This window comes from Hyaena hyaena, unplaced genomic scaffold (genome assembly GCF_003009895.1).
Source record: "Hyaena hyaena isolate Hyena2069 unplaced genomic scaffold, ASM300989v1 scaffold_700, whole genome shotgun sequence".
NCBI lineage: Eukaryota > Metazoa > Chordata > Mammalia > Carnivora > Hyaenidae > Hyaena > Hyaena hyaena.
Genome location: NW_024081331.1, coordinates 916,734 through 984,316, shown reverse-complemented (window position 1 = coordinate 984,316; position 67,583 = coordinate 916,734). Strand labels below are relative to the sequence as shown.

The window sequence follows — 67,583 nt, the reverse complement described above, 5'->3', positions numbered from 1 at the left end:
TGTCTCAGGGTCTCCTAAAAGAATGATGAAGGAAGGCCCTATTGTGAGATTAACCTCCCCTTCCCCATTTCCTTCATGGGACCCCAGGTGGTAACCTAGTAGGGATTTTCCTCAAGATGGTTCAGGGCTAAGAGAAGCATCTCTGCCTCTTTGAGACCCCTTACCTTGGCTGTGATTCTCCTGAATTTTTTATTTCAAGACAGATGATTGTGTGTCTACACCCAGCTACTCACCATTTGGAGGGACCATCCAACAGAGGAGGCAGACTTTGGAGAACCGGGGTGGGGGGGTCCCCTCTGCAGCTTAGTTGGCTGGCAATCAAGAGTGCTGCCTTGGAGATGTTGGGTACCTCCTGGCTTGGGGAGGGGAGTCACGGCTAACTACACAAAGGCTGAGCCATCCTGCCTGGGTGTTCCACCAACCTGCTACTCCCTTCTGACTCCCGGATGGGGTGCATCTCAGGGCTCAACACAACCGAAACCCTGAACGAGTCCAGTTCTCTGCACTGATACAGCTGCATTGTGTTCTGCATTGGAATCCAAGGTAAGGGGAAGGTGTGCTGGAGGGTGAGTGGGTTAGGAGCCTGGAGGAAGTGGTGGGAAGAGGGAGCAGAGATGGTGCAGCAGATTCAGGGTGAGAGAAGTCATCAAGAGAGGTGGCCCGCATGAGGAGGGAAGGAGGAGGAAGGAACCCAGGGAGGGTGCATGTGACAGAGCCACTAGACGTGGGGAGCCGAGGAAGGGGAGATACAATGGAATGTACAGCAAAGAGTAGTTGTTTGGGAGCCATTTAAATGAATACTGTGCCTCTTTCTGGTTGTGTGACCTTCAAGACTGAAGCTTCTTTCGGGTATTTTATTTGTAAAATGGGGGTAATAATCATCCCTCACTCAGAGGGTTATTATAATTCTCAGTCATTAAATAATATAATAATAAGCCCAACATTAAGATCCTGGCAAGCATTTTTTTAATGTTGTATTTATTTTTGAGAGAGAGAGAGAGACAGCGTGAGCAGGGGAGGGTCAGAGAGAGAGGGAGACACAGAATCCAAAGACAGGCTCCAGGCTCTGAGCTAGCTGTCAGCACAGAGCCTGATGTGGGGCTCGAACTCACAAACCGTGAGATCATGGCCTGAGCCGAAGCTGGACACTCAAGTGACTGAGGCACCCAGGCGCCCCTGAGGTCCTGGAAAGTACTTTTAAAACTTGTTAATGCTCTTCTCCCTCCACCTAAGATGTTCATATTTTCCTCATTTGGATTTTCCTAAAACTCCAGGACGTGGGGCAAGGGCTCTGGATTTCCCCACATCTCACCTCCATCCTACTGCGCACTCAGTAATTGGAGAATTCTGTGAAAATGGCAGCGACTACGGATGTTCTTAAACTTCCCCAGCCTGTTACTTGTCAGGTTCTTCTGTTCATTCCTCCTCTGCCTGTCACATCTCCTTAATCTAGTCTTGCCTCTCCATACTCGTGATAGAAACTCTTTGGATGTGCTGAATGTGGGGAAACAGTCCACCAGAACTTAGCCACCGAGATTTCACAGTTGGGGAGAGGACCCATTTCCATCCACCTCCACAGGCTATGGTCATACTTCTCCTTGACAATTTTAACAGCAATCTGACCAGTCTTCGTTTCCCTTTAGATTCCCCTCCTCACTTCCCTACAGTGTATCCCACGCTGTTTGCCAGAGTGAGCAAAACCTCACTCAGGAACCTTTAGGGACTTCCCACTGCCCACTAAATTAACACCTTACTCCGCATTCTTGAATCTTGCATGTTGAATGGTGGTTGTTGACTTGTTCTATGGTCCCCCACTAGATAGTAAACTACTCCACACCAAAATTAACTGTTTATCATTCAACAAATATTTATTGAGCACTTCTTTTGTGCCAGGAGCTGTTCTAGATGCTGGAGATACGTCAAAGAACCAAGCAAACAAAAATCCCTGCCTCCAGGGACCTTACATCATATCTGGGGGGAAGGGGTGGAGAAATAGACAAGAAACTATAAAAATTATAAAAATAAATAAGTAAATTATATAGTATGTTAGAAGATGTTTGCTGGGTGAGTTTTGTTACTTTGGAATCCATTCACATATAAGACTATGAAAATACTCAATTTTTTAAAACCATGTTCAATTCAGTTCTGTTGGATAGGGCAAAGTTCTGAGACTTTGAACTATGATCACATTTGATGCTCCCAGGGCTGGAAGGGCATGGGTCTTAAACCCTAAGGATGAAGTAAAATGGAGCAGGTGCTCACCATCAGGCCTCTTCTAGAGCAATCGGAGAGGCTGGCCTAGGGCTCTAGCCTCCCACCTGATGGTGGAAGGCTCTACTTGAAACCTATCACTGAGGAATCTGGGTCACTTCTCTGCTTTGGCCACCAGGGGTCATTTTACCCCTGTAAATCACCATCTGAAGCTATTGCTTAAAGACACACAAAAGGATTACTCCAAACTACAACACACAAGAGACACACACAGGAAAAATCTGACACTGTCTCAAAACGCTTTCAATCTCTCTCTCTCCCTCTCTCTCTCTCTCTCCACACACAGAAACATACATCATTGAGAGACATAGAAATGCATACAGGACACACGCATGGCAGCAACTTCCTCAGTTCCGCAGAGTCTCAAGATGCCAACTCTGCAACCCCTCCCAGCCCCACTCCTGTAAAGAGGGAAGGAAACAGTAGGTGGCCCGTTAACCAGTCTTCCATTTCCTTTGCCTCCAGCTGGTGAAGAACAGCCAGCTTATTCCTGTCCTCCCATTGCACTCTTATTTTCCTGGAAATTTCTTTCCTGGCTGTGGCAATCCGTCCCCTTTTCCCTTCCCAGGGAAAGAGGAGCCCCGCCCCTCCTCTGAGTATGTGACTAGTTCACCCGCACCTCAGGGCTGCCGCTCCAGGAAGCCCAAGGTGGTGTTGCACTGGGTGTGCAACCCCTACCTACCTACCCCTGCAAACCCTCAAGCCTTCAGGACTACAACTAGCAATTGATTTGCCAGTATTGCCCTGCCCCTGGCAGTAATAAGAAACAAAGTATATATATGCCCTGGGAAGAAGATACATATGAATTCTAATAGTGGCTCTTTAAGAATGTCCACAAGGTCAAAGTTATTTTCGGAATACTGCTTCTCCCATCATGTCATTTGTCCTTTGCATTCTCATCTCTCATAGGTGTACAGTGGAGTTTTCCAGAGGCTCCACGAAATCTGATGACATTATTGCTCTCAATGGAAGGTGTGCTTGTGTGCTTCTGTTGTTAAAACTTGTGAGTTTTAATTTCTGATATGGTTAAGTATCAAAAGAATAAAGTGTAAGCAAAAGCTCTTTGGCATTCTCGATTTTTAAGAGTTGTTAACGGATCTGAGAACAAAGTTTAAGAACTGCTACTTTAGTATAAAGAATTTTCTCCTTAATTCTAGATGAAGCACCAGAGGCAGAGAGAGAGAGAGAGAGAGAGAATTTAGGACGGAGGAGGTCTCAAAGGCAGGGCAGGGTGGACTGAGAAAGGTGGAAAGGGCTATAGGGACCGAATCTGGGGAGAAAATGCCCTCCAACACTCGGTTTTGCCCTGCCCCCAACCACCACATGCTGCGGGTCAGGCCCAAATTGTTACAAGTCGCTAACCAAGAAGGAAACCAATTCTGTCTGTAGCGAGTAAACTCATATTGTGCCTCAGTGCTGGGCAAGGGAAGCCCAGGTGGAAACGAGGGTGGGTGGCACCTGTGGTCCTAAGACTCCTGTGGTGGGTATAAATCCAGGGCACCCACTTTCTGTTCTATCTCCCAGCTCTCAAGGTCCTTCACGACCACGCCAAGGGCATGTCATCCAGTCGTCTGCCTTTGCCTTGGGAAGGCTCACAGCAACACTTCCTAGGGACTGGGGCCGCGGTGGGCCTCATGCTCACCGTCACCACCAAATTAAAGAAGGCAATTAACACCGGCATTCCTCCCTCCCGTGTCTGTGGCTCCCCACACTTTGTTCTCTTCTGCATTTATGGGCAGGAACTGCCACCCAGAAGTCCCAAGCGCCCAACCCACTTCCCTCATGTACACACCCTGGCAGTGTGCGCGTGGGAGCGGCGCTAGGGGGTGAGAGGTGGGGGTGACCCTGCGGTGGCAAGACGTGCTTTCAGAGGGCTGAGTCCTCCGGGCACTGGGTCCAGGGCCTCCCGACGTTGAAGGGCCTGAGCAGCTCCTGTCCGGCGGTAGCCGGCCTGGTGATGCTGCTGGTCTCGGTGGGCTGTTCGGCGAGCGTGCCCAGGGTTCCGTTAGTGGCCAAGGTCCTGGCGCGGTTCGGAGTGCCCAGGCCTCGCAGCGTGTTGCGGAAACCCTCGGCGCTGAAATAATACACCAGCGGGTCCAGCACGCAGTTGGCGCCGGCCAACAGCACCATCACCATCAGCACCCCGCGCACCCGATCGCAGGCGTCGCTGCTGGCCGCCACCAGGTTGCCCCGCAGCAGCCCGTACACGGCCAGCGTGGTGTTGTAAGGCACGAAGCACAGCAAGAAGATGACGAGGTTGGCCAGCAGGAGGCGCACGGTCTTCCGCCGCCGCTGGCTCTGCGTGGCGTCGGGCCGCGCCAGGGTCCAGAAGACGCGGCCCGACGAGTAGAGCACGGCCGCCAGGGGCAGCAGGAAGCCCAACGCCTCGGCCAGCAGCACGAGCGGCAGCAGCCCGCCCTTCCACAGCCTGTCGCCGAAGCTCTCGAAGCACAGGCGCACCTGGCCGCCTCCGTAGCTGCAGGACGAGGGCCTGTGCACCAGGACGGTGGGCACGGCTAACACGACGATGAGCGCCCACACTCCCAGGCAGAGCAGCCGCGCCACGCGGGGCCGCCGCAGGTGGCGCAGCCGCAGCGGGTGCACGATGGCCGCGTAGCGGTCCATGTTGATGAGCGTCAGGAAGATGCAGCTGCCGTACATGTTCGTCTGGAAGATGGCGCCCGCTGTCTGGCACAAGAGGTCGGAGAAGGGCCAGTAGTGCAGGGCGTAGTAGGAGATGCGCACGGGCAGCGAGAGGGTGAAGAGCAGGTCGCTGGCCGCCAGGTTGCACATGTACACGCTCACCACGGAGTGCACGCGCAGCGCGCGCAGGAAGACCCAGAGGGCCAGCGCGTTGAGGGGGAGCCCTGCGGCCAGCACCAGGCTGTAGGCCACCATGTGCAGGCGGTGGGTGGGCCGGTAGTCCGGGCACGGGATAACTGAGCTGTTGAGCAGCATCGTACCGAAGTGTGAGGAGGAGCTAGGCCGGGGGCGTCGTGAGGCACACTAGGGCTCTGGCCTCGTGTTCATCTCTGGGCCGGGCCTGGAGGCCCGCGCAGAGAGAGCCCCAAGGCAAGCAGGGCATGGGAATGCGGGCTATGGCGGCGGGGAAGCAGATGGCTGCCGGGTGTCGGGTGCTTTGGATCACAGCTTCATCAACAGTGGAGAGCTGGAATAGCAAGGCAAGCCAAGGTCAAGATTATGCAAAGACAGGGCGGAAGTCACACATGTTTATCTGGCTAACCTGACTGGCGACTTGAGCCTTTACTCAGCCTCAAGTCTTTCCCCCACCTTCCATCCGGCCAGAATAGCTTTCTGCAGGAAAGTGTTATATAGCACAGTGTTAAATGCCAGCCTCTGGAATCAGACTGCCAGGGATTAAATCCTGGTTTTGCCAACTTGCCAAGCTTTGTCCTCAGAAAAGTGACTTAATCTCCCTGAACCTCATGTTCCTTACCTGGGGAAAAAAAGAGGGGGTCCCTTCCTTCACAAGGCTGTTAGATTAAATGAGATGTATGTAAAGTGCACAGGTTGCTATTAGTATCAAAGAACGTCTCTCCCTTTCTGTCTTCTACAGATGTTTACTGAGCCTTTAGAAGGTTCCAGCCATGTTCACAGCACTGAACAAAACAAAGGCCTTGCTTGACCCCATCTACTTTACATTCCACTGAAGGAAGACAGATAATAAAGTGCAAGTACATAGGTATTATGTCAGATGGTGAGAAATATGATGGATGGAGCACTGCCCCTGGAACTCCCCAGCTCTGCTGGCTCCCAGTTATCTAAAGAATAAAGTTCAAACTCCCCAGTGCAGTACAAACTCCGAGCCTCGTTCATTACATCACCGTTGCTCCTGGGTCGGCTGGGTTTGTGGTCAGAGTAACCTGGCTTCAGCTTGTGGGACCTCTCTCAGTTTTTTCATCTGTAAACTGGGGATAATAACCCAAAGGGCTCTCAGAGGCTGATCGCACATCAGCACGGTCCTGCCAGGCAGGGGAAGGTTGTGCTTTTCTAGCTGCTCCCCTGGCGGATCTGACTAGGGAGCTTCCTAGATGGGGTTCTGTGATGGAGGGAGAAGGTGGTTTCTTTTTTAAGTGTATTTTATTTTTGAGAGCGAGAGAGAGCAAGTGGGGGAGGGGCAGAGAGCGAGAGAGACAGAGCATCCAAAGGAGGCTGTGTGCTGACTGTAGAGAGCCCAATGTGGGGCTTGAACTCATGAACTACAAGATCATGACCTGAACTGAAGTCAGACACTTAACCAACTGAGCCACACAGGTGTTTTTTTGATGAGGGCTCAGAGGGGACCCTAAGTCCAGAAAGTGTGGCAGTGAGGCGAGGAGGTCCCAAGGGCATTGCCAAGGCCGCTGGAGAGGGCAGACCACGGCAGCCACAGTCCTCAGGCAAAAGCCGGCAGGATATGGCCAGGAGGTAGAGGAGCCAGAGGGACGGGACATGGTTACAGGATCCCACTCCCCTTAATGTCCTATTGCCACAGAAGCTACTTCTCCATCTTTAACCCCCAAAAGCCATCTTTTGGGGGGGACTGAAATACAGAACTTCAAATTTACCATTTTAACTCTCATTAAGTATATGATTCAGTGACATTAAGTACGATCACAATGACGGGTGACCATCACTACTATTTCCAGAACTTTTTCATCATCCCAAACAACTCTATACCCGTTAAATAATAACTGCCGACTCCTTCCCTACACTCTCTCCAGCCCCTGGTAACCTCTATTCTACTTTCTGTCTCCAGGAATTTGCCTATTCTATTTGAATTAGTATTTTCATTTTCTTTGGGTAAATGCCCAGCAGTGGAATTACTGGATTATATGGTAAATTATTTTTAATGACTTGAGGAACCTCCATATTGTTTTCCACAGTGGCTGGACCAATTTACATTCCCACTAACAGTGCAAGAGGTTTCCTTTTTCTCCGCATTCTCGCCAGTACTTGTTATTTCTTGTCTGTTTGATACTAGCCATTCTGACAAGTGTGAGCTGATATCTCATTGTTTGGGGATTGACTTGCATTTCCCTGATGAAGAGTGATGTTGGGCGTCTTTTCACGTGTCTGTTGGCCATCTGTATGTCTTCTTTGGAAAAATGCCTATTTGGGTCCACTGCCCACTTTTTAAAATAGATTATTTGATATTTTGGTGTTGAGTTGTATAAGTTGAATTTGCCTATCCCAGGTACCTCGTATGAGTGGAATCATGTAATATGTATCCCTTTCTGTCTGGCTTATTTGACTTCACATAAAGTTTTCTAAGTCCACCCATGTTGTAGTATGTACCAGAATTACAATCTTTTTTTTTTTTTTAATGATGCCATGTCTTTTTTTTTTTTTTTAACATTTATTTCTAAAGGCCAAGAGACACCGGTCATGAAAAGGGAAGGAGCAGAGAGAGAGGGAGACACAGAATATGAAGCAGACTCCAGGCTCTGAGCTGTCAGCACAGAGCCCAATGCAGGGCTCGAACCCACAAGCCATGAGATCATGACTTGAGCCAGTGTCAGTTGCTTAACCGACTGAGCCACCCAGGCACCCCTACAATCTTTTTTTTTAATAGCTGAAGAATATATGTATAAAAATTTTTTAATCTATTCATCTGGCAATGGTTACTTGGATTTTTATGTGTTTTTGGCTATTGTGAATAATGCTGTGCACGTGGGGTCCTTTCAAAAGAAACTACTTAAATTCTTTTTTTTCTTTTTTTAGATTTTATTTTTAAGTAATCTCTGCACCCATCATAGGTCTCAAACTCACAACCCTGAGATCAAGAGTCTTGTGCCCCACTGACTGAGCCACCCAGGAGCCCTGGAACTGCTTAATTTCTTAAAGAGAAACAAGTTGTAAACTTGACTTTAAGAAGTTTTCTTGTGAGTTTTTTGCTCATTTGTTCTCCCCCCTAACTATGACTACCAGCAGTTTAAGACTTGTAAGAGGTCTTGTAGAATAAAGGAGATAAAAGTTTCCTCTACAAAATACCCATTTCAACAATGAAAATAACACTAAATGGAGCTGAAACATGCTGAAAGGCAAATGAACTGAGACTCCTTCCCTGACACATGCCCCACCTCCCATGCCCCTTTGCTCGGGTCACACCAAACTGATGATAATTTGGCACATGCCTTTGCACGTGCTCTGCCTCCCATTCTCCAGCTGGCAAAGTCAAACATTTCTTAGGACTCTGGGAAACCTCCCCTGACTCCCCCCCTCCCCATAGGGCAGCTGTAGCTCCCTCACAGGTGCTTCTACTCCGCACATGTGTACCTCAGGTGTCCCACCTGTATTGTAATTAGCTGTTCTTAGTCTGCCCCTCCCACTAGACTATGAGCTCAAGGAGGGAGGGGCTGTGGACTGTTACTTAGTCATCGCTGTAGTCCGAGCCACCACCTCCATAAATACTGCGTGAAAAATACTAGCAATCATTTACTGACCATTCGCCACACCTTCCAACAGTCCTTTGAGGTAGGTGTTTATCCTGATTTTTACAGGAGAGGAAACGGGAGCTCTAGAGCTCAGTGGGCATTCAAACTCAGGATTCAAATGCAGCTCCAAGCTGCCCCTCGCTGCTCGCAACAAGAGTGGATGGTTGGATCTGAGGATGCATGCTGCACAGAGCACTTGGTCTCTTACAACTGCCCCTAAGAAATCTGTGCCCACAGGGGCGCCCCAGGGGCTCCGACGGTTGAGGGTCCAACTTCAGCTCAGGTCATGGTCTCGCGGTTTGTGAGTTTGAGCCCCATGTCGGGCTCACTGCTGTCAGCGCAGAGCCCGCTTCGGATCCTCTGTCCTCCTCTCCTTCCCTGCTCCTGGTCTCTCTCTAAAAATGAATAAACATTTTAAAAAAAGAAGAAATATGTGCCACAGGGGCGCCTAGGTGGCTCAGTCAGTTAAACGTCCGGCTTCGGCTCGGGTCATGATCTCACGGTTCGTCGGTTCAAGCCCCGCATCGGGCTCTGTGCTGACAGCTCAGAGCCTGGAGCCTGTTTCGGATTCTGTGTCTCCCTCCCTCTCTGACCCTCCCCTGCTTGCTCTCTCTCTCTCTCTCTCTCAGAAATTAAAAAAAAAGAAATTAAAAAAAAGAAATATGTGCCCACAAATAGTGTTTACTTATTTGTCCAGTTGAAATATATACTTTTTTTTTTAACATTTATTCATTTTTGAGAGACAGAGACAGAGCGTGAGTGGGGGATGGGCAGAGAGAGAGGGAGGCAGAATGCGAAGCAGGCTCCAGGCTCTGAGCTGTCAGCACGGTGCCCAATGAGGGGCTTGAACTCATGCACCATGAGATCATGGCCTGAGCCGAAGTTGGATGCTCAGACGACTGAGCCACCCAGGCGCCCTGCAAAACATACTTTTTAATAGCCCACTTTTCCTTGAATTTCAAACACTGGAAACAGACGCTTGCTTTCACACACAGGTGTGCCCCTCCTTAGGATGTCCTCTTACCTACGTAAGCACTTAGTTTGCTGCCTTGAACTCCTCCGGTTGTTTTATGAGTGTTTATTTGATTCCATTTTCCCCACCTAGATAGTAAGGTTGTGGGGTGGGGCCTTATCTTCCACTGCTTTATTCCCAAGCTCACTCACACTTCAGTCTCTCTGCTTGGCAGGCCCTGGTGACATTCATTGGCCGCCTGGAAGGAAATCTTCCCCCTCCCTCCCCCCATGGCCACCCATCCTGTACTCTTGTTGCAATATCTCTTGTATCAATCAGCCCGCCAGCCAGTTCTTATCACACCCATGACCATCTTGTCCACGTGTCCCCCTCTTAAAAGGCCTGTTTGGGAACAGCTTGCATTAAAATTTTGAAAACAGTTTACTCTCTAATTACAGTAACACTTCATCATTCTTAACCATTACTTGAAGAATCAATAGCTTCTTACAACTGGGAGGCACATGGCAGACAATGAATGAGCGAATGAGTAATTATTTTCCAAGAATCCCGAGTATTTCTGTCAATAAATTTACAATTTTAAAGAGACCATAAAGGGGTGCCTGGGTGGCTCAGTCGGTTAAGCGTCCGACTTCAGCTCAGGTCATGATCTCACAGTTTGTGGGTTCGATCCCTGCATCGGGCTTTGTGCTGACAGCTCAGAGCCTGGAGCCTGTTTCAAATTCTGTGTCTCCCTCTCTCTCTGACCCTCCCCTGCTCATGCTGTCTCTCTCTCTCAGAAATAAAGAAAACATTAAAAAAATAATAATAAAGAGACCATAAAGTCCTAGGTGAGCTGCTGCCTAAAGGTACGGTTAGGAACCCTTTAGTAAGGCAGATGGTGATGCATTCGTTACTGGATTCCAAAGTGGAGAAGTCCTTTCTGTCAAAAAGTCACCTCTTTCTAACAGACACACACACACACAGTGGCCCGAGCTGGGCGTTGAGAGCTGCCAGGCCCTGCCCTGGTCCCCACCCCATCTGCTCGCTTCCCTGGGGCTCCTGTCAGTGGAGCTGAATGGGCACCGTGCCAGGCCAGATGGCAAAGATGGGAAAAACTGCCAAAAAGAAGGCAAACAGGAAATGGAAGGAGGTCTCTAGCTGTGGTGGGGGAGGGGCGGCCCCAGGATCTCTCCCCAGTCCTGCCTTGAGAAAGAGGTCAGGTTATGGGGGAAACCAAGAAAACAGCAGCTGCCCCAGAAAAGAACACCGGGGCTTCGTTTCACCAGAGGGGAGGAGGGACACGGAGGCCCACGTAATCTTAGTAACCTCAACAGGCACGGATGTGGTCACAAGCACACCGCTTCGCACATGTACATGTGCCAAGGACCCACAGAGGTACAGATACACTAAGGGATGAGCACACGAGCTCCCTTTTAACATACAAATCGCTATGTATCCACACCCTCCACCACACAAGTACGCGCATGCACGGAGGCACGGACGGCTGGGCCAGCGGAGGAAGAGGAGTCACAGCCCTTGCCTTAGGGACGGTATTCTTCCACTTCCAGACGTAAGGAGTCAGGCAGCCTTGGGAGCATGTACCCACGCAGACGTTCACAGATGGAACCCAGGGCCAAGACACTGAGGGGCACAGAAAGGACCCTGCATCTGGAGGCCCTGGGGACTGGCCATTGCACACCACCCGCCCTCCACACCACTCACACACCGGAGCGTGGACGGCCGCTTTCCTCCTCCCTCGGGCTCTTTCAGCTTCCCACGGGCACATCCGAGGCCCAAGTTCCTTATGTCCTCAAGTCCTCCTGGACCTGTCCCGTTGCCCTCTGAGCTGGGCTGGGCACTGCTCTTTGCTGAGATAAGCCAGAGGGGCAGAGCTATTTTCTGCCAGGCAGGAAGTGAGAATGTGAGTAAAAATGGGCAGGAGGCTAGGTCATGGCCATTCCTCCCTCTCCTCCACATAACCTGCCCGTGCTATCCACCCTCTGGCGGCTGACCAGCCACGCGGAGAGGGCTGAAGAGAAAGGAATAGGTGATTTGGGACAGTGATGGGGGCAGGGCAGGATGAGAAATAACTCCTCTTCCTCCAGCTTCCTCCTGTCCGCCTCATTCTCAGTGCGCACCCCGTACCCCCTGGTCCCTCCCGTTTATTCACCAAGTGCCTCGCGCTCTTTCTGTCTCCTCTTTTTAGTAATTCACATCCTCCAGAAGTTCGAAAAGAAGAGATCTCAGATCTCATCCTCCTTGCCCCAGGAGATTGTTCTAGAAGAGCCCCAAACCTCATTTTAGATTCCAGAGGCCACAGCTGGGAGTCATGGCCACCCCTATGCAGTGTGTGCTCCGACTGTCCTGCGGGCTGAGCCCGCTTCTGCTGCTGCACCCCAGCTGCGCTGGGAGGATGCGCCCTTTACCCACAGACAGGCTTGCCTGTAAATTCTACCTCTCACTACGTGAATATTCACACTCCTCCAACGGGTCCAAACCGTGCTGGAGCCTCCAAGAGCCGCCTAACAAACTCTGAAGGCTTTGCGGAAAGCCCTGTCCTGTAGCTGCTTTGAGGACACAGATGAATTCTGCTCATCAGAGGGGTCTGTGGGGTGGAGATAGTACAGTGTCACCAGGCTGCATGGACGGCCTCTTCCTACCAGAGGGGCCACATTCTTCTCAAGGAGAAGAGCCTCTGGCACAGGCCCCCTGGGGGAGTTGGTTCCTCTTTCCATCATCTCTCCTCCAGTTCCAGGCCTGCTCTGCTTTCTCCAGCCAACATCCCTGCCCCAGCCTCCCCCGACCCACCCCTCACTTCCCCACCTGAGCCTGCGTCTTCCTGCATTTCCAGTATCATTCTCGGCCACGTCTTCTGTTGGGAGCCATTCTGAGCCCACCACTTGTGAGGGTAAGGCAAGTTGGCAAGGCTCTTGCCATCAGATGACGTCCGATATCCACCTCCACTCAAGTATTTTTGCTGGAGCACCGACCCCCAAGGTACCTTGTTGATCAGCATTGGGAGTGACTTGTCCCCTTATGCCGGCCCTGGTATGATGGTTCCACCTTGTGAAGGAACTTATTGTGGGAACTTCTTCTTTTATGATTATGGGAACAGGCATCATGTCTCTGGCAGGTCCTGTTTCCCTCCATACTTTCCCTTGAGCTACGAACAGGCTAATGACCCTTACTCATAAAAGATTGACCTTTACGTGTACAATTCTGTTTCTACCGTTGCACTAGTCTAAGAGGCTCATACAGCTCAACATGTAAATCAACTCACCAAAATGTTTCTCACGCCCTAGCTATTCAAGAAATCATAGACAAAAAACCAGACACAAAGGTAAATGCACTCGAAGAGGCTATTCTGTGTGTTGGAAATGAGTTAAACTCCTTAAAGGTACGGTTGGCTCTCCAGTGCCATAAGGAATAGAACTGGACAATTAAGTCTTACCCGGAGACAAAGAGCCTAACTTAGAGAGAAGGAACAGATAAGGGCAGAACATAAGTTACCACATATCCCTTTGCTAACTGGTGGTGTACAGCAGTCGCTTCCCTAAGGCCTACATTCCACAAACACCATCCCTTACCCTGGCAGCTGTGATGAGGATGAATAAGAGTATCTACAACCTAACCTATGACTTAATCTTAGCGTTATTAAAATGTGTGTATTATCCTGTTTTTCACTAAGAACACCCTGTTATTTTCTTAGTTACTCAACCTCACTGTAATTGGGGTAGTTCTGCAAGAAGACTTCTGTAAAACCTGTTTCTGTATATTTTCCAAAACATCTTATCACAGAGAACTATCCATTGTAAACATTCCATTTTCGGATGCCATGTTAACATTTGGCCTATAAATACACCAAAACTGACAGGGCAGAGATGCCTGCCTGGTGATCAGAAAGGATCTCGGGGCTCTCCCACTCTCTCTCTCACCGACACCGTCCATCCTTCAGGGACCCCTGGACAGGCTGGAGCTGGACTCCAGCAGTCTTCTCCCTCCTTGGGTATTCTGACCTCATCTCTCCCATTCTTCTCTGGGAAGAAGCAGAAGGCAAAGGTGGCCTACAGCTCAGTCATTCCTTTCCCCCTATGTGTGGATGTCACCTCCCCACCTGCACGTCTCCCCTCCACCCTGCTTTCAAGAGCTGGAAAAACAGGAAATAAAATTACAATCCAGAGAAGTCACTCAGACCAGATCACCCCTCTACAGCCCAACACTCGGAGCCGTCTATGTGCATCTTACCCTTGCTTTGGGGCCTGGTTGGGTCCAAAGAAATCTGGAGCCCTTTGGCCTCTTTGACCTTGCTATGCACTTGTGCACCCTGGCTTCCCCCTCCCCCTCCTTCTGTGGGTTCCCCAGGGCGTATAAGGCCTCTCTGTTGCTGAATATGCCCTAAGCGCACCGGGCTGGAGGGGCTGGAGAGGGCTGGAGAGGGCAGAGACAGCAGGAGCTGGGCTCTGGTGTTTCCCAATGACCAGGAGGTGAGGCTTACAGGTATGGGTAAGTTTCCATTTTCCTCTCAATCCTTGCCTCGCTCTCCCCCGGGGCTAAGACTTTCTCACCCTAACGAGCTGGAGATACAACGTGGGGGGAGGTCCCTCCTAAACATGGGTAATAGGTAGGCAGCTGCCCTTAGTAGGATACGAAGGTATCATAAGACCTTGCCGACCCTCAAATATTTCCCCCACCTGCGCTCAATATCTGAAATTTCGCTCCCTTCACGCCACTCATGAGCCACATTCTAGCAGGATTACAGGGACATTAGAGCCCATCTCATCTAATCTTCTCATATAGAAAATGAGCACCCTGGGTTAAGGCGGTGTTTCTCGCAGACCCCATTAAAATGCACCTTGGTTAGCTAGGAAGGATAAGCATAAGAACACATCTCTGCCAGTGAACCCATTAGTGGAGCCTGATCAGATTAGTTCATTGTCATCTAGCAGAGGGCCCGGCCTCCTCGGAGGGTGAATGGGTACGAGGGTTAAGTTTTATCTGAGAGTGGGAAAGGGCTGGACACCACCCCCAGAGAGCCCTCCTAAGTGGTTGTGTGAAGCCCAAGGTCCAGCATAATGGTAGAGGCCTAAAGGGTGAAGGGGAGGACACGTCCCCCCCAGGATTCCCCAGCATGGGGGCTTCAGACTTCAGAGGGTGTGCCTCCCCCCCAGGATTCCCCAGCATGGGGGCTTCAGACTTCAGAGGGTGTGCCGAGTGTGCTGGCTGCCTCCCCTCATTGTTCGAAAAGGTCTGACTGCCTGAGGCAGCCCCTTTTAGCTTCTTACTCTATTCCAAAAGGTTTTCCAGGGCCCATGGCCCATGCTCATCTCCATCCCCACCCACCAACCCCACTCTGAAGGAAGGACGCTGCCCATTGTGCCCCCTGCGAGGTTCAAACCCCCCCCCCCCTGCTGTGACACCCCCGTACCTGTGTTCCTTGTGGCTTCCGCTGCCTGCTCTGAGCTGGGCTGGGCTGGTAGGACCTGCTCCTGAGATGGGTGGGGACACACTCTCCTGGCAGATCTCAGCAGGTCCCAGCTCCTTGCACTCACCCAGCCCCACACACGGAACAGGGAGAGAGAGGAAGCAGTGTCCTCTGTGGCCTCCACAGGTGGCCAGAGAAGAAATCCCCAGCAGAGAATGGCACTTAATCCAGCCCCAGCTCTTGCTTATGAATGACTCCCCCCACCCATTGCTCACACACTCCCTAGCTTCCTGGAAGCTTAACTGGCACACCCACTCACTGATGCTAGATGACTAACCCACCAGCCTCTCGCTGTACTCCCCAGTTCCCCCTGGGTGTCTCTTTCTCTTTTGGGTTCCAGCAGGCGGTTTCGTGCTGTCCATTCATGGCCATCCCCCACCCTGCCCGGGGCCATTCCTCCCTGCTTCTGTGCTCTCCTAGGCTGTGAGCTCTGGGTGCTGGCTGGGGGGCAGTCCCTTGTCTCTGTGCCCTCTGTCTGGGCCCCTTGTCTTCTGCATCAACAAGGCTAGGCATGTTGTCCATGCTTAATGCACAAAAACTTAGGTGAAAAAGGATGTCAAGTAAATCTGAGAAACACTAGACTGAACAGGTTTCTCTATTACAGGGCTTCTCAGAGCCTTTAACATGCCATTAAAAAATTTTTTTTGGTTTATTTATTTTTGAGACAGAGAGAGACAGAGCACCAGTGGGGGAGGGGCAGAGAGAGAGGGAGACACAGAATCTGAAACAGGCTCCAGGCTCTGAGCTGCCGGCACAGAACCCAATGCTGGGCTGGAACCCATGAACCGTGTAATCATGATCTGAGCCAAAGTCGGACACTTAACCAGCTGAGCCACCCAGGCACCCCTTTAACATGCCATTAAAGGACTGACCGTGTGTTCCTAATTGAAGCAGGGTGAAGTGTGCATGGGGGTGCATTATACCATGCTTTTGTGCATGTTTGAACTTTTCTGTTAATAAACAAGTTGGGTTTTTTTTTTATTTTTTTATTCTTTAAAAAGTTTAAATATTTTGAGAGAGAGACAGAGAGAGTGAACAGGGGAGAGGCAGAGAGAGAGGGAGAGAGAGAATCCCAAGGAGACTCTCTGCTGTCAGCATGGAGCCTGACACGGGGCTCATACTCACGAACCGTGAGGTCATGACCTGAGCTGAAACCAACAGTCAGACACTCAACCGAGTGAACCACCCAGGCACCCCGATTTTTTTAATGCTCTTAATCACTGTGTTCCTGTAGAAGGAGAGGCTGTACAGCTTCTCAATAATACGTGTCCCTAGAACACATTTTGAGATCCCAAGTTATTAAAGGTCAGCGCTGGAGTCACACTTCAATGTATATTGTCAAGACGTGACCACCTCAACCTTCAGACCATCTGCCCCAACACGGGATGTTAAATGAAGTGTGTTCTGAGCTCCCGGCCCCAGCCCGTCTCCTCTCTCTCGACAAAGTGCAAGTTCTGCCCTGCTTTCCTGGGGTTGTTCCCCCAGGGCATTATCTCAGTTGAGCTCTGGCCTTTATCATCCAGAGGGACATTCCTGTACTCATCTGAGGTCATGGGCTTCAGAAATGAAGATGCATGCCCGCACGGCCCATACCACCCCTAAGACCCCATCTGGGGCCTCCTTAGGTCTTTTCCTGGCAGATGGCTACTTCTCAGAGTCCCATTCATGAGGCTCTTTCACCTTCAGATAGATCCACAAAGCCCAGGGTTTGGAAGGTTGATTGGCAGTGCTGAGGATGGGACTGGAACCAAAGTAGGCCACACAGGTTGAAAATAAACACTTTATGTAAAGACATCCTTTAAGGTGGGTGGAGTTCCCATCATGGCCACTTCCGGAATTACTGCCCCAACCCAAGGTCAATGTGAGTAAGGGCCAGGGAGGAGACCCATAAGGGGCACCCAGGAAGCAAACTGACAGATGGGGTCTAAAAGCAATGGAGAACGTGGAAGGGTCGGGCTGGGGTGGAGACAAGATGGCCCCCAGCTCATCCTGCTTGTCCTAGAGTCAAGGTGCTAAATTCCTGGCTCCATCGAAGCACAAGGTCCTCACTTTTGGCCTGGCTCAAGAGACTGTAAGTCTCGTTCTGCAGACATCTCATACGGGACACCTACACAGGGATTGGGTACACACAGTCTGTGTCACAGACCCTGGAGACAGAGGTGTGGGGGAAGGGACGTGTCAGAAGTACCAGAGGCGAGTGGGCCCGAGTGCAGGGCAGTAGAAGGAAGGAGGAAACAGATGTGGGTTTTTTTAGGCTGCAAGAGACACCAAGTAGCCCAACCCCCTCCTTTAAGAAGCGAGGAGACTGAAGAGGGAGGAGGAAGTGACTTATTCCAGACTCCTTGGTGAGTAAGAGCGGGAGGCAAGACCGAGACCTCAACAGCCAATGCCCAACCCGGCTAGGGATTCTTGCTGGGGTGCCCGCTGGGCCCTCACCTCTCACTTGCAGCATCCCTTCTGGACCCCTCTGGCCTGGGAAGGCCTCGGAGGAGTGGGAGAGAGAGCTCTGACGCAGGCCTCTGCCCAGAGACGCAAACAGGGAGCTGTTCTGATACCTGCTGCTTGGAGCAGGGGTGGGGGGGGTGCTCAGAATAGACCCCTCTGTGATGACCGATCGAGGAGCTGATGGGAGAAGGGGGTGCACGGGGTGAGGGGCTCACCTTCCGATCCCGGCTTCTCATCAGGCACTGTTGGCTTTTGAAGGCGCAGTAGTTTGGATACTGCACATAGTCTGTGTCACAAATCTAAGCCAGGAGCCGGGAATGGGGAGGCGGGGAGACATGAGAAGACTTCTAGGACACCAGCCCTCCGGCGAATGCCCAAAATGGCAGAACCAGGGCCAGGGGTATCGCCCTCGAGAACCATACCTTCCACACCAGAGGGGCCCCCCTCTCTGAGGACTAGGCCTCTGTCCCCTCTGCTCTTCCTGCCCCACCCTCAGTCACATTTGGGTGCTGAAAAGATGCCAGGACCAGAGAATAAGTGGCCGCCCTGCTAGTCAGCTTGCTGGGAAAATGGCTGGGGAATGGGGAAGGGGGGAGGGGACCCGATTCGTGGTCCAATCTCAGGGAGCCTTCTAGTGATGGTTAAGTGAGGTAGAGGGTAGAAGAATCATGTGTGACTTTGGGTGAATCACCTTCCTCAGTGGATCTCGCCTGCCCATTTTTACATAAACCCAGGGGAGGAGCAGGGATGGTCTCTGAGAACCTTTTCAGAGCTGGGGGCACAGGAATAAGAGCTAGGCAGGGGCCTCCCAGCTCAGCTACCAGCCCTTTCTTACGGTGTTCTGGTCATTTCCTTGCCTTGATTTTTCCTACTAAACCACAGGAAGGGGGGACCTGGCTGTCAGTTCCACCAAGGAGGTAACTTCGGGGAGAGGGGGAGCAAACTTGATTCCACTGACCAGGGAAAGCACTAGAACCTCAGGGAAGGAGGCTGTCAGACTGAAGCAGGGAAACACTGGGTCACAGGTCAGTGACACCTCAGCCACCACCTAGTCCTTTGTTGTAGAGGGGAGTATAACTTTGAGCCGGTGTGGGAAGTGACTTGACCAAAGCCCCAGGCAGAGCTGGGAGCAGATCCCCTGCGTCCTGCCTTCCTGTGCTCTCCCACCCCTCCACCTTTCTGACTCCTACTCCTTTGACCAACACAATCCCGCTCTCTTTTTTGGAGGTGGGGGAGGCAGGGGTGGGTGGGAGGGCGTCTACTGGTTCCCCGAAGCCAGAGGCCTAGCCCCTTTGCACATCCTAGGGCTACTTAGAGCAAGGAACTGGAAGGAACTGGGATAAGTGGGATGGAGTTGAGCTTTGGGGAAAGGCTCTGACCTTGGTGGGGAAATCCCCATCCTGGAAGCTAAGGAACTCAGTCTGGAGCCAGCCGGACACTCGAATATCTTCGCAGCCCTTTGTGGCTAACCGGGCACACCAGAAGTCCATGCGGAGCCCGCCGTACACATCCAGCCCGTAAAAGCGGCCTGATGTTAGGGTCCCTACCTGCGGCACAGGGGACAGGGGAGAGGTGCGCGCCCCTGCCCAGCCCCGGCAGCCCTCCCTTCCCCGCTGCCCAGTCCTGCCCGGAGCCTGAGGCCTCCCCCACTGCAGGCTGCCCGGCAGGGTACCTGGGTACCGATGGACATGCTCTGGGCTATGAGCAAGGGGCTGATGAAGGGGGTTTTGTGGGAGCTGTCACACAGCTGCCGCTGCAGGACGGCTTCTGACTGGCACTGTTCCAGCTTCAGGGAACAGAAGTCACAGAGGGTGCAGGAGGCTGAGTGTCGCCGCCCAAGGCTGTCGCAGACCTGGGGTGGGAGGGTGGTTGACAGACTGAGGCCGAGACCCTTCCAGCTCCGCAATGCTGTCCCCGCAGAACCTCTTCGCGTTCAGGCTCTTGCAAAGGCTTCTCTGGCTTTTCTCCCTCCCCCCTCCCCGAGGGCTCCTCCAGGACCTCTCCTCAGCTCTCTGTCTCTTCACCCTCTTCCCGGATGATGTGTCTACGCCCAGGTAATCTTCACCTTTCTGCAGTCAACACCGAAATCTTCAGCGTCAGCTCTGATCTCCCTCCTGAGCCCCTAATTCTCATTGCCACATGCCTGACAGATGTCTACCACCGGGTGACTTACAATCACTCCCAACTTAGAGTCTCTGAAAAGGACTCCTGCCCTTCCCTTTCTCGCCCTCTCTCTGCTAATGATAATGCTAATATTTAGTCGACACAGGGCTAGGCACCATGGCCCTAAGCTCTGTCCCCTCCTTTAGCTTTCATCAGAGTCCTGTTCTAGCCTAAGTACTAGTGATATATCTCCATTTGACTGATGAGAAAACGGACTCAGTGAGGCTGAGTAATCCACTCAGAACCAGGTATCTAATAGATAGTGGAGCTCTGTCCCAGCTAACTCCGAAACCCACACTCTACTCAGGAAACTAGGTCCCGAACCTCCAAGTTCTTGGAAGAACTTATTCAGAGTGGAGCCACCTGTCTCCTAGCTGGTGTCTGTGTCTTGGTTGGGCTTTCTGAATGTTCTCAGGGGGGTCTTGCTAACCAGCATGTAAGGTCCTGCCACCCTGGGTACATGCGTCACAGTGCACAGAATCTCTCACATCACCTTATTTACTCCTCACGCAGCACTCCCTTAGAGCATCACCATGGCTCTAACTGAACAGCGTTACTGGGTTAGCTTTTCTTACCAAATTAAATACAAATGCTTCAGACTGCCCTTTGAGATTTTTCACCTTACGACCCTTTCTATCTCTCTGACTCTATCTTCTGCCACTCTGCTCCAGGTAAAATGGGCTCCTTACTGTTCCCTTAACCAAACCCTGATATCCAGGGACTTCTCCTCGACTCCTGAACTTCCTACACTCAAGGGAAAAAAAAGTCTCTTTCTCCAACACCTGCCATACACTTCTTTTATAATCTTTATATAATTTTTTTAATGTTTTTATTTATTTTTGAGATAGAGATAGAGACAGCATGAGCAGGGGAGGGTCAGAGAGAGAGGGAGATACAGAATCTGAAACAGGCTCCAGGCTCTGAGCTAGCTGTCAGCACAGAGCCCGATGCAGGGCTTGAACCCACGAACCGTGAGATCATGACCTGAGCTGAAGTCAGATGCTTAATCAACTGAGCCACCCAGGTGCCCCTAAATTTTTTTTTTATAAATAAATTTTTACTTTACTGAATCCGTCATGGGTCCTGGACCGCTTAAGGGCAGGAGCCATATGTTCAGTCATGGTCTCTCAGACCTTTGTGCCTACCATTCCCTCTAGCAGGAACCTCTACCAAGCCCCTTATTTTGCCTGCTTACCTTCTTTTATTTTCAAGTCTCCTGTTTGAACATCAGTTCTAAGAATTCTCTGATCTTCCCAAACATGGACCGTGAGGCCCCCAGTTGGCTGCCTATGCACTGTGTACTTATCCATGGCTGCCTTTATCCCTCACACTGTTCTGCCCGCCTCCTCCTCTGTGTCTCCCACTAGATTCTAAGAAGACTGGGTTTAGTTTACTCACCACCACCATCTCAAGTACCTAGTACAGAATTGGTACACTGTACTCAAAACTCAATTATTTGTTCAACAAATGGATGAATGGATGGATGGCATGCCCACTCTGAACAAAGGTTTGCTAACTCATCTTTGAAAACCTACAGGATGTCTTCCTGGGAATGGGGCTCGCTTGATGCTGAGTCCACACTGAGACTGGGATCTTTCCACACATCCTTGGAATGGGTTCTATCACTCCTCTGGAAAGGGGAGCTACATCGAAGGCAAAGCCAAGTATTCAAGATGGTGAACTAGATCAGGAGATGACTCAAGCCTAACAACTCAAGAGAGCTGAAGAATGAACTCCAGACTGGAATGGATTTCAGACTACATCTTGAGCCTTCTTCTTTTTTTTTTTTAAAGTAGGCTTCGCACCCAGCATGGAACCCAGTGCGAGGCTTGAACTCATGACCCACAGATCAAGACGGGACCTGAGATCAAGAGTCAGATATTTAACCAAGTGAGCCACCCAAGTGCCCTGCTGAGCCTTCTTCCTTTAGGGTGAACTGGAGATGGCCTTCCAAGGATTCTCTCCATATGAGAATCCAATGATGCCTGTGCTTCCTGGATCCCTGCCTTTTCCCCACTCTCAAGGCCCAGTCCAGTGTCAGGCCCAGAGGATGGTAGATGAGCATGTATCCATTAAACAGCGTAGCGGGCATACCGGCTTCCCGAAACCAAGGATCTCCTCCTCTATGTACTGCCAGGCCTTGGCTGTGGGGGTTATGGTACAGGTGTTCTCCACAATCGAATAGCACAGCACCAGCATGGCCTCTATGTGAGGCATCTGCAGGAGGCTGCAAGAAGACAGCACCGGCTGGTGGGGATGGGCCAGGGGGCTGGCGCAGAAAGCCACATCCACTCTTCCCCCCTCCCCTTGGTGTCTGGTCTTAGTCACACGCATTGAGCATGCTGGCGGGGCTTTAGAGGTCTCCAGACCAACTGCCTCCTTTTGAAAATGAGGAACTGAGGTCCTGAAAGGGGAAGTAATCTTCCTCAAAGTTGCAGTGTTAATCAGAGGCAGAGACAAGATCAGACCCAGAGCCTGGTAGCTCCGGGTACAAGAGCTACATCGTGGAGGGAATGGGCATTTAGGGTAGCGCTTAAGCCAATGACTGGCGACCGAACAGGTAGGGCAGACAGTTGCTAGGTGCGCCAGCAGCGGAAGCTGGCCTTAGTGGGCCTTGAAAGCTGAAGCCAAGGAATGGGAGCTTCTCCTTCCCGTAAAAGGCAGCAAGGAGGGTAGGGCTGGTGGGGGGAGTCAGAACCATCCGCACCTGTCGTGGGTTGGCTTTCTCCAGATGGGTTCTTCATCATACAGGTCATTCATTTCATCCATTTCCTGGGCTGACCGAATGAGCTCCTGGATGTTCTCCATGATCATAGGCGTGGACTCCACCTCCCGCACCCGGGGAGTGAAGGAGAAAGGGTTGGAAGACACAAATGCAGACTGGAACTTGAGCCCTGGGTCTGCCTGCAGCCCAGTCACGGACTCCAGCCCCTCCTCTGCGCCCTGGCCTTCCTCCTGCTTTCCCTCCTCGTCCAGCTGTTCCTCTTGCGCTTCTTGCTCTTGCCCTTCCTCCTGTTTGTGTTCTTGCCCTTCCTCCTGCTTGTGTCCTTGCCCTTGCTCGTGCTTGCGCTCGGAGCCCTGCTCCTGGCCCCCCAGGGACAGGGAGGACTGCATCAGCTCCTCCACGTTGTTGTTGAGCCTCTCCGGCCAGGGCTGGAAGGCCTGTCGTTCCGTGGCTGCAGCGGGGGTTGGAGGGACCAAGAAAGAGAACGGAAAGGAACAGTCAGGCTTCTGGCCCCTGAGTGTCTTGGTTACAGAGGGACGCACACAAACACAAAGGCACAGGAAAGCGGCCCAAATCAACACCTATTCCCACCGTACAGAATGCAAAACATGGGGAACACAAACATCAAAATAAAGGAATGATTAGCACGGCGATTGCGGGGTCTCCTTCCCAACTCCCTCACAAGTGCTCCTCTTCCCTAACTCCCGCCTCAAATCCCACCTCTGTCCCTCTCACTGAGGAAACACCAAAGATTCTGAACAGCGAGCAGCTAATCCTTTCGAGAGTGAAGATGTTAGTATATGAAAGCCCCGTTTGACAATAAACTATTTGTAAAAAAAAAAAAAAAGGGCACTTGTGATGAGCACTGGGTGTTATATGTAAGTGATGAATTACTAAACTCTATTCCTGAAACCAAGTGTTAACTAACTAGAATTTAAATAAAAACTTGAAAAAGGGAAAAGAAAGAAAGAAAGAAAGCCCCAGAGGACTCCCATATGCAGGAATGTTTGGGATGAATTAGGAAACGTGAGTTTTTCCTAGAATTGTAAGTAATGTCAGAAGATGCTCTGGGGCAGGAAAGCCCCAAGATGCATTCATAAAGCGCAGGCTTCCCCCCTTATGTAAATAGCTGCCTGCGGGGGGGCCCCCCCCCCACCCTGCCCCACATCCTTCCCCATTCCCTACCACGGATGCCTTAACGCCGGGACTCTGGGATTTGTGGAAGGGCTTGCTGGTAGCCTCCCAGGGGCTGGGAGGGTCTCACCTGTGACGTGAGATGAGAGGGGGGAGGTCATCGTGGTGGGTGGGACTTCAGAGGAAGTGTCAATCTCCTTGAGAGTGTTGGGTGAGAGGATTGAGACTGGCTGGGAGCACCGGACTCTCTGCAAGAAGAGAAGGACAGTGGGCATGCCTTTCCCAGAGGGCAGACTTCTACTCCCACGTGCGCCTCAGTCCTCTTCCGGCATGTGTCCTCGCTCACGGTTGCTGGGCAAGGATGAAGGGGTATGGTCCCCGGTGGAACCCTCTAGACCTGAGAATGGGTTCCCCTGTGAGAGAAGACTCTGTGTCTGGGCCACACCTCTGCCTTCACTCTGGCGTTTGACTTGTATGAAATCACTCAAGCGTTGGGAGAAAAGGGCGGCCTTGTCTCTCGGCCTCTTGCCTACTTTTGGTAAGATTATTCCCCAAATCCGAAAGCCCAAGACGAGACCCTATTCGCAGGTAATCTGAGTACATGATTGACAAAGAGGCAGGGAGAGAGGATCTAAGGGTGGCCCCCTTGGAGCCAGCCTTCCTCAGCTCCGCACCCCCTCCACCTCTACGACCGTCTTAGGACACCAGACCCAGCTTCCGTCTGGGGCCTCACCTTGGCGTAGTAGACGTGGTTGGAGCAACGGTACTGAGTGAATTGGCAGAAGGACTCAAACCAGGAGGCATAAGGGAGGTCGGAGCAGACAGCGCCTGAGAATGGGCGGGGGGTGCAGAAGGTGAACACACCAGGGGGGCTCCCCCGGGGCGGGCGGAGGGCTCCTGGGGTCTGCGGAGCGGCGAATCCGGCCTGGGGGTGAGGTGCAGCCCACGCCGGGGAGGTGGCCCACGCCTCCGTCCCTCACCGTCCCTCACCGTCCCTCACCGTCCCTCACCGTCGGGCACCAAGCCGTGATTTTCGTACTGGTCCAGCTGGACGAGGGTGGGGTTGCGGCAGCCGTGCGTTGCCCGGAGCCGGCACGTAGTCTCTGCCTTCCAGGTGGGGGTCAGCAGTGCAAAGAAGCGTTCGTATTCGGTGGCAGAGAGGGGGCTGCCTGGAGTGGAGGCGGAAACGGATTCCTGGGTTGGGGCACAAGTCGGAAGCAGGAGCAGCGCTGCGGGGCACGGAAACAGACACTTGGATGGACCGAACCCCAAAACCCGCGCAGGCCCCTGGACGGACCGAACGGCAAGAGGGGCCCCGTGGGAATCAGAAACTGGGGGACGTCTGGCCGGCGGTCTCAGCCCGGCGATCAGGGTGAGGAGACTTCGGGGGCAGAGGCTAAGGTCTGACCCCAGAACCTAGGGAGCAAAGACAACGCGACCACCCAGAGAAAGCGGTTCAAAACCCTGTAGCGAGAGCTCCCGTGCGCAGAGCCTCTCACCCTTCAGGAGTGAGAGAAGGAAGCGAGCGGGTAGCTTCCTCATGGCCCCAGTCGATCCGCCCGCGTTTCCCAGACCAAAGCGGCCTCTAACGGGCCAAGCCGGAGACAGCCGGCGGGCGCTGGCTCCCCGACCCGGAGGGAGGTGCCGCCCACACGTCACAAAGGGCTGGGGGCGGGGCCTCGGAAACCGACGCGCGCCCCGGGGTTCACCGCGCCCGGGCGGCCGGGGTGGATGGGTCCTCACGTGTGTCCTATTCCACCTCGGGAGGATGAGGCTGGCAAAAGCTGTCATAGACTCAGTGCCTTCGATGGAGGAGGGCGTGTGTTGTTCTTTATATGTGCTCCCTTAGTTCATTCCCAAGGTCATCCCATAGAGTGGATACTGTTATCCCTGTATTGCAGGTGGCGAAACCGGGGTTTGGAGCGGCCTAGATGTGAATGAGGCGGCGTTCTGGGGCAGCCAGGGACGGACTGTACAAGACAGAGTCAGGGCCTACCTGCGTGGGAACTAAAGAGGGAGCCTTAAGGTAAGAAATGAGCCCCAAGGGGAAGCAGGCAGGTTCAGGTAAGGAGGTAGGTGCTCGGGCGCCAGGATGGTTCAGTCTAAGGAAGCAGTTTCCCAGTGGCAAGTGAGCGAGATGATCCAACGGCATACGGGAAAAGTGTTTTCCTGTTTCGTGTTTAAAGCAAGAAACCAAGCTAATAGTATAGTAGTGCATGCATAAAACACCAATACACGTTTATTGGAAATCAAATGAAAGATGTTTTACGGAGAAAAGATGCAGAATTTGTAAAAGTTTTGGAAAACCCTGCTCTGAGGCACAGCCCCCAGCCAGCTTTGTCCTTCCCAAGTTGAGAAGTTGTGGATTCTGGGGCTGAGGTACCACTTCGGGTTCCAGGGCTTGTTCTACTTTTGGCATGTCATCCTCCCACCTCTAATCCAACCCAGAGGATGCAAAAAAAAAAAAAAAAAAAAGCTTAATTAGCACAGGTACTAAAATAGTGTCTACAATAAACACAGCAGGCCAACACGGATAGCTTTTATTCACCTACTCAAATTCCTTTACATGTGAGTGACCTGCATCCCACCTTGGCCCCTCTCCCATTCACGAGGCCGGGACGAGCCCTGTTGGCACAGAGCAAGGGGTGCCCCTTCAACTAAGGCCACTGCCCGGATGCTCTGGGGGAGGCCCTACCATGGAAAAAGCAGGAAGGGAACAAAGAGAGCTCATCACACCATGGCCCCCTACAGGGGCAGGGGATCAGGGGGGCCGGGGGTGCCCCCATGCTACTGCCCCAAGTCCTTCAATACAAAGCAAGGGGAGTAAAGAGGACCATCCCTTGGAAATACAGCACCAACCTCGGCATGGAGGCAAAGGGCAGTGGGCAGGACCGCGTCCCTCTGAGGGGGGCGGGCTGAGTGAGAGCACAGACGGTCCACGGCTGCGGCACCCCTCCCGGCCAGGGTTAGGATGCAGCCTCAGCACCAGGAGTGGGGAGAGGGGAGGAGGAGGGATGACACCACCACGCCGTGCGCTCTCCCTGGGCCCCCGGGGCCCCCAGCACAAGCTTTCCTCTCCCCACTAGCCCGGGGCCGGGGACGTGGAAGAAACTGTGTGGGAATCCAAAGCCCTTATCTATTTCTTCTTCCGTTCCTGGGAGCAGCGTGGGCAGAACCTGAAAGGAACGTGACAGAGAGGCGGACAGAGACAGTGAGTGGAAAGGGGAGCGCCCTCCGCACGCAGCTCCTCGGCAGGCAGCCCAGCGCCCAGCGCCCAGCGCGACTCTCTCACTCACCATTTCCCCCGAGGCTTGGTTGTCAGCCCCACACAGGCAAAGTGGAACCACTCGATGGAACACTGAAAAGGAGGAAGGTGGAAGCAGCAGCAGTCAGGGGCCAGGGTAGCGCAGAGCAAAGAAAAGAAGCTTCCTCCACAGATTAACGAGAACAGTGTTCCCGCATTCCGCCCCTCTGGAGAAATCTTGGTGGTCTGAGGCCAACGAACTCCACCTTCCTCTTACCCCGGAGTCCCACCATTCAACCATTTCTGCCCCTCTTGAACCCACTCCCTCATGGCCCCCGGAACCCCATCTGGAGGCAAAACGGTTGGTTCTCACATCAGGGTTGTCACAGCCAATCATCTCTCCGTAGGAGACCTGGTGACAAAGGCAATAGGTGGGTTCGTTGGGATCCACAGGCATATCCAACACATCAGAGGGGTGGACACTGCCAAAGGTCACTGAGGGCATCCCATACTCAGGACTTCTGCGTGCCAAGAGGAAGAGAACGTGTCATCTGCGGGAAGGGAAGCCACACAGGTGGTAGAAAGACATCGTGATGGGGCAAGGCATTCGTGGCTTCCCTCCTCTCTCGAGCAGATCCCACAACGATAAGGAAAAGCTACTGGCACAGAAGATGGAGAAAGTGGCACGGGGCAGCGTGGGGCATGAGCGCGGCGGAGAGAAAACTATGCCACTTGGCAAAGTGCTCCCTTAAACACTCACGTGCGCACAAGTTTTAACTTCTTCTGGGCAGCCTTGGGAGCTTCCTCATCTGAGTTCTTCCCTTTGGAACGAGCACGGGCAGCTTTCTTCTCCTTCTGAGTCCGGCCTTCTAGGAAAGAGGGGGGGACGCCAGAAGGCAGGGAGATAGAAAGATGGGTTAACTCTTCCTTCCTCCACCTGCTTCCAAGCTGCTGCCCCTCCCTGGTAGCTGGAGAGGGGCCTCTTCTCCCTCTGAATCTTCGCCCACCTCGCAAGCCCCGCCCCCCTCCTCACTCTTTTTGCCTTTGCTAGAAGAGCTGTCATAGTCACTTGACTCAATCTGCTTCTCCTTCAAATCAGCCTCAAAACGGGCCAGGTCTGTGTCCAGTCGCCGAATGTGTTTGTCCACCTGGGCGGAAGGAAGGAAAAGAGAGGGGTACGAGGGTGGCTCCAGTAAAAGACAGTAAAGTTAAGGCGGATTCTCTGTATCTCCCAGACCCAAAGCAGATCCCAATATGGCCGGAGGAGGGGTCCAGGACCCCAAGGATTAGACGGGAGGTAAGTGGGGAGCTGTGAACAGGGCCATACCATCTCATAGGTCTGCATGGCAAGCTGCACCTTGTCGTCACCAAATTCCTTGCACTTGCCATAGGCTTCCTGGATCTGTTTGAGAAGGGCCAGTTTTTCCTCGGAGCTCAGGCTGCGGGCGCTACTCATATACTCAGTGGCCAACTTGTCAATTTCAGCCTTGAGGTCTACAACAGAGACAGAGGCCCGGTCACGATGGCCCCTGGGTGGCTGGGTGAGACGCGCTTCTTCCTCTCGCTTCTTGGACCTTTTCCATGGACCATCATAACCTTCGAACTAAAATGCCCTGAAAGTTCACAGGTACTGTGCCCTTTACTCAAGCAATGCAACATATTGACAGCGTTTGCGTTATGGGCGCCTTCAGGTGCTGAAAGCCTTGCTGGCACAGGTGGAACTTAAATGACTGAAACGTAAGGAGGCGGGGGGCCTCTGCACACCACACTAACACAGAAGTGTATTTTGGTTGCTGTCCGAAGGTGCTGCTTTGCAGGGCTTGCTGCTTCTCAAGCCATGCGTTTGGTCTCACAGCCTCCTGATTCCTTGACTCAAAAACATTCCATAACAGCTCTGAGCGCATACGGACCCGGCTGGGTCATCTGCTGCTGCAGGCTTCCAGGTCTGTACAGCTGTGACTCATCATTTCAAACTAGGCCCTAGTTCATTTATGTAACAGTTCTTCTACCCTATTTTGCTCACCAACCTGTTTGTATCTTCGTCTTTTTTTTTTTTTTTTTCCTGTTTGTTCACCTTCGACTTTGCTCCAAACATTTTCATATTGGAAGGCTGGTGATGTCCCAAGACTCTGAGAGTGTAGATACTGCCTAATATTGCCTGATATTACTACCACTACTGCCTAATATTTGGTAAGGCTCATGGAACATGTCTATGAAAAGAGACCAAAGAATAACTGTAACATGGCGTGGCAGCAGACACGTGGCGGGACCTCTGTACACACTGTGTTGGTACCCCATTCCGTCTGAGGCCTTTGGAGGAAGCTGAAAATGCAGGTAGGTCGATAACCTCCAACTGCCCTTCTGTGCATGAACTCAAGAGTTGGAACCGAGTTACAAAGGATGCAAAGCTGGTTCTGAGCATTTGGCAGGCAGTTCTCAGGGGTCTGCATCCGGGATTTTAGAGGACGTTCACCTTTTCGTGAGTAAACTTACCCAGCGTAACTGAAACCACAGCTCTGGGTATTCTAACACCCGCTTGTCACATCTTTGAGCATGGCTACATACGGATGGAAGATAAGACCTACATATCCTTCAGCAGGTATGGGGGATGGCTCCAACGAGGGGGACATCTTTGACCTTGAAGAGACCAATCTGGCCACTGTAGAGTAGCCTCAGGCTCCAAGCGAATGCCTCAATGCAGCCAAGCTTGCTCAACATCCAAGGTAGGCCACAGATCATATCTACTGCTTCTGTAAGGCTGAAGAATACAGTGTAGAGATCCTGATGTTAATTGCTGCTTTTCCTTTTTTTCCTTTCACTCTTTCTTTCGGTTTAAGAACATGACTTGCGGTCTGCAGCCACAATGAATTTTTTTGATAGTAACATTATCAATCCACTGGAGCAGAAACATCCTAATCTTCTGATAGTCTTCCTATAGACATATTGAACATAGAGAACAGAAATGACTCTAGAGTTGCCTTCTTTCTGAATTCTTCTTGCAGATATAAAGAGCATGGCATCTTTGAATTCTTGAGGCATTGTCACAATCCTCTATTTACTACGAAAAGCTGATACAGAAATGCAGATCATCATTGCTCTCCTTTTAAGAATTTCAAGAGAGGGAAAGAGAGAAGCCACCGTTCTTCAGATCAGATCAGATCAGATGATATGGTGACACCAAAGAGAAAAAGAAATGATCATCCACACTCATTATACACACAAACCCCTCACTCTGTACATACCCTCTGTTCTTTGGTCCAGGTCCCTCATGAGCTGAAAGTTTCTCTGCAGTTCAAAGGGGAGGTTTTCGATACCTACGGAGAAGAGGCGGCACTGAGAATCACTGAACTTCAGAGGCCTAACAGGTGTTTTCAAAGTACACGTCCAAAAGGGATGCAGTTTTCCCTTCTTGGAACCACTGGATTTATCTGGAACACCACTCATCATTCCTTTCTCAGAGGAAGCTGTGTCTGTCTCCACAGCCCCCTCGGCACAGCTTTCCTACCTTTGCTCCTTCAAGGACTTTACTCTAAAAATCAACCCCTCCCTTTTCTTGATTTTCAATCTTTGCCTCCAGGCTCCTTGCCCTTAACCCAAATGCCCTCCTGGTATCCTCCGGCACTCCTCACACACATACTTCCACTCTCCAGAGAGTAGTCAGAATGTTCTCTTAGAAAATTAAATCTCATCAAGTCAACTCCTGCTTTAAAACCATCTGGTGACTTCCTAACACACAATTCCTGTTCCCAATTTTGCACTTTCTGCCCCATGCTTGTCTTACGCCAGCCTGAACTCATGTCAGTCTCCCTTTGTCTGATCTAACTGGACTGGCCTTCTCCGAGTGCCCCCGACTTGCCAGCGCTTGTCTTGCTACCCAGCTTTCCACTTCCTGCTTTCTCTGCCTGGAATGCACTGCTTGAGGTTCTTCATCCCACCTCCACCATACCACTTGGCCTACCAAACCCCTCTTCGTTCTTCAAAACTCAGCCCAACCCAGCTTTCTCCAGGCTCCAAGTGCCCTGGGTTATGCTCTCAAGTTATTTTATCTCTACCCTTCTTTGCATTTATCCAACTGCAATGAATAATTAATTGTGCAATCAGTTGTTTGGTATCTATCTCCCCAGCCTTCCAGAAGGGTTAGACGTGTCTCTCTTCTCTCATTTTGCTATGGCTTGCATACAGAGGGTCTTCCAAAAATACTTGAATAAATGTATCTATACTTAAGTCCCTCCACAGAAGAAAAATCTCTTCCCGTGACTCCATTTCAAACTTCTAAGATGCCTCCACTGCTTTAACCTATAACCTCAGGTCTGCTGCCACCAGTTTATGGATATTACTTTGAGTCACCAATGACTTACCAAATCAAATGATCTGTTATTAGTCCTATCTTAAAAATTTTGTCTGCAACAGATGGCACATCTTCTTGCTTTCAGTAACTTTCTTCTTCTTAGGATTCCAAATCTCATCATATACTTTCTGATAATCCCAATAGTGATGGTTTCTTTAGCCTGTCCCTTTAATGTTAATGTTTTCTTGAGATTATATTTCAGTCCTCTCGTTTTCTCACTTTACTTGTATCCCCTGAATGATCTCATTCACTCATACAATTACCGTGCCTATGCTTAAGTCTAAACTGAATTAAGTATATTGCTGATGGTATCCTATCTACCTTACTTCCCAAGCCTGAGATCAACGGGTCACCTTAGATTCTTCTTTCTCTCTCAACTACTCATTCAGTCAGTGCTGTCCTTTTTGCTTCTAAATATTTCTGTCACACTCTGAGACCTGACCTTATCATACCTCAGTTATCTTCCTTTATGAAATCACTTTACTTAAGAAAATCTGTTGGTTCTTCACTATCTAAAGTGGAAACCTCTTAGCTTGGCTTAAAAGACCTTGCAAGATCCAGCCCCAGCCTCTTTTTCTAGCCTCACTTCCGAATCTTCCACCGTAGAGTCCTATATATCAAACACGCTGACTTCACTTTACCCTGACCTGCCACAGAGCCATCATAATACCTTTGCTGATGCTTTTCCCAACCAGCAATTTCCTTTCTCTCTCCACACTGGCGAATAAACACTCAGTCCTCAAAACTCTATTCAAATATCACATCCAGAGTAAAGCTGTACCTACATCCCCAGGTAATCAGCCCTTCGTTCTCCAGTGCTACCAAGTCCATCCTTTTGATGTATTTCTATTATTTCACTTGTCACATTGCTTTGTAATCATTAGCAGAATCTGTTATGAGCACTTGAGGGCAGGGACTTTGTCTTATTCATTTTGTTAGCTGCCTTCATGTCTGACCCCGAGCAGGGCCTCAATAAATGAATGAATGAATGAACAACTCCCAACACTAAGGCAAATGTAAGCGCATCGGGGTGACAGACAGGCTTTGTGAAGGGGTGGGTTACACAAATGGCATAAACATACCACCAGATTTCTATTTGAAAGGAACTGGATCTTTACTCCAGGAAGAGAAACGTTCCAGTTTATCACCTGATAGTGGTCACTCATAGCCCCCTATCCCCAGGAGAGAACGCCTCGAAGAACTGAGCGGAGTAGCTGCGAGCAGGTCTTTGTCGCCGCTCCAAATGGCAGTGGGTGATATGCTAACACAATCGATTCTGACCGATTCGGGGTAAAAAAATATATATATATAATATATGTTACATATAATATATATTATATATATATATGAATATAAATATATACATATCCTGAGGCTGGAGACCCTAGAGTTGGGGTCGGCAAATATCTTCCCAGCCCTGCCCATTAGCCCTTCAAGAGCCATCCCCTCGGCCCTACCGCGCAGCCCCTCCCTCGTCTACACCCAAAAGCCAGGCCTCGACCCTGCTGCCCCGCCCCCTCTTTCTTCACACCGTTCAATACATTCTCTCACGGAACCCCTTCACAGTTGTGACTTTCTGACCACCGGGACTTCGGGGCCGTACAGCTCCTCCGTCTCGATCCCCCCCACCACCACTCTATGACCCCTGACCCCCTCCTCCAGCCTGCTCTTACTGTCCAGATAATGTTCCAAATACATCCCCGCAGCCATCTTGAAGCAAAACAAAGCAACTTCCGATCCGCCCCGGAAGTGACTGAAACGCAGCAGGGGCTGAAGCTATTATCCTTGGGTTGCAGCCTTTCCGCCCTTAAAAGAAGAGCTTCCGCCCTCACTAAATTATCATCTGGGACGCATCCGCCCGACGTAGAAACTTTCCCTTTTGCGTGGGTAGCCGGGGCCGCCCGTACTGAGGTGCCTAGAGGTAGCTTTAGCCCGCTTCCGCCCTTACTGAGTCCCCAGTACGCGACGGAGGCAGGCATGACGTCACTTCGGGTCGCCATTTTGCATTACCTATCAAACTTTTTTTCCCTCCAAAAAGGGGATGTGCATTAATGCGGGGGAGAAAACCCTTTTCTCTTTAGGATTGTATTCCATAAATATCCATTTTCAGGGACTGGAGACTTTTTTCCTTTTTGCCGGTTATGAATCTAGTGACCAGAGCAGGTCCCGGATGAATCGAGACTTTCTTCAAGGTAGCTAGCTTCTTAACGAAGTTGGGGAGGCATCGTTGATGTTGCGAGATTTGAACCCTTCGTCTTCCCACTCACACGAACATCAGCTCTCCTGGATTATTATTTTTTTGTATATAATCTCTACTTATAAATACAATTACACAATAAAGCTATAATTCTCCACACCTCGTCTGGGTGCCTGTCCTTTTACACTCGAATACATATACACACCCATAAAATAACATAGTACTTCTGGCCTTGCCCTCTCTTGCTTTTGTCTCTCTGCCCCCTCCACTCCTCTCCGTTCCCCCCTCTCCCCCCGTTTATTTATGATGTTAACACCATGATTTGGAAAGGATTGGAACACAGAGCTCTGTCACAACTGAGCCAGTTAGATGACAGCTGTCATCCTAGTCAGCTACAGTATAACAAGGACTCTTCATCAGGATGGAAAGCAGTCAAGTCCACGCCAGACTGCCACACTAGGAAACAACGCGAAGCCTATAACCTAATTGTGGCGTAAGATTGCGTTATGGAGATTGTCACCCCTAACTCACACATTCTTAATAATTATCAATGCCACAGAGCAGATTTGCAGCCACCTAATTTAGACCAAGCATGTGAAGAAGGGTAAGGCGAAACCTCTGGTTTACTACAGAGCAGGTTAGGATACGGCAGTTGGATCTAGTGGACAACATTCCGTCATGCCCCCGGATAAACAATTTAATCTCTGCGCCTATGTCCTTCTCTATAAAATAATAGTACCTATCTCACAGAGTTCCTGCTATGTAGGAGTGTGAGTGAATCCTTAAAAAGAGTAGATTCTGGTTCTAATTCTTGTGAAGATAGGACGGTCGGGGCATTTTCAGCGATTGGTGAGAGGGGGGAAAAAGCAATACTTAGGAAGCTAACATACACAGACATATTTTGTCAATGGGGATACATTCATTGGTGTCACACCACAGAATGAGAGATATTGGATGTCCACCCAACAAACTAGCCGAGCCGGAAACTTAAGTGGGCATGATTTCATTAACCATATAAATGCCACTAGGTGAGGAGCATAGTTCCCCAGCAGTACACAGAGGACAGCCACATTGTTGGATGTTGGAACTCTGCCACAACTTTTTCAGTGCTTAAAGGTTTTTAAGTCTCAAAATGGAACCTTGGAGGTGACCTAGTCCAATCCCTTCATTTAACAGCTGAAGCTTCTCGGTCAACACCGGTTGGCAGTAAAGCCAAGGCTAAAGTCCAGGTTTCTTGACCACATTCTGCTCAGCACTTCAACTGTCCTGCACTGTTACTCAATTCTGGTTATGGCTTCGAGCACTGCAAACCTATGTATATGGATAGGATGATGTATGTATGTACACACATTCCAGCTGGATTACAACAGAGCCGTGATGCTCAGGCAGGAGTGGAGGCCCTTTCAGGAGGGCACACTTCCATTTCTTAGATAGGGAGCTTAGTGGTTTTATTAACACATGACTGAAACGTTGCTGTCACAGACTTAGGCATCACAGTCCCCGCGACATTTTTTGTATGTAGAAACTTTCATAAACCAAGATCTCACTTGTATTAAAAGCTGTGCCCTTCTACACCTGGGGATGCACACAAAGAGCCTCATCACACACAGCATTCGTTCTCCACACATACACACTCTGGTGTAAATCCTTAGTACTGTCCTTCACATCTCCCCAGAGAGCTTCTTCCCATGCTTGCTCACACCAGTAGCTCCACTGCCTCTGATCCTTTTACACGAATTTATTTCTATACAAGGTTCTAAAAACACCCCTTGGTTTGTACATAAGTTTTTTTTTCTTCATTTTAAATTGCTTTATAACAACTGGATTCCTGATTTTTTTTCATTTTGTCTTTTCTCTGAAATCTGCCATGATTTAAAAACAAACAAAAAGGACAAAAGGAAATAAAAATGCCATTGGCCAGAAGACAGGGTGGAGAAAAACAAAAAGGACAAAAATAAACAAAACATCAAATATGAAAATTCTCAGAGATAATGCATTTATAAACACAGAAATGGTTACAACAAAGATGGCCGTGATGAGTGGGTATATATATATATTTATATATATATTTATATATAAATCCGTGTCCGGCAATTGACCGTGGCACCTAGGGAGCTAAGTCCAGTCCTTGTGTTTGCCCTGAACTCTCCCTTCTCTGCAACACCCTTTGTTTTGGGCTTTCATAAAGAACACAAAGCTCCCACAGCTCCTCCGGCTTTGGGGCTGGGAGACTGAGTACAGGGCCTTGGCTGGCAGAGAAGGGGAGAGGCTCCAAGGAAAACCACAACCCACGCTTCTAAGCCACCCTTGACCATTTGGGGGATCTCCGGCCCCTTGGGGACCACATCTCAGCCCTTGCCCCTTTACAGATAAAGGGGGTCTGACCCCCACCGAGATCTCCCTCTTCCAGCATTAGGTAGGAAGTGAAGTGAGACCACGAGGGACGACGGCTCCCGGGTATCGGGGCGTGTGAGAAACCGCTGTTCTTCCGCAGGCTAGACTAGAACAGGAGGCTGGTCACATTTACGGCTCCCTTCTCTCAGAGATCTGGGAGGACCAGCCTCTAGTCTTCCACCAGCCCCAACTTTTGAGGATTATGAGGGTAACGAGAGGGTAAGTGCCCACACTGGAAAAGTTTCTATGAGGTCATAGCAAATCCCTCCCTTGAGCACCAACCCCCAATTTTGAAAAGCTATGCTTGGAAGGGGAGGCCGCTGGATTACACTACCAGCTCATTATTCCTTTGCCAATCAGGAGGGCTGATATTCCTTTTGAAGAGGAGTTGAGAATAAGCATGGTATCCTGTGAAGGAAGGCCGTGCCTGAGGCCCAAGGAGATGGAGGCAAGGCCTGTCAAGGAAGGAGACTTTTCCCACCAAGAGAAGTTGGAGAAAGAAGGGACCAGAATTTCTTTCCCCTCTTCCCAGTGGGTGGCAGCACAGGTCTCTACGAGCTGGCCAGGTGCTCCACCTGGATGGTGCTGGTGGTGACAGTGAGGCAGATGTCCTTATGATGCTCCGCCGTCTTATAGGGGGTCAGGTCAAAGGAACACTGGGGTGGAGGGTTGGGGTTGCTGTCCCCACCACCCCCACCCTGGGGGGCTGCCCCAGGGGACTGGAAGTGTGGTGGCTGTGGCTGTTGTTGCTGCTGCTGCTGCTGCGATGCCTGGGAGGCCTGGGCTTGAGCCTGAGCCTGGGCCTGGGCCTGGGCCTGGGCCTGGGCCTGAGCCTGAGCCTGGGCCTGGGCCTGGGCCTGGGCCTGGGCCTGGGCCTGGGCCACTGCCGCTGCTGCCGCTGCCGCCTGCACTTGTTGCTGGAGATCAGGAGGGTTGTGTTTGCGCATATGTTTCATAAGATACGTTTCCTGAAGGCAATGTGAAAAAGAGTTGAGGAATGAAAGAGAAGGAAAGAAGTTACTTATAACTGGCATCCTGCGTTCTTACTTTACTTCAAACAGCCATACTTATACAGAGACATTCTGGAGCCGTGGGCAAATTCTCTCCAGAAGCCTCTTTCAGTGCTCACTACTGTGCAGAAATGAGAAGGAGACCTTCAAGGTCACAGTGGGCATTCAATTGGCACAGGGAAAGCTGTCATTTTCTCAAAGATCTTTGGACGGAACAACTTTACCACCTTTTCCTGAAGCCTAATGGAAAACATTAAAAAAAACCTCCCAAAATTAGAAGTTGCAAGTTGCATTATTTTGCCTTATACTTAAGTAAAATTAAGAATCAGTTTAGCAAAAAAAAAAAAAAAAAAAGAAGAATCCTTGTTTAGGAATCTTGCTCTATGGGCTTAAGGGATCAGGTATCACTCTAAATTCCTTAGCTGCAGGTCTGTTTAATTTCTGTTCTCTTTATTGATTCTGGTAAGTAGGGAACTAGAGAGCAAGCATATTCAAGGCAACAGCTCTTTCTCCAGAGAGACGGGGTGAAGAGGACTCTGGTCTCGCAGGCCCCGAGGGGAGTGAAGGGAAGGCACTGCGTACTCACCGATGTGTAGGCCCGACTACAGATCGTACAGGTATACACCTTGGCGTGCTTCACCGTATGCGTAGATAGGTGCACCTCTAGCGAGGCTGCGTCCGTGTATGCCCGATGACAGTTGTGGCACTTGAAGGGTTTATCTTTGTTGTGCTGCCGCCTGTGGGACTGGGAAAACGGGAAAACGTCAGGGTTGAGTACACTGGGCTCTTCTTTCCTGTCTCTGTGACCTTAATGGAAAAGCCCTGAGCTGAGTGTCAGTCTCCTAGGTTCTCTTTCATTCCCAAGGCAATAGAAATTTTGTGTGTGTGTTTTTTTTAAATGTTTGCTTATTTTTGAGAGAAAGAGAGCGAGCAGGGGAGGTGCAGACAGAGGAGAACAGAGGAGCTGAAGTGGGCTGTGCTGACAGCAGAGAGCTCAACGCAGGGCTTGAACTCAGGAACCGTGTGATCATGACCGGAGCTGAAGTCAGATGCTAAACCAACTGAGTCACCCAGGCGCCCTGAGAAACAGCTTTCAGCAAAACTTTAGGAGCTACAGGCTAAGGGAATAGCTGTTTGTATCTCCTGCAGCACATGCCAGGATACTGGAAAGTGAGAAGGATGGCTCTCATGGCTCCACCGGTCCAGTGGTTCCCAAAGTAAAGCAGAGGGGACACTAGGGAATACCACAGGGCCCCCAAAGTCAGAACTATTTTCAAAATTACAGTAAGACCACATTTTGCCTTTTCGTTCTCATGCTCTCAACACTGTACTGAGACTACACGATGCGTAATGTCACAAAGACTCAATGCAGCAGGTAAATAGCCGTCTTCTGGTAAGCGAGACAGTAAAAAATGCACAAAATGTAGAACGATGCCATTCTTTCAATGTTGGTGGGAGTGGGCGTGTGTTTGGAAATAGGTTACTTATGTTAACATGTAACGGGTTTGTTACTTTCAAACGAATCACTAAATACTCTTCCAAGTCTTTCAGTTTTACATTCTCTGTGCAGATGGGTATTACATCAACAAAACTCTTTGGGCTTCCCAATAATTATTAAGGGTGTAAACGGATCCTGAGAAAGTTCAGGAACCACCATACCAGTCAAATGGCACTTTCAACAGTCTCAGACACAGGGCCCCATGTGGAGGGTGGAACATTTACCTGCAGATTGGAGAGCTGTGTGAAGGCTTTCTCACAGCCCGGGTGTGCACATTTGTATGGTCTGTCACCGGTGTGGATTCTGCACGGGATGAGAAAAGAAAAAAGGGAAAGGTGTCAGCAAGGCCGTTCAGGGACTGGTTCCGTAACAAACCTCCTCAAGGCCACGCCTGCCCTCCTACAGGAGTTCAAGCTGGGTGTCCAGGAGGTCCCAGCCTCAGCTCCTCTCTGACACGGATCACGCCAGAGTGCCTGATCTCTGCTCACTGCCTCCGTCACTCGGCTCAAGCTGGGCTCCTCTGCCGGCGGGGGAGGAACTGGCCACTTGGCAGCCAAGAGACAGGCAGGCCACAATGTGGCGTACAAGTCATACCTACAGCAGCTGTCCCTGACGAATGTTCAAACACACACGGTGAGCACATTGGTTAAGGAAAGAGAAACACAGAACATGTCTTCCTTGGCCCCCACAACACGACCAGAAGCTATACCCTCAGCCTCGAGCACCATTCCCAGAAAAAGTTCTGGTGTCAAAGAACAGCAGAGAGTTAAGCTAATTATGGAGAAAAGCAGCGATGTTAATACTCATGGCAACTCCTTGGGGCTTCTCCCAGTCCAGCCCCCTCACGGCAGGAGGTGCCTACTTTAGTACCAATTTGACCTCTTTCCTGAACACTACCGGGCCCTCCACTGAGATGAGCCAAGGACTTGCGGGTCCACAGACACCTGCTACTTATCAGAGACTTCAGGACTATCTTTGTGACCAGCTGCTTCCGGACCTCCAGTATAAAATCTTGGAAACATCACAGGACGGGTCTCTCTCCTTGTGAGGAAAGCCCGACTTCTCTTCGCAAAGCAAGATGTCTGACTGCTTTGAGAGGGATCACGACGTCCGGAAACAGCCAGGTGAGAAGGCTACTAGCTCGGAAGAGTTCGGACTGCAGTTCAACTTGAGATCCCGTTGAAGGACGCCATCGAGTCTTCCAGCTGGCAGGTTCACTTCCTCCTAGTCACTCCAGATTCATGGGACAAACAGTGGGCATCCTTATGAAGCAGGAGCTTTTTCATTTTGTTTGCCGGTTCTTTGCGACCATTTCAGACACGTTTTGTTCTGTCCTCTGCTCCTCGCATCCCTCGGAGCCTTGCTTGTTGCCGTGGGTGTCACCAGGCTAAGACCCGACTAAAAAAAGTCTGATTATATTTGTTCTTAAGTGGTGCCCTAAGGGCAAGAGGTATGGTCTTCTCCAACCAAATGCCCTTGCTTTGGCATCAAGGAGAAAATCTTGCAAGATGTGTATTGGTGTTTCCAGGGAGAGAAATGAAGGCAGAAGCTCTCTCTGCTCCGGCTGAGTCTCTTCCTCCCATGTCACACAGTCATTGCATCTCCCCAACGCAGCTTGTGCCCCAGAAAGGTTCTCTCTGAGCGTCCACTCCCGGGTCGTCGTCTCTTCTTCTCCCAGGCGCCAGTCGTGTTCTCCTCCGGCCAGGCCTCTCCCCCGCCCCCCGCATGCGGGTTGTCGTGTGTGTCCGGGGCGGGGGTGGGGAGGGCATGCCAGCGGGGGTGGGGCAGTAGCCCGCCACTCTCCCTTACCGTGTGTGCTGCTGGAGGTGGGAGAGCTGGCGGAAGGCCTTCTGGCAGTAGGAGCAGTTGTAGGGCTTGGCCCCCGAGTGGATTCGGAGGTGCTGGGCCAGGTAGGAGGTGTTGGCGAAGGTCTTGGAGCAGTGCGGGCACTTGTGGGGCTTGATGGTCTCCGTGTGCATCTTGGAGTGGATCCTGCCGGAGAGGAGAGGAGAGGAAGGAAGGGGGGGAGGAGGAAGCAGTTCGACCCCACGGGCTCAGCTCTCTGCTGGGTGAAATGACGTTGCTTGACGGATGAGAGCACGCCCTCCTCCCTCCTCCCAAACACACTCCGGCCTGGAGAGGCTAATGGCGAGGACACCCAGATCTAGGTCGCTGCTGCTCTTATGTCGGTGGCTAGAATGGCAGTGAGGTGGTGCAGAGCCGTGGCCCCTGGCTCCTGGTGACCTTAACGGTCTCGGTCTTGTCAGCCCTCTGCTTTGTTCTAAGCTTACACACTCACCACATATGCCCTGATTCCAAACAGTAATTTCAACAAAGACCAAATACCGCCTGTTCCCCCATGGACCTGAAGTTGAATGCACACCTTGGCTCTGAACTGAAGCATACAGTATAAGCAGGGCCTGCTCTGCAGAAGATTTCCAAACACAGACACAGAGAGAAACCACAAAAACCGCTCCAGACTTTGGGATTGGAGACCACAATTCCCAGGCCCCTGCAAACTGCTAAAATACACAGTTTATTTTTCACAGACAGTAATGCGAGCGAACTGAGGTTCCCAACGGGCCAAGTCAAAAGGGAAAAGAGAAACTGTGAGGACAGAAGAGCAGGCTCAGGCACCGTGGCCTTGGGGCTCAGGGCCTGTAGCCGGGTGGCGGGGTGAGAGCAGAGCAGCCTTACCGGGTGTGCTGCTGGAGGTGGGAGAGCTGGCGGAAGGATTTCTCACAGAAGTTACAACTGTAGGGCTTAGCCCCCGAGTGGATCCGGATGTGCTGGGCCAGGTAGGAGCTGTTGGCGAAGGTCTTGGAGCAGTGCGGGCACTTGTGGGGCTTGGTCTCGGTGTGTGACTTGGAGTGGATCTGCATCTCCGACTTTGAGTAGAACGTCAGCGAGCACATCCGGCACCTGGACCAAGCGAGGGCAGCGGTCAGAGCCTTCCCACCGACCAGGTGCTGCTGAACCCCCTCCACTCCCACAGACGCCAGCCTGTCTCCTCTCTCTCGCTGCAACTACACTGTAAGGCCCCAGAGGTGAGGATCTGTCCTACTCCTCTTTACAGACTAAACTCCTCATACACACCCACACAATACAAATATTCCATAAATGTCCGCTGAATGACTGGACTCCCTAAGTGTGTACAGAAACAAGAATTCAACCAGAAAGGAATTATCATCAGCTCTAGGCAAATGCGGATTTCACTGGGCCAGGAATATCAGCTAATTTCTGTTTTCCTTCTGCTTATAACTTCATTTCAGACTTTTAAAGAGCTCCTTTCCCCCACCTTCCCATGTATAAAGTACACCCCTCAGGTATCTCTCAAGTTCCTGATAATGAGGACAAACTGACTACGTTCCCCAGAAGGACTTCTCTCCAGTCTCCTCAGATCACTGTCTTCTCTCAGATTCTCTCCTACTTCCTCTTTGCCCTGATTCCTAGAGGGAGGGGGTGGGGAAGGATCGGAATTACATGGAAGGGGCTTTTCCATATCATATACATCTGGCCTCCACCCTGCATCTTATGTCCCACTGACCACCACCATCCCTGAGCCCCTTGGCGATCAAGTGAGAAACACTTTTGCACACAGCAGAGGTAGCTGTTGGGAATGGACTATATCCCTCAAACATTTAGGGGGAAAAGATTTGTGAAACCCTGAGCTGCCACGCCAAACCTTTCCTCTTTCCCAGCACATGGAGCCCAAGTCAGCACTTGGGGTTAACATCAATAGTGGCTGGTACACTTTCCCCCATCACCTGGTTGGTAGTCCTTCCTGTTCTGACATTGCCCAACAGCATCAAGTAAGGAGGCCTCCGAGCAAGATAAGCCACAACTATTCAGCCTTTATCGAGGAAGAGCTATCTGTGTTTGAGCTGGAATGCGCTCATTCCTAAACAACGCCGCAGTGCCCAGTGTGAGCTAGCAGAAAGGGCAGCACCTGGAAGCCAGGCAACTGGGGAAAAAGTCCCTCTGCTTTGGTTCCTCCTCAACTTCTCTCTGTAATCAGGGATGGGGATGGTGCAGAGTGAGGATTTCTGCTTTCTTCTGATCCCAGGAGAATCTTTAGAAAATAACTGAGATCACGACTAAAAAGAACTCTGCATTCCTCAGAGGAAAAAAACATCATGTTACTTGGGGGTGTGGTTCCTATATTAATGTTTCTACTAAAATTCCAATCACGAAGGTCCATTTCTATTTCCCTGGTCACTTGATAACTATGAAGGAAATCCAATTCCCAGTTTACCAGTCCCTGGCTGCTGTCTGGCTTGCCCAACCATCATGGGGGGGGGGGGGGGGGGGGGGCGGGATTCTGTTTATAGGTAGTATGGCCCAGAGGACACAGCCAATGGAAGTCTGGACACCTGGGCTCTCCTCAGGTTGAGTTACAGGCTTGCTCATCAATCTAGACCTCAATTTTCTGGTCTGTAAAATGGAGATAATTATCTGTCTCCAGAGGGACCAGAAAACATCCAGAACAGTCAAAGGTAAGCCAAGTCTTCTCTAATAATAAGACCCGCACTAATGTGAACATACCAGTGCTGAAGGATGAGCTCACGCTACTATACCTTTCACTGAAGTTAGAAACTAGACACATTGTCTCTTGGAGGGGAACAGTACTGAAGTTACAAAATAATTTCCCTTGGTTGCTAAAATTTGTCAGACAGGTAGAACAACACATACCATTTTAACTCAAACAAAAGCTCATAGTTTGTGTGTGAGTGCTGGAACACACAATTGCACCCTTAGTATGAAATTAACTATGAAAGAGAAAGTAACCCTCTTTATCAACATTTTCAACTAAGAAAGAATCTGTAAAACTTAAATTCCTAGACAATGGACTGGCAACAAAATAAGCCATCTCAAAAGGTAGGAGGTACTGCAATGGCAACAATCGGAGTAATGATAATCATAGTTGCCATTTGTTGTTACGGGCATCGCATCAGTTAGGTGCTTTAAGCACATTATTTCCACTCCTCACAACAGCCTAGCAAGCATTATCCCCGATTTACAGAAAGGAACACAAAGGCTTGGAAAGGTTAAGTAATTTGCCAAAGGGCAAACAGCTATTCACTACAAAGCTATGATCCTAACCTAATTCAAGATTCCTCACACTAGAGATATCCAAGGAGAGGCAGACTGTCATCTGCCAGGAATGTTTAGAAGACTAAACTACAGAGAAGGAACTGGCTTAGGTGACGATTAATGTATTTCCAACTCTGAAATGCCATGAAGCCAGAAAAAAGAGTACAAGTCTTTTAATACAAGGTGTTGGGTAGTTGGGAAGAAATCTGATTTAGGAGTATTGTGGTAGTGGGCAGTTAGCAGGAGACAGAAAAGCCACCACCCCATATAGTTGGGTGCACAACCCCAGGGGAGTACCATTCACATCCAACATACGAATGGGGCCCTTTCAGAAGCACACAGTGGAAAATGACCTTGTTCATAATAATAACTCTGAATTACCACCCTATTTTCCCCCTAAGATATTCAAAAACAATTTCAGATACTCTGATTTTCCCTCAAAAACACACAGTAGATGAGGTTGATGACTGATCTTCCCGTTTTGCAGATGGGAACAAAGAGCTAGAAATAAGTTGACTTGCCCAGAACCCAAGTCCAACAATACTCAGTCAAATGTCACTGACCACAGGAATGGATATGGTTGACTCAAACATACATGGAAATAGGGATTTTTTTGTGATTAAAAAGATTGCTTTGACAATTCAGAGCTCTGAGTTTCTGAAGAAATTCCATTCGCCTAGAATATAATGAGGCCCCCTTACATTTCAGAGTTCTCTTTAGTCACCTGGGTGTGGGGTCTGTCAAGAGTTGCAAATACACTGAAGAGTGTAGAAAATGCTACCAGGACTTCCTCCCAATTGCATATTCACATTTCCTCCCATAGACACACTTTGGGAAGTCCAGAAATAGCGTTAATGTGGGTCCAAAAAATAAACAAGCAAAAAACAACCAAAAAAAACCCCACAAAAAAACAAAAAACAAAAACCACAAAATGACAACAACAACAAAACCCTTGACAGACTCAGAGGACCCTGCCCCACGTGCACAGCTGCACAGGGTGTCAGAGACGCAGGCCATCAGTCTTACGACGACACAGCCTGTACAGGTGCATCTCCATATCACAATGACCTCACTTTAAGCAAATACATAAACATCCGGATTTCTACAAGATAAAAGGGACTTTCATTTTATGAAATGATATATAGAAGATGCTTTTAAATGAATCAAACTTGTCAGGTACCTTTATAAAATGATATGATGTAAACATTTCCCAGGAAGACTTTTACTGTATAAAGTGGGATACACCTGTAATAATAAAGCTGCAATGAACTTTCGGATCATGGGCTGGGATTCTGCAGCGCTCCATACTTTCTGCATAGCAACACTCCCCTCCTCTTCACTTACAGAGAAGAATTTAAACACTCTGTAGTTGTGTACACAGGACACGTGTACAATAGAAATAAAACTAAATGCTAACTGACAACTATTTCTCATCTCTTTCTCTCAAAGTTCCCAACATTTCAAATCTTAACTGATGTACACTCCCAACAAACGGGAGGCATAAACAGAATTCTCCCCATTTTACAGATGAGGAAACTGAGGCCCAGAGAGGGGGAAAGGACTTGCCCAGGGTCACACAGCAAGTTCGTGGTGGAGCCGGGAACTGAATCCATGAGCCCAAGGCTCTGTCCATTTCCTGTGCCGCAGTTCCCTTCGCTCCTAAAATGGGAACAACATTGCCCATCTCGGTACACTAAGGACAGACCCAGTCTCCCAGCCATGCATATCTGCCCCTGTCTGCATCAAAGTGGTGACAGCGGTCATCCCACTGTGGACACTGGGACCAAGCTTCCCAAACCCACCAGGGCCCTTGACGGTTCTCAAGGGGATTAAGAGACTTGCAACTTTCCAAGGGCAGGGAGCCTACTTCTGTAATTATTTCTGCAGAGCACCACATGCAAACAGAATACTTTTTGGCAATGGACAACTTAAAGGAAGTAGAGAATCAAAATGACTTTCGTGAATTAGAAAGTAAGCAAACAGGCACTTGATAAGCATATACTCCAAGGGCCAACGGGTGACGTCTTACTCCTCCCACCTTTTTATAGAGACCCCTCCCATCATCCCAACCATGCAGGGTCAGTGCTCCCGTGTGGCCCAAGAACCATGGGTGGCACACAGGTCAAGGTTAGGGGCTTTTCAGAAGTTTCTTAGAAAAATAGGAACGGAAAATGCAGAAAGCAAAAAGGAGCTGGAGACAAGAGTCTGAAACCCAGCCTAAAACCTTATCGTAAGAAAGAAACTCCATTATGTCATTCAAAAATTAGTCACTGCTGACTTCCCCAAAAAGGAAGGAGTAAAATGGGTCTGCGTCCTGGGGAACAGTCACTCGAGAAGTGCTAGAAGCCCCACCTTCCAACCCCACAAGAGAACACCTGACATGCAAGTGGATCGGAGGTGGGACGCTGTCGGCGTGGAGCCTGAGCCGGGGCACGACAAAAAGGGGCAGGTAAGCCGAGGCGGCGATCCTCACCCCTCACCGCCCTGGCTCGGACTCTTACCTGTAGGTCTTGCCGTCTTTCTGATGGTCATCGTCATCCTCAGGGGAGAGGACATACGGGTCATTCATCTCGGGCAGCCCCGATTCCAGCATCCGCTTCTTCTTCCGGCCCCGAGGGGGCTTAGGAGCCACACTGCCACCTCCACCGCCACCTCCACCTCCTTCCTCTGTTAGGGTTGATGCTACCTTCTTGGAGAGGTCAGGGACCACCTGCAGGGCTTGTGAGCCAGGGGGAAGAGCTGAGACAATCATGGGAGCCGAAATGGGGAAGGTCTGAGCTGATGAGGCTGTGGTCACAAGGGAGCCTGAGGGGGACGTGATTACCAAACCGGGACCTAGGATTGGGAGAAAAAGGAGATGGTGTCATGTTGTCCAGTCCTGATCCTAATCCTATTTAACTTCCCCCCAGATCAGTGTCTAATCAACCCCTCACCACCACCCTCCCAGCCCAGAGTACATAGGAAACCCCAAACCCTATAGAAAAATAATGGTCTCCTAACCCCTGTCCCCACCCCACCCCCAGTAACAGTGAGATTTACCCCTTGATTGACTCCCTTCTCTTCTCCACCTCTGAGAACAGGAGACTCCTTGATTCAGAGAAGGAAAGAATGTCACCTCCTCAAAGGCAGGGACCGCATCTTCTACTTCTTTGTATCCCCCACAATGCCTAGCGCATTGCTAGGCACACAGTAGGCACTTAATAAAAATGTGATTGAGGAATCAAACACATATCCCACTCCCCATGTCCTTGGAGCCCTCCAGCCTGGGGTACTGATCATGGAAGATCAACACCTCAGATTGGAGAAGAGCAGAGTGGCTCACCAGCAGTCATCAGTCCTGCAGATGGTACAGGGACCACGGTGATATTCTGAGTAACGGACGCCTGGCTATGTGGGGTCAGCTGGTCTGACTTGGACTCTGTGTCCATACTGATGCCCGAGGGCAGGGACACAGAGGCAGGCACGGTCAGCAAGGTGGGGTAGTGGGGTGGAGCCAGCCCACAGCCCTTCTCTGGCAGCAGCTGATCCTTCATCTTGTTGATGAACATTGTGTTCTCAATCTAAAAGGAAAGGAAAGGGGAGGTGAGCAGCCTCTGCAGAAAGAGTCCGATTTCATCTCTTCCCTAAGCACTCTGCGTTGTCTGTCCTCCAAGGAGGGAACAGTTAATATCTCTGTGCTTCCAGAGAAGCCAAAACACAAACGCTAGAATTCTTAGTGACGAGGGACCCGGTGAAATAGCACGTGACTTATCTTGCTTCAGTCTCCACAGTAATAGAACTTACTACTCGAAAGTTGAAAAAAACTACATGACAGGGAAGAAGGAAAAAACAACCGCCACCTACCTGTCCTGAGACTGTGGGGATAGAAGGCCAGAAGTATGGGTTAGAATTGAAGTGAGATTCTTCCATTCTACCTGAAGAAAGAAAGAGAGATCACATCACACCGAGGAATCAATCTGAAGCGACTTGACAACCGAGGGGAGATGAGGAGTTCCCGACCTCCTCTTCGGACCTGACCACACGGCTGGGAATTCAGGGTGAAGATCTCTGGATCCACCACATTAGTCCCAGAAAGCCGCTCAGCATGAAATCCAACAGAGCCTGTCCTTCTCAGGAGGCTGGTGGAAGAACTGATGCATGTCTCGCTTACCCACAGAATGTCTCCCGTAACCAAGAGACTCGGTATATACTTTCCTTTGGTGACAAAAAGAGGAACTGAAGTCAGGAGCAGGGAAAGGATGTACCCAAGGTCACACAAAGCAAATCACTGACTGGCTAAAAAACAGTCGGGGTCCCTATCCCCGCTCCACTTTTCCTTTATCCTTTTAAATCTATCTTCCTTGCAAAAGAGTTCCAACTGACATACCTGTCGTTCTACACAGCTAGGCCAGAGCACAAAATGCCCAGGCGAATTAAAGAGAGGAATTGGCAGGAATCACAACAAAGATATTTTCTGAGTACCAGATGCTACCTGGGGATCATGCCCCACCAATCCCACCAAGGTCCAAGCATACCCACAGTGCAGCCCTGGGTACCACACATGCAGAGCCAAGCAGTGAGAACCTGGAATGACCGGTTTGGAAGAGGGTTCTGGCACCGGGAGTAGCAGCGCCCCACATCTCTACCTACAGGGATTCAGAACAGGGACAGCGGTGCACCAGAAGACCTACACAGTACTAGACTTTTGTTCTGTATTTCTCAAACCTGATGCTTCTGAGAGTTCAAGTTCTTCTCTGCGTGTGGATGATAATTAACCTTAAAACTTTGGGAGTGAGGAAGGAGCAAGAAAAGTAATCCCTCAGAATCCTGATGGGTACGGAACGTAGGCATCCCACCACTCATTTCCCCACTCTGATCACTTCTAGTAAGATGGTATATTAACTGTAGTTATTCAAGAGCAGCTGCCCCAGATCCTGGACTGAGGAAGATCCGGCCCAGCAGAAGGCAGGTAAAGAGGGAGTAAGAGACTGACGGAATGAGGTGAACAGCAAGAAATAAACATTATCATCATGCTGTTTCTCAAACCAGAAGCAACCACAATTCTGGGGAGGGGGAAGAAGGACACAGGGGGGGAAGAAGTACATTGCAGAAACTAGGAAAGATCTGTAACAAAGAGGAGAAACAGAACGGACATCACGCTGGATGTAACTCCACTCCTTATCCTTCTCCAGAAATCTCATCATATGTTTTGCTCTATTAAACAGCACTCTCAATGTTCACAAAACCTATAAAGGGAAGCAGAACTGAATTTCGGCCTACTCTTGCCTAAAAAGTAGCAAAGGAGAGGAGAGGAATGCATCAAATATCTGACTACAACTTCACACAAATAAGGCTCATTTTTAACTGACTTGAGGATCAACCCCAGACAAATCATGCTCCCCAATTTATAAAATACACCAGAGCAGTCTCCGACACAGGTGCTAACCTTTTCCTTCCAGCATTAACTTTCTAAAGGGGCCTCAGGTCCTTCTTAGGCAATAGAAATAAAAAAATGATAGGGGGAGGAGCGCCTGGGTGGCTTAGTTGGTTGAGCGTCCGACTTTCGCTTAGGTCATGATCTCGCAGTTCGTGGGTTCGAGCCCCGCGTCGGGCTCTGTGCTGACTGCCAGCTCAGAGCCTGGAGCCTGTTTCAGTCTGTGACTCCCCCTCTCTCTGCCCCTCCCCTGCATACATGTGTGCACTCTCTCTCAAACATTAAAAGAGAAATGATCAGATCACGGTTTGAGGCGATCCAATCTTGCCCAGCTTTTTGGGAAGCAGGGATCACACACTGGACCTACCCACAGTCTCAAACATAGGACTCACCACCCAGTAAGCAATCCTGTATTTAGTGAGCTGAAGGACAGTGGACTCTGTACACACAGATTTTGAAAACAATGCTAGGCTCAAACCATAACCCACAAGCCTCATCTGTCTAACCTTCTAGCTGAGAGAAAGGACAGGCAAGAGTCGTGACGTATGGTGGAAATGAGATAGAGAATTAGGCCAGAGAATAAAGAAAAGAGGGTCTAATTATAATTTCCCCCTAAAAAGTCAAGGAAGTAAACACATTACAGATGTGAACATTTAGAAGGGAGGAACTGAAAGCCTGAAAATAAGAGTATCTTCAGATAGAATTCCTCTGTACAACACCCCTCCCCACCAAAACAGATTCCATTCATCCATATTGTCCTACAAGTGGCTCAGGGGAAAGTTTCTGAGGAAAATAGCCCCTGTAGGTTCTTATGAAGGAGACATAACAAAGTGATGTGGAGGGCAGGACAACGCCAACATCACCATCAACATCTATTAAGTGCTTGTTGTGTTCAGGGCACTGTTCTAAGCACTTTACAACTATCATGTCATTTAATTGCCACAGCAATTAAAGTAGGTACCTCTGTGAAGTAGATACTGTAACCCCCATTCTTCAGATGAGGAAATTGAAGTCACAGAGTCAAAGAGTAAATATCAGAGAAGGAATATGACTGCAGATACCAAAGAGCAAGTTAAGAATGCGGGTTCTACAAGAGACCAAAACTCTACAACTGAAGTACATGCTCTGCTATTACGACCTGATGCATCAATTAAAACTTAAGGTGTTTCCAGAAATGGATTATACATTTTCCAGGTAATTCTCGATAAATGTTTCCAAAAGTGGAATTTTTGATAAGAGCAAAATGCAGTTAAAGATGATACTTTCTGTCCACAACCCGTGACACTTCACTTAGCCGCCAAGACAACTGATTTTAGAATGATGGAATCAGGGGGCACCTGGGTGGCTCCATCGATTAAGCATCCAACTTCGGCTCAGGTCATGATCTTGTGGTTCGTGGATTTGAGCCCTACATCAGGTTCTGAGCTTGAGCACAGAGTCTGCTTTGGATTTTGTGTCTACCGCTCTCTCTGCCCCTCCCTTGCTCGCACTCTATCTCTCCCTCTCTCAAAAATAAATAAATGATGGGGCGCCTGGGTGGCTTAGTCGGTTAAGCGTCCGACTTTCACTTAGGTCATGATCTCGCGGTTCATGGGTTCGAGCCCCGCGTCGGGCTCTGTNGAGAAGGGCTGGCAGTGAGGTGTGCAGCAGCGAGGTCTCCTAGCTGCCCATGGAGATGGCAGGAAAGGCTTCTCGGAAGTAGGGATGCTTGACTTGAGTCTTGACCAGGTTGTGGACAAGATCAGTACCAAACTTAAAAGCAGAAGTAACAGCACATGAAGAAGCACCACTAAAATGAAAATAACAAGGCACATTTAAGAACGGCAAGTCCGGGGCGCCTGGGTGGCTTAGTCGGTTAAGCGTCCGACTTTCACTTAGGTCATGATCTCGCGGTTCATGGGTTCGAGCCCCGCGTCGGGCTCTGTGCTGACTGCCAGCTCAGAGCCTGGAGCCTGTTTGGGTCTGTGACTCCCTCTCTCTCTGACCCTCCCCTGGTCACGCTGTCTCTCTCTCTCCTAGAAATAAATAAAACATTTAAATAAATAAATAAATAAATAAATAAATGTTAAAACACATACACACACACACACCTTAGAATGATGGAATCAGAAAGAAAGACCAGACCATTCAGAGGAGGTAAACTGAATAAAAGCCCCCTCTACTTCCCTGGATACCCAACCTATCACTCCGCTCTGGTTCTTAGAGAACAAAGCTGAAGATCAGAACCACAGCTGGTCCTAGGACAAAATGGTAAATGTGCCCTGTGGGCTTCCAATAATATGTCCACCCAACGACACACGGAGACCTCTGCTCACCCAACTAGAAGCAGTATTTGCCTGCAAAGTGACACCTGAGAAATGCTCTACTACTGTTCTAAAAAGGCTGACTTCAATCTCTGTATCCCTGAAATGAGATCAAATGGAGAGCCAAGAAGGAAGATTCTTGTCAGAATATCACATAAATGGCGCCCCCTGGAGTTGTGTAACAGGGCACCCCTGGCGCCAGATCATTCAAATACCTGTTTACTGTCCGTTTTACCAATTAACCTTTTAACTTTCTATCTTTCATGGAGGAATTCTCCCCAAACCATTCCAACATCCAAGTAGGTCCATACCAACATTCTTAAAACCCGAAGAAGCCCAATGATAGTACAGGGAAACCTCATTTCTACAGAGAGTGCCAGTTTTGATGATTATGCCAACATTTTAATAGGAATAAAAAGGACTGGTTTACCCTAGACTGAGAGGGAAGTGGAAGGCTTTAATTACAGACCCAAAGAGCAGGAAAAAAGAAAAAACATAAGTAAAAAGAAGAATGCTGGTAGATTGAAAATCTGGGTTCTACTTTTCTGGGTTTCAATTTTACTATTGCACTATACCTCAACCATTCTATTAATAAAAAGGGAGGTTTACTATATAATTAAGTTGGATGGCATTTTTCTTTCAAGAGGGTCAAAGAACTACATATTTCTTTTCCAATCTCCGATGACATCTCAAAAGCACTGAGGAGGCGCAGAAAAAGGATGTTAAGTAACACCCATGAAACATTTAATAGGACTTAACTCTTGCCCTAGAGCTTTGTCCATCTGTCCACCCTCCATAGTGCGACCAGCCGTCCAGAAATAAAGCAGTCACTGCCTGCAGCATGTGGTTTTGGTAGACATGGTATAGACCACAATCTCTTTCCTGGTACTTATTACATTCTTTACAATTGTTCTTTTTCAAATAAAACACAGTGTTTCCTCAGGAAAGCAATATTCTCTTAACACAGCAAACCTTTAGAAAGTCGTGAAAGACTTGCGCCAACCAAGCGTAGTAGCTGGAGAATGAACCTAGAAATCAAGACTTCAGGAATTTAATTCTAGGTCCCACATCAGTGGTTGACTCTGAATAATTTACTGTTCTACTAAGTTTCTATCTGAGTAGAGGATGGAGAGGAATAAACCCCTTAAAACAAACTCCTAAGGCACATGGTGATGGGAGACAGCTCAAAAATAAACAAATACATACATACAATGCTTTAAGTGCTCCCGAATGGAAGAGAGTTAGAGAAATATATCCATGTGACAAGCACTACTATGACAATCACTGACGATTCCAGAAAGACCACATAATTACAAAGGTACTACCCACAAGTATCAGATCTATAGCCTACAGCTTAGTAATCATCAACTAAAAGCACTAGCAATAGAGTTGCAAAGAACAATCAGCTCAAATTCAACTACAGAAAGAACTTGACTCACAGATCTCAGACATTCTAGTGAGAAAACCTGTCCCAGAAAGCACAATTGTAGAAAGGCTGCAAAATTAGCTAACGACTTGAAGAAACACAGAGAATAATTTTTTTTTCCTCAGTAAAGAAACAAAATCTCTTTCCTCAACTTCTAAGGATGTTCAAGAAGGGCCATCCCAATAGAACTTGGGACCTTCCTACTACTTGTGAACTCTTCCAAGTACAAAATAACCCAGAATAGGTTTATCCCAAACACACCAACAGGACCACTACTATCCCACAGCTGTCAGTCTGAGCCAGCAACTTTTACCCTGGGGACTGCTGGACTAATGGTCCTCAGTGCCCTGTGGGAAGAAGAGCACAGTGGTTCCCCTGGTCCTGCCCAATGCCATGATAAATGACGGATCCAGGAAATGTGAGGCCAAAAAAAAAAAAAAAAGTGGGCAGGGGAAAGGGGGCGGGGCAGTTGGACAAGAGGAGATATGCACTTAATATTTAATTATCAACTTGGCTCAGAGACCTACGGGAAATAAATTTTATAAACCAGTCTGGAATCAGTTCTAGGATTATAAGCTCAGAACTCAAGCTCTTTTGGGTCTCCACATGGTCATTTTCAGGCTACCTAAAACACTACCACCAGCAAGCTTCATATTTTGAATTCTTGCAGACCTAGTTCTGGAGTCCACGCCATACAATTTTATCTACTTTACTCCAAACTACCCGCGAATCACGTTTTTTGTTTTTCCTGAAAACTTCATCCTGACACACCAACCCTGTGTCACAGATTCTAAGCACTCAACAGGTCCACCTGAAGCTCTCCACTGCAGTATTAAGAATATGAACCCCACTCTAAACTCAACCCTGCTTGTTCTAAATACAGGAAAGCAATTCCACAAGCTTCACAACAAGGACCACACTACCCATTTGTCCCCAGAGCAGAATCAATTTCTCCTTTGGATACAATGTAACCCTGCTTAGTGATTTCACTGGAGCAGTTCATAATTCATTTCTGAGTATCAGTGGCAATGGATGGGGTACAGTGCTGCTAAATTTTTACATAAAAACTTCCTGGGTATTGTCAGGAGATTACTTTTCTCTCCCAGCAAACACCAGTACTACAACTGCTGTGACCTGAAGAATTCTGTCACGTTGTCCCCAAGAAGCCCATTTAATTATGAGCCCTTCTCCCCCCAAACCAGAAAAGCCATTAAGCCAAAATTGTCTTACCCTCTCTCTCTCTTCCTCCTGTCGTCTTATTCCTTCTCCTTTCCAGGGCTCCTGAACTTTCTGTAAACAAATTGTCTGGGTTACAGGGGCCAGTAAGGGTGCAGCCACCTGAGAACTGCAGAGGCCCTCCGAACTCTTGGGCTGTCAGCAGGGAGTCTGGAAAACAGGCGTACCCCCAACCAACAATCCAAAGATGCAATGGTATAATAAGGGGTGTCGTGCCACTCGCGATGTGGATACGGGGAAATAAACCCAATTCTCAGGAACTAAGATGAACTCTATCACCAGTGCTTGGGTTCCACTCCTGGGCTCAGGCACCGACCGGGTCTTCTTCGCTCCCCGGGGCCACAGGTAACCAGGGGTCAGGGAGCAGGAGACGTGGGAGAAGAGAAGCGCCCCTGCCCCCTGAGGATCGGCCCAGAAGGCGAAGCTGAAGACTGGGGGGATGCACAAGCCCTTGTGTTAGGCACGGTGCCAGTTCAGGCCCAGCCACTTCCTCTGGCCTCCCCCCCACTTGTGCGAGGACTTCGCCCCTGCCTACCCAAGGCCTTGAGCCAAGAAGTACCTCCCTCAGCCTGCACAGGGGTCTATCTACTGGAGACCCCAGCTGTCCCCAGAAAACCTTCGCTCCCCTGAGACAGCCCCTGGGCGCCTTCTCTTTGATGTCGCCCCCCACCCCGTCCTCAAAGACCCTTCTTTGGGACGTCCCTTCTTCCCCTCCAGGGAGCTGAACTCTGCCACCCACCAGACAGACACCCGCCCCCTAAGCCCCCCCATTCCTCCCCATCGCCCGCTCCTCCACAACCACTTCCGGTTCCGGGACGGACACACATACAGTCACACCGAGGACCCCCCCTTCCACGCCCCCCCAAGGAAAAGGGGAGGGGGGAGGAGCAGAGAGCTTGGCGCGCGCCGGCAGCAGCGGCGCGAGACTCACCCGGCGGCGACGGCTGCGGCGGCGCCAGAGCCTGAGCCAGAGCGCGGGAGGGGCGGCGTTTGCTGGGAAAGGAGGGAGCCGAGTGGGGCGGGAGGACCAGCAGGGGGCGAGGGGAGGGGGGAGCGCGAGGCGGGGCGCGCGGGCACGCACTTTCGGCGCGAGACAGACCCACACACTCACACGCACGGAATGCGCGCGAGACACCCGCAGGGCGGGGGCGCGAGGCGGTGGGTGGCCCCCTCCCTCCCTACCCTAACACTCACCCGGAAGTGGTGCTGCAGCTCGTGCTCCCGAGAACCCCGATTCCTCCACGCCCCCTCCCTCCTCCCTCCCCCCACAGGCTCGGAGTAGAGCTGCGGCGGAGAGAAGGCGGGAGCGCCGGAAACTAAAAGGGGGGGAGGGAGGGAAATGGCAATGCAGGGGGGGCGGTAATGGGGAAGGGGGGGGAACGCGAAGGTCGAGTCACTTCCGGGAGCGGCAGAGCACATCCGGCGCTGCCTGCGCTGCGGGAGCCTCAGGGCAGAAGTTACGACTAGTAGGGGCGGAAGTGGCCTCTGCCCAGCGACGCGGTAGAGCCTTGTGTGGCTGTGACGCCACAACGGAAGCGAAGGCGGGTTCCGTTAAGGGCAGAAGTTGAACCTTCAGAACTGCGGTCCCGGGCTTCCGGAAGGGACTTCTGGGGAAGTGGGAGGGTGGAAACCGACAGGTTTATGAATTATGCATCAGGTAACGAGGGGAGGTAGGGATTCCTAAAAGACTATGATGGATCCGTTTCCCTTCCTTCAGCGTAGAAGAGGCTGATAGGGGAAGTTACCATTATTTTTTCGTATACTCTCAAGAATGTTTCAATGCTTTGAATGTGCCGGAAAGGATAAGGATATGTCACTTCTTTTCTGAGGCCCCTGCTTAGGCCCGAAGAGTAACTGATGACCTCTCCCTGACCACACCACGTACGCCTGGCTTCGGGTTTCTGTGTTCTTGTTGCCCTCGTTCACGTCTCTATCTCCTCTCGCTGCTTTACTTTTAAATCTTGCACGCACCACCACCTGATACCATACTGTTTGCTGTCCACCTCTTCCCGCTGCGGTATCGGAGTCCGTGAGGGCGAGGGGTTGTGAATCGCTCACCACTGTATCCTCAGAGCCTGGCATTTAGTAAGTGGTCAGTAAACGTTTGTCGCATAAATGAACCCTTCATAGGAACCCTTTCAGGAAGCCTTACCGGAACGCATAACGGTTGGTTCCCTTTCTCTGAAGTTCCACAGCATTTAGTCTGTACCTTTTGTTGCTCTTTTAACTATTTCGTATATAGGACTCTTAAGCAAGCTTGTCAGTTCCTCAGAGAAGCTGTCTCCTACATGGTATCCTTCCCGCTGCTTTGATGAATACACAGTAGATGCTGAATAATCTATGCTATGTGAGTAAATGAATGCTACTTCCAGCCTGCACCCTGATGTGACCAGAATCCCCCTGGGCTGAGCTCTATTTTGACCGTAGCAGAATTGAAGTCCCTCCTATTGACAGTAGGAGTCCCTTGCTTAGAGAGCAAAATAGCCCTAATAGGAGCAATTGTAATGTCCACCTTATAGATAATGAAAGTAAGATTCTGAAGATTTAAGTAATTTTTTTTTCAAAGTTACAGCAAGGAAGTAACAAAGGACACCTAAAAATAAACATTTAACTTAAACGTTTAAAGAGAAAATATGTATCTTTGGTTTCTCGTAGTTTGTATCCTTCTGGAAGTGTCTACTTTCTTGATCACATTTTGGGGCACTTGTTTTGTGTTAATTGAGTAGCAGCAGTTGGCAGGATAAGATCTTAAGGGCTCAGCTGTGACCAGACCTAGTTGCTGCCTGGGCTAGAAGCTGCTAACTCCAGAGACGTTGACCTTGAGGGCTGAGATAGAGAAGTGGGAGCAAAATAATGGTGATCATTCTCAGTCCCGGTTCTCCTCTCGTTCTTTTCCTGTTTACATTAACTGGTGCTCCCTGAGCCTCAGCGTTTCCAACTGTCACCCCCTGCTCCTGCCCTTGCTATAAGAAGCAAGTTTTAAGTGCTTTGAACTCCTTAGAGAAGAGCTTTAGAGATAAATGTGGGGCGGAGGGGGAGGAGGGCTGTTAATTTTAGCCTGGGGTTTTCCAGCTGGCACACTGTTTCCATCTTGAATCACTTCCACACCCTGAGCTCTGCCTGGGAGAACCCTCCTCCTGGGGGCTTCCCCATTTCCTGGTTTGGTCTGAGCCATCATGGTAAGCATTCCAGAAAAATGCTTAAGAGAAGCCTGGCTGAGTCACTTGATGCACAGCTCAGGAGGCAAAAAAAAAAAAAAAAAAAAGCATAATAATGATGAGAAACGCTGGTCCCAGTGGTGCTTGTGAGGTATGGCCTCCTAGAAGCAAAAGAGTAGCGTGGCCATTGTTTGCGTTCTTGGTCTGTAACAAAGCAGTGACACTCTGCCTCTACCACTTACAGCCTGCAAGGACTGCCAGAGGCCTCGTGGTCTGTTTCAACTTTATGAGAGATAAAGGTTAAGATCTGTCCCCAGGGCCACCCAACGCTTCATAGTTATCACTACAATGTTATTTAGTTGGGGATATTTCCTTTAGAACAACTGGAAAGACTAGGGCGTCTCCTTTCTCCTCTGTCTGTCCCTGTCTGACTCTCCACGGGGGAATGAGGGTGTTTAGGGAGAAGGAACAGGTAAGGATTTCCCAGTGTCTTGCTGGTGTATTTTAATGTATTTAAATTTAGAGAAACAGCAGGCTAATCAGGCAATAATTAATTCCCTCTTCATTAGGGGCCTTCATGCGTGCCTTTTGCATATGGATGAGCCTTGGGGTCACACTGTCCCTCTGAAGAGCTACAGTTGCAGAGAGCGATAGAACCCTGGTGTGCTCTCCAGGCCCTTGAGCTCCTTCCCCTTCTAAGCCAGTGCTCTTCCCCCACCCCACCCCCCCACCTGACAGCGACTAGATTCCTGGGGGGAAAGAAGGGCAAGGTTAATGAGGCATCCTCTCCCATCCACCGGGGATCCCTCCCTCACTGCCCCCCCATGCCCTCAGCATCTCTTCCTGCACCCTCAGGTTCCATCCAGCCCTCTCCCTCCCACCAGCTGCCGCTGGGATCTCTTCGGGTGCCACTGGGTTGACTGTGAGCCCCCATCGGCAGCTTGTTGGCTTTGCACCTCTGCTTTTAGCTGGCTCATCACTCCTTGGCCCAGCTCTGCCCTCTTCCTCTGTAGCGGTCTGTCTTTCTTAGAGAGTCTGATGCCCCGACTGCACATACTGCTCGGATCCTGAGAAATACACTCCCTCCTCTCCACTCACCATTGTGTGCTGTAGGAGTTCAGCCACACTCCCCTGAGTACACAGTAAAGGTCCCAACACCTAAAACACACACCTACCAACACTTATGCGCTCCTAATACTTGCTGCAAAGATAAACACGTGGAAGCATTCAGAGTCCAGAGCCGCCTAGACTGCCCTCCGGCACATTCCAGTCTCCTCTCCTCCCTGGAGCTCCCCATTTTCCAGGGAGCCAAGTGGGGCACAGATGGGGGGGGGAGAAATGGAACCTGGGTAGTTACCATGGCAACAGAGCCTAGCAACAGCTGAGAAGCTGATGTGTGGGTTTCTGCAAGGCTGTCACTAGAGCCAAACCTAGAATGGGGGGCTCAGAGGTGACTGATCCCAGCTGGGCAGCCTGTGTTCCCTCCCCCAAACCATACCCCTTGATTCCACTCCCACACGCTAGCAGGGCCTGTCTCTCAAGAGAGGGCAGAGTGGGGAGAGCCAGTGAGAGTTAACCACAGGGGTTCCAGTGCTGTGCGGCTTTTGGGGGGCAGCTGTGATGGGAGCAAGTTAGGGAGCAGGGCTCAAAATAAACCAGGCAGGGCAGCCTCCTCTCTGTGGCCCCTCCCATCTCTTCCCGCTGCTCCCTTTTTTTCTTCTCCTTTCACCCTTCACCCTCCATCTGTCTTATCAGCTCTCTCCTTTTCTCGCTTGCTCCATTGCCTGTCCCTGTACTTAATCTTCCCTCTCCTCTGCCTCCTTTCTCATGGTCGCTCTTGACCTTCACCGAGAAGTTACTAGCAAGCCACTCTCCTGGTGTCTCCTGTTGTGGCTGCTCCCCTCAGCTTCTCTTTCCATTCTGTCCCAAGTCAAAACTCCAGAATCCTAACCACATCAGAGCAGGCCCAGGTCACGCTGGGTCTTAAGAGGCTCCCACCCATCCCCCACCCTGTGTCTCCTCCCTCTTGGCTGCCTGTTGCTCCTCTCCCTCTCCTCTCTCCAGGGTTCATAAGTAGAACTAGGGGACTCAGGTATCTTGCAAAGGCTTTATTTGAAAATTTTGAAACTTACATCCCACAAGAATTCAAGATTATCACCACAAGAAGAAAGAGATAATACAAAAATATATATCACAGCATAGGAGCCAGGTAAAGAGAGAAGGAAGGGAGAAAGGTGGGAAAATGGCGAGAAGTAGGGACAAACGTGGGGGGAGGGAGGGGGGACCACGGAAGGAGGGAGAGGAGGAGTGTGAGGGAGCCCAGGAAGGGGAAGGAAAGATTGGGAGGCAGAGCTCCCAATGGCCTTGAACCAGCTGACCCCAATCCCTGGCAGCCTAGGTGGAGTTGGGGGGGTGGGGGGTGGCCCTTAAGGAAGCTGGAAAGTGGAGGACTGGCTCAGGGGCTCTGAATTCCAGAGAGGGACCCACACACAGACAGCCAGGACAGACAAGACGAAAGGGACTCAGGAAGAAGGGAAGGGCAAATGGGAGCCCCTTTCTCATGTAGTGCAGCAGGTGACTCCCCAAAAACCCATCTCCCAGACAACAGAATTTAGCAGTGGAGTGGGGGAGGAGTTTGGGGGCCTCACTACCCCCATTCCCATGGGGGAGCCCTCAGGGTAATGAGCACGCCCTTGGGGTGGGATAGGGAAGACGATGAAACATTGACATTGCTTGGGATGGGACCATGACAGATGAGGGCATGAGAAGCCCCCAGCTCACCTCCCACCCACCTTTGGGGCAGCATGCAGGGGCCACAGAAACTGGATCAGTGGGTGTGTGTGAGGGAGAGCGTGAGCACAACACATAACACCACAACATGGGGCCAGGAAGTGCATGTGAGAGGTAATGAGAAAGTCACCCACTGACCACTGAGTGACTGAACTGAGCATGGAATGTGGGAAGAAGAGAAAGTGTGAAACAAAGAGAGAAGGTGAGGGATGGGGAGGGGAGGTGTGGGTGGAGAGAGGGTGCAGAAGACTGGCTGTACAAGAGCACAAGTGTGTGCAATGGCCCGGGAGGGTGTAGGTGAGTGTGCAAGGCTTTCATGTGAGTGTGCAAGGGTGGGGATGGGGGACCAGAAGCCACAGATGTGTGAGGCCCCCACCTGAAGGAGGGTGAGCAGGTAAGATCGCCTATTGGGCCAGTGAGTGTTCCAGGGTGGTGTGCAAGGGCAGGAGCCAGGAGCACCTGCGGCCCCAGCTCCCACAGCCGCCCCGCCCTCAGTGGGATGGGGGCTGTGCCGGCCCCTTGGCCTCCTGCTTGGCGGCACCCCAACATTGGGGGGCATCACAGATTCACCAGGGGAATCCTGAGAGGAAGATGGAAAGGGCACAGTCAGGAACCACGGGGTAGGCCAGAACTGAAAGGAAGTCCAAGGCAAAGAAAGGGACTCAAAGAGAAGAGGGCAGAGTTGAGTTAAATGGCAGCGCGACAACAGGACATAGATCCACAGAGAGCGGGAGAAGGAAGGGTCCCCCAGAGGGGAGCTGGTCCAGTCCTAGGAAGGTGCCTCCTCCCCACCCTCCCGCGAGGGAGCACCCCCAACCAACGCTCCAGCCCCCCCCCCCCCCCCCCCCCCCCCCCCCCCCCCCCCCCCCCCGGCCCTCCCGGCCCTTTGCCCCTGCCCTCACCGGTTCAACTGGAAGGCTGGAGCCCCCTTGGGCTGGGGCATCCCAGGCCGGGGTCCCCCTCGGGGCTCCTCATGGTCAGGGGTAGGGGAAGGCGAGTCCCCGAAGGCCCCCAGCACAGTGACCCCCGCTGGGGACAGGTCCGTCAGTGGCTGCTGGCTCTCCTCCTGCCTTAGGGCACCTTGCTGCCCGGAGGGCCTGCGCCGCTTCTGGCTTCGGTCCCAGCTGGCGCACCAGAAAGAAAAAGGTTCTCTCACACACTTAAGAAGCCCCCACCCTGGGCTTGCAGTGCTGGCCACCCCCACTCAGACACCCGACATCCTACAGCAGAGAAACTGGCCTCTTAACAGTTCCTTACCTCAAATCTCTGGAGACAGAGTGTCCATAAAGCTACTTTCCCTACCACCCCCCCACCCCCCCACCCCCACCGCCCAAGGTGCTCAGGTAAACCATCCTCCGGACCTGGTCCTGATCCACACAGAATCAGTACCACCTCCCAACCGACACAGAGTCCCCCAGAATTGCTTCCTCCCCCATGTGTACCCGGAAGAGCCATTTCTCCTCAGCAGGAGCCCGGCTAAATCTTTTTCTAGTTCAAAATCAGCTAATGACCTGGACACCTGAGTCTAATGATTCTCTCAGTAAAGTGTGAAGGACTGAGCGACCCATTATTAAATGCATGCAAAGCGCTCCGGACTTTCTCACTTTCTTGCTTCTCCCCAGGCAGCCCCAGGAAGGGACCCCGCAGACCCGGTGAGTTTTCTCTGTCTTGGAGGAAATGCCCCTCAAGGCATCCCTTGCCAGCCCCCAGTGCACGTATTGTATTTCCCTGGGAAAAGGAATTTGCCCTGATTTCTCACTGTCTCCCCCGCCCCAAATCCCTACCACTTTTTTCCAAGGTCTTCCTCACCACAGACCACTTCCTATCCCACCTCCAGCATAAACACCGCCCTGGCTCCTGTCCTCCTTCCAGCCAAACACTGCCAAACATCTGGCCCCATCTGCCAGCACCGCACTGGCCCTCCTCGAAGCTTACCAGAACTTGAAGATGATCCCAGTGGCCACGAGAACAATAATGATGGAGATGGTAATCGTGACATAGAGCTGGGGGTCCACACCTAATTGGGGCAGGGAGAAAGTTTTAAGGAGGCCTGAAGTGGTAGGGGCCAAGAGGGAGGAGGGGAGTGGGATCAGGCTTCAGGTTCAGCTAAGTTTACAGAGTGTGGCCATCCGGATCCACATTGTCCAACTCTTTCTGCTTCCCTGGACCCTCCCCCACGCCCCCCACCTTTATTCTTATCATCCACTTTCTCTGGAGTTTTCAGTTCCTTTCCTCCATGTTCCCAAATCTTCTGTATGCATGTGATGAGGAGGAGACTCCAAGGTCAGAGAGAACCCCTCTCTGCACAGAAACTAGGGGGTAGAAATGTCCATCTGTGCCCTAGCCCCACCGCCAAGCTACTGGCCCTATCTTGGCATTCCCTGAGCTGAGATGTCACCCTGAAGTTCCTTTCCCTCCATGGTGTTCTTCTGCACAGAATACTCCCACTCCATTTTCAAGGTCCAGCTCCAATGTCAGTTCTTGGAAGGTGTCCTGATCCCCAGGCAAAAGTAATCTCTGCCTTCCCTCTTTACCTAAAAACATGCTATGTAAGCTTCTAATAGAGCATTTATTACACTGACTCATCCCTGAGTGTTTACACATCTGTCTTCTCCAGTGGACCTGAGCTCCTCCAGGGCTCAGACGGCGTTTCATCTCTGCCTCCTGGGCCAGCACAGTGCCTGACACATTTGTGGGAGGAACCAACAGACAAGGACTCTGTTTCCGCCCTTAGAGCTTTCAACCAGCCTCGCCAACCCTCACCCCTACCAGCCTCTCCTACCGCCACTCACCTTCCCCACGGCCCCCAAAAAGGAACGGCCGCAGGGTGGCAGGTGCTTCTCCAAGGATGAGCCCATCTCCATCACCCCGCATGGAGTCTGAGTTGGGGTGTGGGGTTGCCAGCCCGTGGGGGGCTGCAAAACCATAGTCCAGAGGCAGAAATCCAGGATTGGCAGAGTTGGGGTCCCCCCCATCCTCTCGAGACACTGTAGGGCCCCATACGATAGCCCAGGGGTACTGCGATGAGGGTGGCCCCTCCTCAAAGCCTGAGGGGGTGGCGGGGGGCGCAGTGCCTGGCAGGACTTGGCGTCGAGATCTTGGGACCCGAGGGGACCGGCTTGGTGGGGGTGCCCGCTCCCACACGCACACGTGGCGTGGGGCAGAGGGGCCTCCCCGGGCGCAGGGGGGCCGGGCTGGGGCTGGCGGGGTTCGAGGGGAGGAGGAGGAACCTTGAGCAGGTGGTGGGAGGGGCAGCAACAGCAGTGGCCAGAGAGGGAGGAGGCGGGACAGCAACAGCGCAGGCCTGCGAGAAGGGAGAGAGAGGGGGTGAGACTCAAGCCCCCCTGGCCTTACGTGTGGAGAGCACAGGCTCCTACCAGAGATTTCGGGCTGCCTCCCTCCAGCTTTCTCTGGAAAAGCAGGCGGGCCTTGGGAAGACTGGCCTCATTCCCTACCTTCCTAGGGTCTGGCCCTTGGGATAGAAGGCCCAGGGTGGACCCAGGAGGAAAGGGCCCGGACCTCAGGAGAAGTGGCCCCCAGGCTCCCTCTGCTGTGCCAAACTCACCACATCGTGGACTTCATGTCTGAGGTCTTCCTTCCTCAGCTGTGACCCAGATTTTTCAGCCTTTACTGGGGGAGAGAGGGGGGTCACATCTCAACCCCGTCCTGAGTGCTTCCCCAGCCCATTCAGCCACCAGTCCTACCCCCACCTGCCCTCAGAGGCTTCCAGCTGCCGCTTAGCATCCTTCTAGGGGGTGAGGGGGAACTCGCAGAGTGGTTCCTGTCTAGCCCCCAGCCCCTATCTACTACCGCCCAGAGATCCCAGTAACTTCCCCACCTCAGGGTCTACTCTCTCTTCTCTGGCTTCCTTCCTTCTCACTTCCTCTGCTCACAGCTCCGAGCTCTTGTTGGAGCTTAATTTAGAGCCAAGAACCTTGTGATTCCTTGAGCACCTACCACTAGGGAGGGAGTCTGAGAGTGGGGGAGGGAAGAGGAAGTCAATCTGAGTGAGTGTGTGAACGTGTGTGGGGGGTGCGCAAGGGGAGCATCCCAGCCTGGGCTCTGAGTCCCAAGCACTTCACTTATGCTGGCCCCCAGGAATCTGCATCTTCGGGGGAAGGAGAATAGGGACAGAGGATCGGAAAGGAAGAGAGAAAGACAGAGGTGGCTGGGAGAAAAACTACAGAGTATAATTTTTGCTCAGTGTTAAGTCATCCACATGCATAGGTGCTCTCGGAAGGGAGGTGGAGCCGAGGAGAGGCCACCCCCTCAAATGTTAACTGTCCTGGGTGGAGAGTCCCAGGAGAACCTAGATGGTTGGTTTTGAAAGAGGAAGGACATGTTCTCGGAGCTGCGGGTGGTGGATCCAGGGGGGCCAGGCTCCCTAGAGTGGATGAGGATATGACACCCTGGGTCCTCTAGATTCTGCACATTAACTTCTCCCAGAGAATAACAGGGGAATATGATGGGGGAAAGTCTGGGGATGGGAAAGGGGAGCGGCCAGAGGGGAGAGAGGAGAAGGGGTAAGACGCTGCGAGAGGGAGGGGTGGTTGAGAGTGAGGAGAGGAGAAAGGTGAGGAGGAAGCGGGCACAGCGCACTGGGTGAGGGGGAGTAGTCAGTCCCGAAAGAGAATGGACTGGTAAGGAGGTGAGCACAGAAGACTGGAAGCTTGCAAGATGCTGAAGGGAGAACAATATAAGAATACAGGTGAGAGACGGAAACCGGGGTGGGGGGGTGTGAAGGGGTGGCAGGATCAGGGGAAGAAGAAGGAAGGGCAGGAAGGAGGTCAGGGAAGGAAAGGTCCAGGCAGGAAAGGGAAGGGAGAAAAGAGGTGGAGAAGACCAGGGATGGGGAGAAAAGATATGGAAAAAGCAGAGAACATAATACAGAGGACAGAATGAGAAGATGAAGGGGGGTGGGGGTTTCCGAAAACGGAGCAGCAAAGATGGAGGAGTTGGAAATTGTTTTTTCAAATGTAAAGGGATGTGGAGCTACGGAAAGAAATAGGGATGGGGGCCCTGATGGGCTGAAGGGAGAGAGAGAGACGGGAAGAGAAGGAAGCAGGAGGGAGGGAAGGAGGGAGGAAGGAGGTTAGAGCGAACCAGTGGAGCGGAGAAGGGCTGAAGGGGACATCGGTGGCCAGCTGACTCTAGGAGTCACTTGCCTTTCTGCCTTGTGCATCCCTCCTCCCCCTAAAACCAACGTCAACTCCAGTCCCCGAGCCCCGCACCCCCTTTAGCCACCCCCTCCAGGAAGCCCGCAGTCCCTAGCTTTGGCGCGCCACCCCCACCCTCTCCTCGTTTCTCACCGACCTGTTGTGCGCAGGAGACGAGCTGGGGGTGGGGCGGCAGCCTTGGGGTGGGGGAACCGGGCCCCATCCCCACGGCTGCCCCGGGCCCACCCCTCCCAGGGGCCCGAGCTCCCCGGACAGGCTGGGAAGCGGCGAGAGTGGGATGAAAGCGAGCACTGGGAGGTCAGCGAACGCACTCCGAGGGAGGAAGCCCCGAGAGCAGGGACCCCCGTCAGGAGGCTGCACAGCGCCGAGGCTGAGCTGGAGGCGGGATGGAGGCGGCCGCGGGGACGGTGACCGCTGCGCCAGGAGCGCGCGATGGAGTCGCGACCGGCGGAGGGATGGAGAGCGCGGAGGGGAAGGCGCGCCTAGGGGCTGGCGACTCGAGCCCGGGCCGGGAGGGGCGGGGGGCGGAGGGCGCCGAGTCGGGAAGGGCAGGGCCGGGCTCCCGCGGGCGGGGGCGTGGGGGGTCCCTCTCGCTCACCTGCATGCCTGGCGCGGCGGCGCGACAGCTGCGGGCGCTCGGGGCTGCGCGGGGCTGGGGGGTCGGGAGGGCTTGTGGGGCACGGGGCATGGTCGGGGGGTTTGGTCGGCAGCCGGGGCGCTGGAGAGGGTGGGGGGTGGGCGCCCGCGGCGCGAGGCGGCGGCGGCGGCGGCGGCGGCGGCGGGAGATGCTCGGCTCGGCTCGGCTCGGCTCGGCTGGGCTCGGCGCGGCCGCTCGGAGAGCTCGGTCTCCGCCTCTCCCCCTCCCGCGGTGGGCCCCGCACCGTTTAACTCTCCCGCTGCCGTGCCGCAGGAGTGCGCCCAGCTGGGTCCCAGGTGGAGGGTGGAGAGGGCAGCGGAGGATGAGCGCCAGTCTGATTCCCCCGCCGCCCCGGGTTATGGTGGCGAGCTTCTCCACCCCTTTCAAACAACTCCACGGACCTCCATGCTCACCCCAGTCAGCGTCTGAGATTCTGAGTCACCTGAGCCTCTGCGTCCCTAACCGCGTCTCATTCCTGGTGGAGATTGCAGAGCGCTGGGCATCAAGGTGGGGCTGAGGGTGATGGTGAAGACCTCGAACCATCCTTGGATTATCCCAAGGCTGATCCCCCGTTCCACTCTGGTCCTGCTTACAATGCATTCTCCCCGCAAGCAACTCAAATGATCTTTAAATTAAGTGGATGGAGTTGCATTACTCAGCTTTTCTAGCACTCAGATTATCCAAATTCCTTATTGTGACTTACAAGGCCCTATAGGACCTGTCCACTAGGTTGCTTTCTGATTTCCTCACCTAACCCTCTTTTTGCCCTAGCCACACTGGACCTGATCTATGTTCCTAGAACTAGAGGATCTTAACCTGCCCCTGGGCCTTGGCACTTACTGTACCCTGTGCCTGAAATGTTTTCCCCTGGCTTTTCACAAAATGACTCACTCTTTTCATTAAAATTTCACTGAGATCCAATCTCACCTCTGAGAGGCCTACCCTAGCCTTTCTATCAGAAGTAGCTTCCCCCATCCAACCCCATCCCTCTCTACCATGTTTTATTCTGATTGCACAACTAGGATGCCACACTCTCCTAGTTTCCTTCAAGCTGGCCTTCTCTTCCCCAGTCGTCTTCTGCTCGACCTCTAAATGTTAGCACTTGCTAGGGCTCAGTCCTTGGCTCTCTGCTATTTCCACATTCTGTGTCCAGTGATGTCATCCAGTCCCAGGTCTTAAATACTATGTAAATGTCAGCGAGTCCTAAATTTATATCCAGAGCTCCAGACTCATTTATCCAACAGGCTGCTTGACATCTCTACTTGGATGTCTAATAGTCATGTGAAACTAATGTGGCTAAAATAAATGTCTTGAAGTCTTCCCCTGCCGATTCATTGCTCTCTGAGTGACCCATCCTGGGACATGACAACTGCTTGTTCAGGCTGGAAACTTAGGAAACATCTTTTCTCCCATTTCCCTTTTCTCACTGATTCTTGCCCTGGATCTAATTCACCAGGAAGTTCTGTGAGGTGGGCTCTGCATCCAAAATATATCCTGAATCCCTCTACTTCTCTTCATCATGTGTCACTTCCATCCTGGTTGAAGTCATCATCGCTTGTCTGGAAAAGGGCAACAGCTTCTTAGCTGGTCCCTTGCTTCTGCTCTTGCCCGTTACAAACTAGTCTTCACAATATCTAGAAATATTTTTATAATCTAAATTATATCATGTCATGCTCTTCCCTGCTTAAAATATTTGAGTGGCTTTTCATTGTATTTGGAATAAATCTGAACTCATTGTTAGGAGAGGCCCTCCAACCTGTACTCCTTCTCAATGTTCAAACAATGCTCCTGCCCGATCAGATTTCTTGTTGTTCTAGAACATCTGAAATCATTCCCTCAGCACCCCAGCACTTTTGACCCCTCTCTTCATGAAAACCTCTCCCCACCCCTCATGCTCTTCTTCACCTGGTTGGCTCCCTCTTGTCATTCAGTCACTCACTCTGTTTCATCAATATGATTTTTCCTTTTTTTTGTTTATTTTAGAGAGACAGTATGCACATGAGCAGGGGGAGGGCGGAGGGGAAGAGAGAGAAAGAGAATCCCAAGCAG

At 51.0% G+C, this 67,583-nt stretch overlaps 5 protein-coding genes across 23 annotated transcripts; all 5 read right to left on the bottom strand.

Moving 5' to 3' along the window:
* Nucleotides 1–2,522: 2,522 nt before the first annotated feature.
* On the bottom strand, nt 2,523–15,336 carry LPAR5 (lysophosphatidic acid receptor 5). 3 transcript variants are annotated; one of them, XM_039217581.1, is made up of 4 exons: nt 15,086–15,336; nt 11,383–11,559; nt 11,103–11,301; nt 2,523–5,440 (listed from the first exon to the last, which is right to left on the bottom strand). In XM_039217581.1, the coding sequence occupies exon 4, from the start codon at nt 5,227–5,229 to the stop codon at nt 4,138–4,140; it is 1,092 nt and encodes a 363-aa protein (XP_039073512.1). In that variant the 5' UTR covers nt 5,230–5,440; nt 11,103–11,301; nt 11,383–11,559; nt 15,086–15,336; the 3' UTR covers nt 2,523–4,137. The 3 variants fall into 3 exon arrangements, with proteins under 3 accessions (XP_039073512.1, XP_039073514.1, XP_039073513.1); XM_039217583.1 differs by lacking the exon at nt 11,383–11,559; XM_039217582.1 differs by lacking the exons at nt 11,103–11,301; nt 11,383–11,559.
* Nucleotides 15,337–16,908: 1,572 nt separating this feature from the next.
* On the bottom strand, nt 16,909–25,927 carry LOC120220465 (acrosin binding protein). 2 transcript variants are annotated; one of them, XM_039217579.1, is made up of 10 exons: nt 25,109–25,927; nt 24,620–24,838; nt 24,343–24,437; nt 23,740–23,857; nt 22,458–22,926; nt 21,845–21,977; nt 19,260–19,439; nt 18,967–19,134; nt 17,803–17,886; nt 16,909–17,249 (listed from the first exon to the last, which is right to left on the bottom strand). In XM_039217579.1, the coding sequence occupies exons 1-10, from the start codon at nt 25,398–25,400 to the stop codon at nt 17,127–17,129; spliced, it is 1,881 nt and encodes a 626-aa protein (XP_039073510.1). In that variant the 5' UTR covers nt 25,401–25,927; the 3' UTR covers nt 16,909–17,126. The 2 variants fall into 2 exon arrangements, with proteins under 2 accessions (XP_039073510.1, XP_039073511.1); XM_039217580.1 differs by having other exon boundaries at nt 24,620–24,778.
* A 207-nt stretch (nt 25,928–26,134) lies between these two features.
* Nucleotides 26,135–32,958, bottom strand: ING4 (inhibitor of growth family member 4). 5 transcript variants are annotated; one of them, XM_039217584.1, is made up of 8 exons: nt 32,875–32,958; nt 30,096–30,167; nt 28,181–28,347; nt 27,887–28,001; nt 27,614–27,722; nt 27,227–27,374; nt 26,906–26,967; nt 26,135–26,785 (listed from the first exon to the last, which is right to left on the bottom strand). In XM_039217584.1, the coding sequence occupies exons 1-8, from the start codon at nt 32,909–32,911 to the stop codon at nt 26,746–26,748; spliced, it is 750 nt and encodes a 249-aa protein (XP_039073515.1). In that variant the 5' UTR covers nt 32,912–32,958; the 3' UTR covers nt 26,135–26,745. The 5 variants fall into 5 exon arrangements, with proteins under 5 accessions (XP_039073515.1, XP_039073518.1, XP_039073517.1 ...); XM_039217587.1 differs by having other exon boundaries at nt 27,227–27,371; XM_039217586.1 differs by having other exon boundaries at nt 27,614–27,719.
* A 2,411-nt stretch (nt 32,959–35,369) lies between these two features.
* Nucleotides 35,370–55,050, bottom strand: ZNF384 (zinc finger protein 384). Of its 9 annotated transcripts, XM_039217553.1 has the most exons (13): nt 54,967–55,045; nt 54,704–54,765; nt 53,767–53,826; nt 47,238–47,308; nt 46,717–46,954; nt 46,434–46,481; nt 45,896–46,229; nt 44,961–45,053; nt 40,998–41,222; nt 40,110–40,292; nt 38,525–38,603; nt 37,389–37,547; nt 35,370–36,760 (listed from the first exon to the last, which is right to left on the bottom strand). In XM_039217553.1, the coding sequence occupies exons 4-13, from the start codon at nt 47,301–47,303 to the stop codon at nt 36,344–36,346; spliced, it is 1,842 nt and encodes a 613-aa protein (XP_039073484.1). In that variant the 5' UTR covers nt 47,304–47,308; nt 53,767–53,826; nt 54,704–54,765; nt 54,967–55,045; the 3' UTR covers nt 35,370–36,343. The 9 variants fall into 9 exon arrangements, with proteins under 9 accessions (XP_039073484.1, XP_039073485.1, XP_039073479.1 ...); XM_039217554.1 differs by lacking the exon at nt 54,704–54,765 and having other exon boundaries at nt 54,967–55,050; XM_039217548.1 differs by lacking the exons at nt 40,110–40,292; nt 54,704–54,765; nt 54,967–55,045 and having other exon boundaries at nt 53,767–53,824.
* Nucleotides 55,051–59,023: 3,973 nt separating this feature from the next.
* On the bottom strand, nt 59,024–66,328 carry LOC120220471 (PILR alpha associated neural protein). Of its 4 annotated transcripts, none has more exons than XM_039217594.1 (6): nt 65,948–66,328; nt 63,286–63,350; nt 62,513–63,024; nt 61,656–61,737; nt 60,623–60,844; nt 59,024–60,300 (listed from the first exon to the last, which is right to left on the bottom strand). In XM_039217594.1, the coding sequence occupies exons 2-6, from the start codon at nt 63,300–63,302 to the stop codon at nt 60,279–60,281; spliced, it is 855 nt and encodes a 284-aa protein (XP_039073525.1). In that variant the 5' UTR covers nt 63,303–63,350; nt 65,948–66,328; the 3' UTR covers nt 59,024–60,278. The 4 variants fall into 4 exon arrangements, with proteins under 4 accessions (XP_039073525.1, XP_039073524.1, XP_039073522.1 ...); XM_039217593.1 differs by lacking the exon at nt 65,948–66,328 and adding an exon at nt 65,496–65,546; XM_039217591.1 differs by lacking the exon at nt 65,948–66,328 and adding an exon at nt 65,034–65,428.
* Nucleotides 66,329–67,583: the final 1,255 nt, after the last annotated feature.

Excerpts from the sequence above, each read along its gene's own strand:
- LOC120220465 (XM_039217579.1), bottom strand. The coding sequence starts at position 25,400 with ATGACAGCTTTTGCCAGCCTCATCCTCCCGAGGTGGAATAGGACACAC. Across the intron at positions 23,858-24,342 it reads ACCACGTCTACTACGCCAAG|AGAGTCCGGTGCTCCCAGCC; the intron begins GTGAGGCCCCAG and ends CTCTTCTTGCAG. Across the intron at positions 17,887-18,966 it reads ATGGGGATTTCCCCACCAAG|ATTTGTGACACAGACTATGT; the intron begins GTCAGAGCCTTT and ends CTCCTGGCTTAG.
- ING4 (XM_039217584.1), bottom strand. The coding sequence starts at position 32,911 with ATGGCTGCGGGGATGTATTTGGAACATTATCTGGACA. Across the intron at positions 30,168-32,874 it reads TTTGGAACATTATCTGGACA|GTATCGAAAACCTCCCCTTT; the intron begins GTAAGAGCAGGC and ends TCTTCTCCGTAG. Across the intron at positions 27,375-27,613 it reads AAGTTAAAACTTGTGCGCAC|AAGTCCTGAGTATGGGATGC; the intron begins GTGAGTGTTTAA and ends CTTGGCACGCAG.
- LOC120220471 (XM_039217594.1), bottom strand. Across the intron at positions 61,738-62,512 it reads TTTTGGGGGCCGTGGGGAAG|GTGTGGACCCCCAGCTCTAT; the intron begins GTGAGTGGCGGT and ends TGCCCCAATTAG. Across the intron at positions 60,845-61,655 it reads GGGATCATCTTCAAGTTCTG|CTGGGACCGAAGCCAGAAGC; the intron begins GTAAGCTTCGAG and ends CTGGTGCGCCAG.
- LPAR5 (XM_039217581.1), bottom strand. The coding sequence starts at position 5,229 with ATGCTGCTCAACAGCTCAGTTATCCCGTGCCCGGACTACCGGCCCACC.
- ZNF384 (XM_039217554.1), bottom strand. The coding sequence starts at position 47,303 with ATGGAAGAATCTCACTTCAATTCTAACCCATACTTCTGGCCTTCTATC. Across the intron at positions 41,223-44,960 it reads AACTTGCTGTGTGACCCTGG|GTGCCGGATGTGCTCGCTGA; the intron begins GCAAGTCCTTTC and ends CGCTTGGTCCAG. Across the intron at positions 40,293-40,997 it reads CACCTCCAGCAGCACACCCG|GATCCACTCCAAGATGCACA; the intron begins GTAAGGCTGCTC and ends CCTCTCCGGCAG.